Source organism: Myxine glutinosa, chromosome 8 (genome assembly GCF_964187855.1).
Source record: "Myxine glutinosa chromosome 8, kmMyxGlut1.1, whole genome shotgun sequence".
NCBI classification, from domain to species: domain Eukaryota; kingdom Metazoa; phylum Chordata; class Myxini; order Myxiniformes; family Myxinidae; genus Myxine; species Myxine glutinosa.
The window spans coordinates 107685848-107757936 of NC_136268.1; the positions used below are offsets into that span (position 1 = coordinate 107685848).

Consider the following 72089-nt stretch of genomic DNA (forward strand, 5'->3'; position numbering starts at 1 on the left):
TGGCAAACGTGACAAAGCCGAACCCTCTTGACTGTTGCGTTTCCCAGTCTCTTACCAACCGCACTTCCACCAGCGGCCCATATCTGTTGAAGACAGAGGTCAGAACTTCTTCCTCTGTTTTGAAGTTCAGTCCCCCTACAAATAACTTGGCACTTTTGTCGCCATCCCGAGCTGGTGTGGCGTTATTTTCCCTGCTGGGCTCTTTACCAACCCTCAGGCTACCATAAACTTGCCCCCCGGCCAAATCATTCCCGATAACCACAGATACACCCTCTACAGGAAGCGTGGCCTGTAAACCGACGGTGACCGGTCCTGACACCAAATCGGACTCCAAATGGATGACATGAAGGGGAGCACTAACACCGCCCCCGATCCCCTGTAAACGAACACTATCCCCCGTTGCCGTCTCCTCGGACCATGGCAAAATGCCTTCAAGCATTAAAGATTGATGTGCCCCTGTGTCCCTCAATATCCTAACCGGTTTCCGGTTAGTCGAGGCTCCATCCCGTGACACAAACCCCTCTGAAATAAATGGTTGGTAACCCTTTTGATGGCGATTTCTCACAATGGCCATTGCGTTTGGAGTCGTAGTAGTCGGACTCCGCTCTGGGTCTTCGCTTTTCATGCGGTAACAACTGGACATCAAGTGTCCAGGTTTCTTGCAAAAAGCGCAAGTAGGCCCGGAGGAAAAACTCGTGGTCTGCCTCGGGCCCCCCGAACTATAAGTTTGTCTTGGGCCCGCATCCCTCTGATTTCGAACAGGTGGGGTATCATAGTTGTCCCCATAATCATCTCGAGGCCGCCGCCATGTATGGTCGTTCTCCGCACCTGCTGTTCCCCACCTCCCCTGCGGAGATCTAGGCGAGGAGTTAGGTTCGTGGACCCCTATTCGGTGGGTTAAGGCATAATCATCTGCCATGGTGGCTGCGTCCCACAACTTTGGTACTTTCTTTTCCTGCAGGTACACTTTGATGTCCTCGTGGACACACTGCTGGAATTCCTCCACCAGGATCAAGTCCCGCAATGTCTCGAAGTCTTTCCCGACTCCTTTTGACTCACACCACCGATCAAACATGTTTTCTTTCACTCTGGCAAACTCCACATGGGTCTCACTCTCCCTCTTCCTGGCATTCCTGAATTTTTGTCTGTAAGCTTCCGGAACCAACTCATAGGCTTTGAGGATGTGCTTCTTCAGTACCTCATAATCTGCACATTGGTCCATTGGTAGCGCCGAATAAATCTCTTGAGCTTTCCCCACCAGCACACTTTGCACGAGTATGGTCCAGGCCTCCTCCGGCCAGTTTAATTGTCGAGCCACTTTCTCAAAGTGTGGAAAAAATTTCGCGACTTCCTTTTCACTGAACGGTGGAACCAGCCTCACATGTCTGCCCACATCCCAGGTTTTCTGGTTAGGTGTCGACCCCGTCAGCAAAGCTGGTGCCTCTCCCCGTTCTCTCATTAACTCCAGCTCCTTGAATTTGATTTCTTGCTGAAGCTCCATGTCACGTTCCTTTAATTCCCTTTCCGCTTTTCTCTCCTCTGCTTCGAGTTCCCTTGCAGCTCTCCTCTCCTCTGCTTCTACTTTCCTTTCCTCTGTTTTCATCCTTTCCTGGAGTTCTCGTTCCACTCTCCTTTCCTCTGCTCTTTCCTTTTCTGCTTTCCTTTCTTCTTCTGCTCTTTCCTTTTCTGCTTTCCTTTCTTCTTCTGCTAACCTTTCCTGGAGTTCTCGTTCCACTCTCCTTTCCTCTGCTTGTTTCTCTTCTCTCCTCTCTTCTGCTTTCCTTTCTTCTTCTGCTCTTTCCTTTTCTGCTTTCCTTTCTTCTTCTGCTCTTTCTTTTTCTGCTTTCCTTTCTTCTTCTTTAATCCGTTCCTGGCTCCGTAATTGCAACTCCAGTTTCCGGAGCTCAACATCTTCTGGTTCTTCGGGTAGCCACTCCCAGGCTAACTCGTCCCATGTTCCTAATCCCACCATAGATTGTATCACCGTGGCCTGCAACTCTGCCTTCCTCAAATTAGTTCGGACCTCCAAGTTAAAATGTTTGGCCAATTTCAAGAGGTCCGACTTTAGCAACGCTCGGAACTGTGCCTCACTCGGGGTTACCCCAAAGTTCTGTGCCACAAACGCCATGGTGCCTATCGTTAACACCTGTTAACCTTCACCCAAGACTTTACCCCAATTTCTCAATTTTTTTTTACCAATTAATAATTAATTAATAAATTTTAATTAATAAAAAAATAATTATTTTATTATTTTATACAATTTTAAATCCCGGACGTAGACCCAATTGCGAAACCGCAAATCGTAATTTGGACGAGCCCCCAATTCTGTTACGTGGTCCCCTCGGTGAATACCTGGTCTCGGTGACCCCCGGACCGTGAGAGGAACTCCGCCAGCAAGCTGTATTATATATGCGCTTTCGCCACGCAATCCATATGAATTTCACCCAGGAGACAACAGATGTTCAAGGATATATTTCCAATGGTAATGATACCATACAATTTCAATGACACAACCACGGAGATTTTCCCCGAGCAATCAACAATACACAACCATCAACAATTCCCAATTCACAAGCACTTCCCTATGAGTAAGATGGCCATCTTATATATGTGTGTCCCGGTGAGTACTCACAACCCCCTTTCGGTCTCTGCTCCTCACAATGTCTCTGGGCCCCTCCTGACCAAGATACTGGTCGGCGTCGCCGCACTCGGGCGGTTGAACGAACCCCGGGTGGACGTTTCTCCACCGGGCAGGTATCGTACCAGGCACCGTGGCTGCAGCCCCTCGTGGCCACGCGAAGCGGGTACGGTAGAGCAAGCCAAACCCCACGCCGCTTGCAAGGCGCGTTAGGCCCCAACGTGCGACCCGCACGCGTCTGTTTAGACGGTGCCGCGAACGATGCCAGACGCGGGGTCGATGCACGGCCCCACGTCAACTTGACGTCTCCACCGGGCAGGTACACGTCCCGGTAATTCCTCTCGCCAGACAGGCTTCGGAACGCCGCTTTTCCACGCAGCGCAAGGTCGATCCCACCTTTTGTCGGAGCGGGGCGAGGAAGAATACTACTCGTCCCTTTTCTTCCTCGTCTTTTTTTCTTCCGTTTCCGGTCACTTCCGTTTCCGGCCACCTTTTCAGAAGGGCTCCTGACCCTCCAACCACAACAACTACACAACAACTTAATATACTACACACAGATAAGCAAAGACCTGAATGGTAATTCACATACATTCACATAAATATGTAACACTTGCAACAATGCGATATAACACCTTCAGCAAGAAGGTTGTCTCTGCTTCGTCTTTTGTAACACCCGAACGTCTGCCCCCAACTGAATCTGCTACCAAACTTCACTGTCATAGAGTGTACTACCAGATCATGGTGTGGATGGGAAAAGAAGAGGGTATGGATGCCAAGAAATGGGGGTGGAGCCTGCAGGATAATCAGTTTGTCCCACTTATGTCAAGAATGAACGCTGCTCCAGACAGTCTCTTGAAGGTCATTCATTGTAACTGCTCCACTGCCTGCAAGACACTCCGCTGCTCTTGTAGACGATATGGACTACCATGTACTACTGCCTGTGGACCGTGCCAACTTGAAGAATGTGACAATCCACATAACAAGTTTCTTCCAGAGGAGTCGGAGGATGAGGATGAATAGCGACTAACTGTATAAGACAACAAATGCCTAATGGGCTGGTAAACCTGGCTTACTGGATTACCTGATTACTTTGTGCTTATTTAAGTAATTTTGATGATTTCCTGGGTGCCTTAAACCTAGGTATACACACTGAAAAAATCTCTCTAGGTTGACTACTATTCGACAGAGCCATTTTAGTGGATCAGGATGTCACCTTGGGATGCCATCTTGGACTTGTCAATAAATAATTAACTGATGGTAATTTTATTGATTTAATTGGATTCCTTGGGCCCTAAAACCTAGGGTTAGCCACCAAAACCACCTTTCTAGGTTGAATAATAATTGAGATATGGCCATTTTTAGCTCCCGGCGGCCATCTTGGACGCCATCTTGAAAATGACCCCTTTCCGGAAGTCAGATGTTACTAGATTTTTAGTATGTTATTTAGCATGCCCAATGGTACCAGAATCCATTGAAAAACCTTTTGTATCAAATTTTTGGGGGTTAGAGGAGTTTTTTTCGTATATTGACCCTACTATGAACCATTGACGTCATCACCAGAAGTAGTTTTCGCAGATATTAGTTTTCTATTCTTCATAAACATTTTACCGTTTTCTCTCTCCCTGCACAGATCGCCCAACTTCCCGGTTCGTACCAGAGATTCCCGTGGATGGTCAAAACGTTACCTTCTCTTGTGCCGTTCAGAGCCATTTTAACCTCCATCTCTCTGCACGATGTTCGGCAATTGGAACAAAAGAGGTTCAAAGAGATGGAGAACGAACAACTGCAAACCTTACATTCTCATCTTCTGCCTCAAACAACGGAGCATCATGTTACTGTGACATGGAATTTGGCGGGAAAATCTTCAAATCAGGAACAAGGACCCTGGATGGACAATGTGAGTAACACACACAAGTTTATTCCTTGTTCAGAGCCCTTACCTGATGTTTATTACCTTGTCATGGATACAAACATCGATGAGATGGAATGATTCATGGATGTTGTTTGTTTGAGATGAACCTCACCCTGTAAATCAAACACCTTCTGCACAAACTCAGCAGTTTCAGAAACTCTTCTTGTTAAACTATTCATGGCATTCTTACCTTTGGAAATGAAAAAGAAGAAGAAGAACCATTTTCAAACTTTAACTGTAAAAATTCCTGCTTCGGTTCGAATCTCGGCCCAACTACAAACTGCCATTCTGGTGTAATAAGGCAGGGTGATTAATCAATGTGTGTGCCGTCTCACGGATGGACGTTAAGCCGGATGTCCAGCTCTGTCTTGTTTGGTCGAACGTCAAGCTTGGCCAGTCAGTTTGTGAAAGGCTTCGGCCAAATTTCCTTCAGCCATCCTCAGGAGGTGGGAATAATTATAGCAGTGAAGGAATAACAACAGGGGGATAAAATCAATATTTCACACTCACCTTTACATGGTTATTAAAAACTGAAACATCGGGGCAATACCCCTGGCGCTCACCTGGTGGAATAAACAGTATACTGCACTGAATAAAGGTATTTAAAACCAATCTATATAATAATAGCGTAAGGATTCGACTTTGTTATCCCTTTTACGCCGCACCCAGTGACCCGATGCCCACGGCACTAATGGATTTACGATCTACGAACCGCGCTCTTTGTTTATCACGTACAGCCATACTCGAAAAATCTGAATTAGCCAACGTTGGGGCCCAAAAGCATCCGATTAATTGCCGATACGACGCCATCTTACGACGCCATCGTATTGGCGTCTGCTGGGCGAAGGCAAAGCAAGCCGTCCACTGATTGGACAGGCGAAGGCGAAAGCAAGCCGTCCACTGAGTGGACAATCCAGAGCATGCATTTGTGCCTGTGTCGGCGATCGTTGTTCATATATGCACTCTTCATTCTCATCTTTCTTCCTAACTCTTACTCGGACAAGCAAATCCCCTTTGCCATCCATAATGGTACACTCTATCCATACACCACATCCTCCCTTCCGTGGATGTTCCACGGGTTTCGGCTAGTTTTAATGGTTTCTAGAATACAGGGCAGCATGTGGAATCATACTATCATAATCATAAGACTTTAAACAAACAAACAAAAAAAATACCTATTTGGGGGGCAACCCCCCAATAGATACCTCACGGGCCGCTTCTTTTTTTTTAATGCTGTGAACAAACTTTGTTACCAACACGGGTGATTAAGGTTGTGGTCAAGTTTCATTAGAATTGCGTGTGTATATTCTGTGAAAAAAGCAAATACCTATTTTGGGGTACAAACCCCCCACCATACATCCCCTCAGGGCTCGATTATAGCATCTGACTCAACATTTCGTTTTGTGCACTCATTATCTTCCTCAAATATCAGCATAGGGATTTTCCCTCTGAGTGTGCTTCAGGCCTGGCACCATCTTTTTGAGCATTTTCTTCAGCCTTGTGCTATTCGGTATTCAGCATTGAAGACCTGCTCTGGCAGATACCACATCTTCTCAATCAGCTGTGTGAGTTGAGTGGAGAAAGTTGCATCTGCTTCATAAATCTGCTGAGTCACGCTAGCATGTGAGCTTCACATTGTTGAGGTTGTATGGCTTCTTAAAGCGGTCAAACCACCCCCTCTAGCTTGTGGGCTTCACATTGTGGAGGTTGTACTGCTTCTTGAAGCGGTCAAACCACCCCCTGCTGGCTTGGAAAGAAGTGGAGCCACTTGAACCCACATCACATATACCTGCATCACTCGTACCCGCATCACTCGTGTTCGCAACCAGGTGATTAAAATTGTGCTTTGCCTTTCCACGAATGATAGGCCCACATCAAGGCACGTTTTTCTGTGCATTGTCGTGCAGCCATACCTTCAATACCCTCTCCAATTTTTTCGATATGGATGTCCCTCACCTGCGTGACGACTTTTGGCACTGGGTGTAACGCTTTCACAACCGTGACACTTTCACAAATCACCTTCTCGTTTTTCTGTGTGTCGGACAGCAGAGTCTATTATCCCATAATGTCTGCCCCCAGAGGCCATACTCTCACTCATTTGTAGTCGGTCAAGCAGCTCCACTTTCACGCTTCAGCTCATCAATTTTTTCTGCTTCTTGGGAGCAGATGCATCTTTTGCACTATACAGAGGCTTAGACCCCATGATTGACATGAAGCAATGAGCACAAAAGTTCACCAGAGCAAGGAATCACAACTGGTCAAGGCCGTGAGACAAGAAGAAAATTTAGACCCAGGACACTGTGCAGACGAACCTGTGCAGGGGATTGTGGGTAGATGGAGGAGGGGTGTGTCGTGTGACCATTGTTTTTGTGGGATGGTGGTGGAGGGTCTTGCTTTCATGAAGCCAGGACCGCACAGTCTTCCATGATATGTTTTATTGTGTGTGGTGCGGACTGGCAGTGGCTGCAGGTGTCATCAGTACTGTCGTCAAGTGTATGTTTGTCGTGTAAAAGTTGTGGGTGGTGTCCACAGAAAAGGCATGGAAGGTCAACACGATCAGACCTGAGGAGTAATTTCTCTGTCATCGATGGACGGGAGTTTGGAGGATGGTGGCGGGGCATGGTGGCGGGCAGGCAATAGTGACGGGGAACGGTGGTGGGGGATGGTTTATGCCCGCCAAAAATGCAAATAGCCAGGGCGCAGGGGCTGCAAATGTAGAAGCAGGTCACATTTTGTAAACCGCAAATGGGCTGGTTCCGCGAGTCTGCAAATGTCGAGGTCTACGGGTTTTTTTAGTCCATCCAGTCTGTGGAGAGTTTGGTTCTTCTCGTTTTACAGTTTTCGAGTGTGGCCTTGTTTTGTCGTAGATGGTCAAATATTGTTCCTTGGCATCCTCTTTTACATGCCTCCTGTAAAAGGCCTCGAGGCATCGTTGTTGTGTTAGGTACCGTTACATCATTTCTGTGCTGATTCCTGTCAGAAGTCTGTATGTTGTTGGTAGACATGTTAATGGTCTATACTTGTGAGGTCGTTGGGTTTCTTCAGATTTTGTGCTGAGGAAGGTGTTACCCTCTGTGAGTCATTTATCTATTACCTCCTCCATTTGGATAAGTTTGTTAAATGGATAAGAGCATCTAGTTGCTTTAGCCAAAAATTCGGAATTCCATCCGGGCTCGGGCTTTTAAAGTTCGGCATTTTGCAAGAAAGTTTTTCTTCTTCTTCTTCTTCAATCATCACTGGGGGCATTTCTTCAGATGTCGCTGTTTTCGGACAGTGTTTTTGATGGCCACATCTTCCCCACTCTTTTCCAAGTTTCAGATCCAGTCCACCACCTTGTTATGTTCTATTGGTTCTTCATAGATTTCTTTCGAAAACTTTTCAAGTCTTTCCTTCTTGGGGGGACTTGTTACATCTTGCCTTTGCTTTCTTAGTTTGTGGTAGAATCTTCTGAGGTTGTTTTCAAGCAGCTTTTTTTAATCCCTTGTTAACTTTGTCAGCGTTTTTTAAATCTTCCTTGCTATCATTTCGTTGAAATGCAGAAACGTGTCGATGCAAAAAGCACAGCGCATGCACTAAAGGCTTGGTTTGGATACATACATCATTTCGAAAGTACTGCATTCCAAGGATTCATCGATCAATAATCTTTGTTATTGAATCAAAATGTAGTAGGGTCAATTTAAAAAAAAAAAACAAAAAAAAAAAACACCTTTAGAGGCCATTTTTCCCCGCAAGCAGGGGTTGGCCTTTTTCGGGAACTGTGGTTGTTGTTGTTTTTCGGTCCCCTTTTTGAAGCAATGTTTTACGGCCGGATGCCCTTCCTGACGCCAACCCTTTTTGCCGCCTTTAACGACAAGCAGGGAATCACCAGTGAACTGGTACTCAATTTGCCGACCTCGGAAGGATGAACAGGCTGAGTCAACCCCCCTGGCGTTAATTCAGCGATTGACCGGGATTCGAACCCAGGATCCTAGGATCCTAAGCCGGCACCCTAGCCGCTAGCCCAACACCAGGCGCTAGCCCAACATCAGAATCAAAATGTAGTAGGGTCAATATAGGAAAAAAAACTGACCTAACCCCCAAAAAATTGATACAAAAGGTTTTTCAATGGATTCTGGTACCATTGGGCATGCTAAATAACATACTAAAAATCTGGTAACATCTGACTTCCGGAAAGGGGTCATTTTCAAGATGGCGTCCAAGATGGCCACCGGGAGCTTAAAATGGCCATATCTCAATTATTATTCAACCTAGAAAGGTGGTTTTGGTGTTTAACCCAAGGTTTTAGGGCCCAATGAATCCAATTGAATCAATAAAATTACCATCAGTTAATTATTTATTGACAAGTCCAAGATGGCATCCCAAGGTGACATCCTGATCCACTAAAATGGCTCTGTCGAATAGTAGTCAACCTAGAGAGATTTTTTCAGTGTGTATACCTAGGTTTAAGGCACCCAGGAAATCATCAAAATTACTTAAATAAGCACAAAGTAATCAGGTAATCCAGCAAGCCAGGTTTACCAGCCCATTAGGCATTTGTTGTCTTATACAGTTAGTCGCTATTCATCCTCATCCTCCGACTCCTCTGGAAGAAACTTGTTATGTGGATTGTCACATTCTTCAAGTTGGCACGGTCCACAGGCAGTAGTACATGGTAGTCCATATCGTCTACAAGAGCAGCGGAGTGTCTTGCAGGCAGTGGAGCAGTTACAATGAATGACCTTCAAGAGACTGTCTGGAGCAGCGTTCATTCTTGACATAAGTGGGACAAACTGATTATCCTGCAGGCTCCACCCCCATTTCATGGCATCCATACCCTCTTCTTTTCCCATCCACACCATGATCTGGTAGTACGCTCTACGACAGTGAAGTTTGGTAGCAGATTCAGTTGGGGGCAGATGTTCGCGTGTTACAAAAGACGAAGCAGAGACAACCTTCTTGCTGAAGGTGTTATATCGCATTGTTGCAAGGGAATCTTTGCACTTGCCACCAAAGAGGATAGCCATTACTCGGCATCCAAGGTCATCGATCACCTCTGTGGTCTGGTTTGGGATGGTGAATGTGTTGCCACAAGACCGAAGGACAGGGTCTCCTTTTACAAGCTTCTGGAAAGCAGTCTTTTTGCCAACACCAAAAATCCGAGAAGTCGTGTCACAACCAGTCATGGCATGGATGAATATCAACTGAGAACACATGTCATGTCCGAGGATTTCTTTTAGACGGTTGATGTCATACACTTTAAAACTGCCATCAGCTTTGGACTTGTCTGATCTGAAATAAAGGCTCTTACTGTCTCCCTGCGCATAGTAAAGGAGTAAGACAAGGAGATCAGTATCTTCTCCAATCAGTGTAGTGGTGTGTAGCAGAGATGCCTCCACTGCAGCCTTTACTATATCTACCTCAGCATCTCCAGGTGCATTGACCACAGTGCAATACCTTTCTCTCAGTTCATCACTTATCATCCCGATCAGTCTCTGTTTATTGATATCTCTTGACAGGACCTCCTCCTTCTTGCCTGAGAACTTTGTCTCAGCAGTGAAGCTGACAATGGGATGAATATTGTGTCCTCTTCTGTGATGCGTGTTGTCTTTAATGGACGGCCCTTCCTCATAGCCATCAAAGACAATGATCGTAGCTGAACCATAATGCTGGATGGTGAAGTCAGCATACGACTGCGCTATTTCACCATAGCTTTCTCCACTCTTCCATGGTATTCTGTGAAGGAGTGAACCTCCATGAAGGACGTGGATCTCCGTTTCTGGTACAGAATCTAGGATGGCATCACTTGCATGATCACAGATCGCGTGAGCTAGATTTTTCAGTCCCCCCCCTCCCCAATATAAAATAGTCTGTCCCTTGCCATAACCTCTCAAGCTTTGTACAAACCTTTGTCTGTAATGATCACTGAATACTGTGGACTGGAGTCACAGGTGGCAGTGGTGTAGACACATTACACTCTTATCTCCAATCTGAAACACACACTTGGTTCATTAGCTGGTGAGTCGGAGGATGAGGATGAATAGCGACTAACTGTATAAGACAACAAATGCCTAATGGGCTGGTAAACCTGGCTTACTGGATTACCTGATTACTTTGTGCTTATTTAAGTAATTTTGATGATTTCCTGGGTGCCTTAAACCTAGGTATACACACTGAAAAAGTCTCTCTAGGTTGACTACTATTCGACAGAGCCATTTTAGTGGATCAGGATGTCACCTTGGGATGCCATCTTGGACTTGTCAATAAATAATTAACTGATGGTAATTTTATTGATTTAATTGGATTCATTGGGCCCTAAAACCTAGGGTTAGACACCAAAACCACCTTTTAGGTTGAATAATAATTGAGATATGGCCATTTTAAGCTCCCGGTGGCCATCTTGGACGCCATCTTGAAAATGACCCCTTTCCGGAAGTCAGATGTTACTAGATTTTTAGTATGTTATTTAGCATGCCCAATGGTACCAGAATCCATTGAAAAACCTGTTGTGTCAATTTTTTGGGGGTTCAACCATATATTGACCCCTATAATGGTCATTTGGACCATTGAACCTGTGGCACAAATTAATTCGGGGTCGTCAGTTGGACTTATGGGATGATGTCAAAATCAGGTTGCAACATCATTCTCACGTAGGCAAAGAAAGTTGTTGTTTTTTTGTAACACCCACAATATGTGAATTTTTTTCGACTTTTAATTTCAGATAAAAATGAGTATGATGTCCATTGGCTTGGAGGAGTTTTGGGAAGCTGCTTGCTGGTGCTGTGCTTACTTGCTGGATGGTTTATCTGGAAGAGGGTTAAAGGTAAGAGAAGCCCAGTTTTACAATCTGGTTTGGTTTGTTTTGAATTATCTCTCGCACCCCACACACTCAAACCCTCAACTGCACACACACATACACTCAAAATTCCTCACCCCACTCACCAAAGCCTCACCTTGACCCCCACAAAGACCCACTCCTCTTCTTGCACCCTCCCAACTCCCCCCCCCCCCCATCTCTAACCGTCTGGACCTCAAACATATGAGATCTCCACTCTCACCTGACAGATCTCTCAAGCCAGGCCACCGCCAATACACCAGACATCATCTGTTTAACACAATCCTTCATCCCACAGGATGTCGCCTACTCCTTCGTGTCTCTCCCTAATTATTGTCTCTTTCGATTTTATGGGCCTGAACTACGCCCCAGCAGCAGATTTGCCCTTTACATCAATAATTCAATTTCTCACTGCCCTTGTAATGATTCAAACCTCCAAAACCTCAGGAGTACCTCTGGCTGTGACGTGCCCTCCGCTCGCACCTCTTGTTCATCTGTGAATTATACCATCCTCCTAACTGTGATGAGTTCATCCACATCTCACTCTCTCTCAGATAACATGGACAAAGTTTTCACCACTCATCCCAGCTTCCTCATATGTGGTGATTTAAATTAAACTCCCCCACTCTCTTCAATCCCACTCCTCTAGACGGGTCAATATACTGCCTGACCCGAAAAAAATTGCAAATTTTTGTTTTATGCTTATTTCTAGTAGTTTATGAAGTGGAAGACAACATATTAAAAGTTGGACAATTTTGACGCATGGGAAAGTCCCTCAGTGACGTCAGAAAACAAGATGGCTGCCGGCAGATAAAACGTAAAAAAATTGACTGATAATCATCAGACCACTAACAATTTAAAGTTAATTTTGCACCAATATTTGTATTATGATCGTTGCTGGTAGTTTATGCAGTGCTAATCCTGAGACCATTCGCAATTTAAAGTAAATATTTGCACAAATATATGTTCTTTGATTGTTTCTGCAAGTCTATGACATGGAAAGCAACATATAAAAAATTGGACAATTTTGACACATGTGGAAGTACCATATGCCTTCTAGTCTTAGATTCCAGTTTCATCGTCCTCCTCCTCCTCCTCTATGTCTGGTTCAACACTCATATTGTCACAGTTGCTGTCCTGGCAATGTCCACATGCACTGGTGCACTCTAATCCATGCTTCCTACATGAACACCTTAGTGTTTTGCACCCCCCTGAACAGTTGCAGTGAATCATCTGAAGTAGAATGTCTGGAGCAGGGCTTTTGTCTGTCATCACTGGAACAAGTTTTCCTCCTTCTACCTTCCATCCCCACTCCGTTGGCTCCATTCCACAACAAAGGCCCATCCATTCCATTACCTGGTAATAGGTCCGCAGAGAATGAAACTTGCAGGCAGCGGATGTGGGTGGCAGTCTTTCAGGAGTGACAAATGCCTTAGCCCTTGCAACCTTTTTGCAGAAAATGTTGTATCTGATCGATGCCAATGAGTCGTTCTGATTTGCTTTAAACAATGCCACCATTGCTCTGCAGCCTGCAGTTTCAATAACATCCTGACTCTGCTGTGGTTTACAGAACACCTTTGAGCTGTCTATCAGTTCCTTTTCTTTCTTGATGATTCTTTGAAACCCTGACTTCTTTCCAATCCCAAAGACACGAGACGTTGCGTCACAGCCAGTTAATGCATGAAGGAACAATATATCTCTGCAGGCTGCATTTCCAAGTATCTGCTGAAGGACTTTGATATTGTAGACATTTGATTTTGCCTTGTCAGAACGGAAATAGAGTTCAATGCAGTTTGTCTCCACCATATAGAAGAGCAGGAGGAGAAGGAGATCTGTATCTTCTCCAATGAGGGTTGTAGATCTGGAAGCCGCATTTGCGACGGCCGCTTTTGCAATCTCAACATCAGCATCTCCCTCTGCTTGGATCACCTCACAGCCTTCCTTGTGCAACACCTCTATAATCAACAGTATCATTGCCTGCTTGTTTGACTCATTCGACAGAAAGTCCTCCTTTTTCCCAACAAATTTTGTTGACTCCGTAATGTTAACCTTGGTGGCATTCTTGTTTCTATTCCGACGTTGATGAGAACAGTCCTTTGTGCTTGGCCCAGCCTCATAACCATCAAACACAACAGTAGCTTTGCCATAGTGTCGTACTGTAAATGAGGCATGTTCATCTGCAATGGAAATGTAGGTGAATCCCTCTGTCCACTTTAAGCGGTGAATAAGTGATCCCCCGTCAAGAACATAGTGATCTGTTCCTGGAACTGTCTGGTTGACAGCATTGTCAGATTTGGTTGTAGCATAATTCCTTATTGCCTCCGCCAACTGTGGTTTATCTGGCTGGCGCAGGATGTTTTTTGCCTCAAAAAGAGACATTGGGTATGGGCAGAGTTCATATTTCATCACTTCACCTATCTGGAGTTCTCCCGTCTGTGACACCACTAAGAACCTCTGGAATAGTAACGCTGGATCTATTGTGCGGTCCTCAGCAACTTTGACTGCCCTGCTGAATGCAAGTGTCTTGGCTTTAGAACTCCTTTTGTGTGAATAGGAGTAAGCTGGGTGATCATCCATCTTCTTGACAATGTCACTACCTACTTTGAATAGGTCATGAACATTGACATCCTCATTTGCAGTAACCCCTGTGATGATATTGCGCAATGACTTGTCATCAGAAAATGGTGTGAAGCTGTCCAGTTTTTCGGCAACTTTGCCACGATCAGCTTCATCTCGACTCACCCTGGATGTTGTCAACTCCTTATGTTGTTCACTTGTTGAGTAGCTACTCGAGGTCAGTTCTTGCATAGCAAGGTTGTAGGAGGACGATATGGTTGAAGACAGAGTCCAAACTGCTCTCTGGTGCTCTGACATCCCACTTCCTCGAGTCAGCCCCCCTTGGCTTTTCAGTGAGCGCATTAATGTCTGTTCTATCACAAGATCAGAGCCTAGGCCAGCCCAGTATTGGTCACTGCGCCGGATTACATGATAACCAGATTGGAACTTCTGATGAACCTCAGGGTTGTCATCCTCTAACGCAAGCATCTTCTCGAGATAGAGTCGAGCTGACTTCAGGTAATTGGGATGGCCAGCAGCTGCAAATATCGGCAAGCAAGCTGATATGGCTTGGAGATGCATCTCCCAGGACCCCGTCCGATCAGCTGCCACAAGTGCCCTTGCAATTCCCAACATACGCTGGTAGTTGATCCAAAGTGCACTGGTTTTCGAGTCCTTTGCAAGTTTATTCCTTTCCTGATTCAATCTATTGTCAATGAAATGAATGCACTCTGATTGCAACACAGACTCTATAGTGTCACTTTCGACAGTCTCCAGGGAAATGTACAGTCGCTCCAGTTCTGCCACTTGTTCTTGAAACCCAGGGTCATTTGAAAATTTTACTTTCCCATGGTCCATTTCTGTCCAACTTTTGATATGTTCCTAAGTAAGTCTTAAAATATAAGGAAATGCAATAAAACTAAAATTTGCAATTTTTTTGGGGTACGGCTGTTCTGGTTGTATATTGACCCGTCTACTCCCTCCAGGTCTTTAAAACAGCTGTTCACCACCATCTCTTATCTTCCCCCACCCAAAACCTTGATCTTTTCTACCCCCGCGAATTCACCCCAGATCCACTTTTTTGAAATTCCAACTTCTTTCCTGGAAGTCCTTGCAGTGTGCATATGTTTTATACCTCTCCCACCTCCCCCCAAGCCCTCTCCCTCCCACAGTTCTCTCGATGTCCCTGCTCTCAAATGTTGTGTTTGTGTCCTTCCCCCTCTCTCCCCATCTTGTCTAACGCTCCCCTTATTTTGTGTTTTATGTGTCGGTTTGACTTTTTGTGTGGTTAATGTTCGCTCTTTCACGAGCCTCGATCTTGTATACAAAAAAAAAAAAAAACTTGTCACCATGCAACTTGTCTGGGTGTTGTTACCTCTCTCACCAGTCATAGCACCTCAGCAAAAGACTTCTGTGCCTCAATGGCACTGACTGAACTTTTCAACCCGGATTTCTCCCAATGGAAACCTTCCCTTCTGAACTTGGTGATGACACAAATTTCCCGCAAATGTCGCCTGCTCTTCCTCTGCTCCAATTGGTTCAACTGATCATGTGCTTGTGAAAGTCACCATCTCTCTTACTATTCTCAGAGAGCTGCCTCAGCGCTGGCGAGTCTGGCATTTCACTCAAGCAGATTGACAGGGACTGCAAGCAGCCATGTCTCCTCAGGATTGGTCTCTCACATTTACTGTCCCTGATATTAACTCAGCCTGGGAATTCTTCCACAGAAACCTGCTCCCTCTCATGTACAGATTCATAAAATCTTGTCTTCAATCCTCCTACCCTTCCTCCAGACCATGGTACACTGAATCATGTGGTGAGGCAGTTGCTCTGCAACAAATTGCCTTCTCTTCCTGGAACACTCATTCAGACCGAAGGCAATCTCAGTCTATTCCAAAAAGTCCGCAACAAGTGTGTGTCCACTCTCAGGAGAGCTAGAAAACATCATCTATCCAACCTCATGAAAGAACTTCCAAACTTGTCTCCCTCCTGTTTGTTCAGCTGGTCAATCAGTCGTTTCTTTATTCTCCATGAGTGGATGTTCAAACCGATGTGGACTGGAAGAGGATAATAATAATAATAATAATTCATTTATTTTGTATCGCGCTTTTCAAGAAGCCCAAAGGCGCTTTGACAGAGTGGAAAACATAATGCATAACAATACATGAAAACAACAATTGCAAAAAGACAAGAATCAATAGGGAAATATTTAAAGCAAAAGGAAGGAGAAGGAGAAGAGATAGTCAGGGGTTAAATGCTGTGGGTTGAATGTTGAATGCAGTGTTGAACAGGTGGGTCTTTAGTGATGTTTTGAATGTGGTGAGTGAGGAGGAGTCTCTGATGGTGTGAGGTAGTGAGTTCCAGAGGGTGGGAGCAGCGATGGAGAAGGCCCTGTCCCCCCAGGATCTGAATTTGGTCCAGATGGAGGGGGTCAGGAGGTTGGTACCAGCAGAGCGGAGGTTGCGGGTGGGAGTGTGTCTGGAGAGGAGGTCAGCCAGGTAGGATGGGGCCAGGTTATGGAGGGCTTTGTATGTCAAGAGGAGGATTTTGTACTGGATTCTCTGGGGGATGGGGAGCCAGTGAAGCTTGTAAAGGACGGGGGTGATGTGGTCACGGGTGCGAGAATGGGTGAGTAAACGGGCAGCGGAGTTCTGAATGTATTGGAGTTTATTGGTGATTTTTGAGGGTGAACCATACAGGAGGCTATTGCAGTAGTCCAGACAGGAGGTGATGAAGGCGTGGATGAGGGTTCTGCAGCCGTGGAGGAGAGGGATGGACGGAGACGGGCGATGTTTTTCAGGTGAAAGAAGGCTGACTTTGTGATCTGTTTAGTGTATTTGTCGAAGGAAAGGGTTTGGTCAAAGATGACGCCAAGATTCCGGATGTGAGGAGAGGTGGATACTGGGATACCGTCGATGTTGAGGGCAAAGTTATGGGTGGATTTTGTGAGCGTTTTTGGGCCAATGATGATTATTTCAGATTTATCACAGTTAAGCTTGAGGAAGTTTATTTGAAGCCAGGATTTTATTTCAGTGATGCAGTTTGTCAGGATAGAGTGGGTGTCTGTGGAGACGGACTTGGTGGAGATGAAAAGCTGGATGTCATCGGCGAAGCAGTGGAATTGGAGACCATGATGGCGGATTAAGTGACCGAGGGGGGACAGGTAAAGGATGAAGAGGAGGGGGCCAAGAACTGAACCTTGGGGGACACCTTGGGGGAGGGGAGCAGTGGGGGATTTGCAGTTATTGATGGAGATGAACTGGCGTCTGTCAGAGAGGTATGATTTAATCCAAGAGAGGGCAGTGCGGTAACGTTAAAGGTGGATTCAAGTCGGGTGAGGAGGATGGTGTGATCGATGGTGTCAAAGGCAGCGCTGAGGTCGAGGAGGACGAGAATGTTGAGGTTGCCAGCGTCAGAGGAGAGGAGAAGGTCGTTGGTGATTTTGAGGAGAGCAGTTTCAGTACTGTGGTTGGAGCGGAATCCGGATTGGAATGTTTCATTCAGGTTATTGGCAGAAAGGTGATGTTTGAGTTGAGTGGCTACAGCGCGTTCCAAAACTTTTGACAGAAAGGGTAGGTTGGAGATGGGTCTGAAGTTGTTTAGGGTGTCAGGGTTTAGACCAGGTTTTTTTAGAATGGGGGTAACAGCAGCAATTTTGAGGGAAGGTGGGACGATGCCTGTAGACAGGGAGGAGTTTATTGTTGCAATGATAAGTGGAGAGAGAGCAGGGAGGGAGGCCTTGACAAAGCTGGAGGGGATGGGGTCAAGAGTGCAGGTGGCAGTTTTCATTCCTATGAGGAGTTCAGAGAGGTCAGTAGGGGAGATTGGGGAGAACCGAGACAGGGGATGGCAGGACAAGGGGGGGCAGGTGGTTGGAGGGGGAGCGAGTGCGGTGGTGGTCAAGCTGTTGTAGATGTTGTCAATTTTGCGTTGGAAGAAAGAGAGGAAGGAGATGCAGTTGTCTACTGTGAATGACTGGGTGGTGGTGTTCAGGGGGCGGAGGAGTTTGTTTATTGTCGAGAAGAGTGCTTTTGGGTTTCTGGAGCCAGAGTGGATCATTTGAGAGTAGTAGGCGGAGCGGGCACGGGAGAGGGCATCTTTGTAGTGTTGTAGGTGGTCCTTGTAGGCTTGGGAGTGAACTGTGAGACCTGTTTTATTGCGGAGTCTTTCAAGTTGGCGAGCACGAGTTTTCATCAGGCGGAGTTCAGGGGTAAACCAGGGAGCAGAATGGGTGAAAGAAACTGTTTTGGTTTTTACAGGCGCAAGCTGGTCAAGGCAGGATGAGAGAGTGTGGTTGTAGTAGTCAGTGAGGTCGGAAGGGGTGTGGAGGTCAACGAAGGGAGAAGTGGACATTTTTTCAGAGAGGGTGAATGAGAATGAGGTAGGTGAAAGAGCGTTTAGCTTACAGAAGTTGATAGTGCGATAACGTCTTGGTGTTGGGGCGGGGATGTTGATGGTCAGAGTGATGGCTAAGTGGTCAGAGAGGGTGAGGTCGGAGCCAGAGAGATGGTGCAAATTTAATCCAGTGGAGCAGACAAGGTCCAAAATGTGACCACGGATATGGGTAGGAAAGCCGACATGTTGAGTGAGGTTAAAGCAGGTGCGTAAATCAGTGAAGTTAGTGGTTATTGTGGAGTCAGTGGAGTCCATGTGGATATTGAAATCACCAAGGAGGAGGATTGAGGGGGAGAGGGAACATAGCTGGGTCAGAAAGTAGGATGATCCCGCTTTTAAGAATGTTGATGCTTATTCTCCTTTGTAACCTCTTCTTATAGTTGATGAAGCCTGGTGTTGGCTTAGCGGTTTGGGTGCTGACTTGGGATCCTCGGATCCTGAGTGCGGATCTCTGTGCATCATTGAATTAACACCAGGTGTTAGGCAACACCACTCAGGCCCATTTTAAGTATTATCAACACGAGCATCTTGAGACTATTCGACAAAGATTTGTTTTGACAGTTTGTTGTGTCATACACTGAAAACATGAAAGCCTCAACTTCAAACAGTTATGTTCAGATTATTTTGCATTGTTGGCAGGTTCTGCAGGATTATCTGCAGGCCTTCAGGTTTGTAATCCTGAACCAAAAAACTATCATTTTACATTGTTTGCATCAACAGAAACGGATCATTTGTGCAATTTGACTGCTCTTGGATTCCACATTTCTGGAAATATTCAAGCAAGTCATTTTTGTTGGTGGAGATATCCAAAACAAGTCCCTTTAGGTTTAGGTGTTCTTCATAAGCTCTATGAACATCAGCAAAATTGAAAATATAGTTTCCCTCCTTAATAGAAGTTTCCATTTCTGTCCCACCTTTGGAAAAACTCTGAGCCTTGGCAATTTTCTCATCTCTCTCTATGACGACCAATAGGTGATTGTTTTCTCTTGGATATCTTTGATATCGGTTGCGGTACTTTGTCCAGCATTTCAATTGGTATTTGGCCTCTGTAGCCACACGATCACTAAAAATTTTCAGTTGGATTATCACAAATTTTGGCAAGTAATCCAACATGTCAGTGGCCATTTCCTTCAGAGACATCTGCATCGAAAGTAGTGGATTCATGAAGTCTTTCATCACTCTCTTCCTCACTTTAGATACACAGGTTCTTGGTCAATGAAGGCACTTGCCGCTTCGGGTGATACTGATCATCAGATTCTGCTGATTCCTTTTGTGTTTTTGCTTTAACAGGGACCAACATAGAATTGTTTAATTTCTGGTGACCTAATTTATGCCACAAGGCCTTATTGCCCAGGAGAACTTTTGCTGTTACTTTCACCGGTAAATATTCCATCATTGTGAATTCATCAACATTTTTGAAGAACTTGATGTAAACATCCAAATGATCTCTAACACGACTTGGAGGCCTTCAGATGCCTTCTTCTGACAATCAATATTGGCAGCCATGTTGACTTATACATGAAAGCAGAAGATGGTGCACATGAAAAATTATACATGAAATCAGCAAGCACATTGGTGTTTGGAAGAGTAGAAGATGTCGAGAAATGTGCTCTGTATGGCAGCCATTTTGAAATTCACGAGGAGGTTTGTGTCAGCAATTTGATTAGAAAAAATATTCTGTCATTCAAAATGTTATGCACGTTAAAAACATTAATATCGGCATTTACATGTGGGTCTGTAAATATAACAACATGGCATGCATATATGTACTCGTATATACTGTCGCGCAACTCCGATTAACACCAGAGTTGCGGAGGCCGATTACGAGGCTTTAACTCCCGAGGCGAAAACTCAATAGCGGATTCCAAAACCAAAGCGCGCATGATGGAGGGGAACAACGAGAGCCCCGCAGCCTTATCTATTAAAATCAAACAGGAAACTGCGTTCAGGTATATACAGAAAATAATACAACGATTTATTAATGAAAAGGAAGGACAGGGAAATACGCGCCGGTAATGAACTATTCTAAATCGGGATCCCGCACTCCAGACCTCAAATACAAAACGGGGGATTATGAATTCACAAAGAAACAGGTCTTTTGTGTCAAAATGTACGCGGATGCGGCTTATCTGTCTCGTCGTCTTCTTCCCGGCCTGGACGAATCCTCCGTCTGCCTCGCACTCCCCGCTAGGCCCGAGCCAACGCCCTCGCCGCTGCACCCGAGGTCCCGCTCCAAGCTCTGAAGCACCGCGATATCTGTGCACCATTCTCCAAAACACCACGAGGTCCCACAGCAGGACAGCAAGCTCCACCCAGGCTACACCTCAGCCCAACTCGGGTCGGGGTCTGAACTGCGCTGCCAGGAATCCAACTGCTTGCCAAGGCGTCCTGTGCTCACTCTCAACTCAACTCAACTTGGTTCAGCGCACTGCACTGCCGAAAATTGCGTCTGACCCTCGATGATATCTCCGGCCGATGACGTCACATTGACGCACTGCTCTGCCAATCAGAGCCTCCCACGACTCGCCGGCTCGTGCAGGGGCACGCCCACTGCACCACTGCCGCTCCCGTCCCAGACTCCGTGGTCACCGCACGTGCTATGCGAAGTGGGTAGGCCTTTCGGAGGTGTTAATGGTGGCGGCCAATTGTGGCGGAGTTCCAGCCCGATTTCTTCCTCAGTCATGTCAGGGGGGAGGGCGTCATTTAGTGTTGTACTAAAGGTCCTAACTAATGTTTATGTGGTTTGCAGTGCCATAATGGACAAAGGTTTGACTACTAGGTGAGACATACAAGGGCTATACTCATTATTCCCTGACTAACTATCACCCGAATCTCCTGGTAGATTCACAATCATACATCTTATCCCGACAAACGCCTAAACATGAAGAACTTATTACAGGTAGATTCCCTATCGCGACAGTCGAATACCTACCAATACAGATCTACCTGGCTCTAGATATTGCGTTACCCCCAGACATAACACAGCCCCCCACCTGGAACCGTAGCTCCTGCTAGGTTCACTGCAGGCACTACCATTCCAGCCTTAACACTTATTGTCTCACACTTCCTTAGCCTATGAAATAAATCAGGAGGGCTGTGGGAAGTGAGTCGGACTACCTACCTACACTTCCTTAACATGCTAAACCCCTTAACCATCATGCAATCAAATATTTACAATAGTCTTCAATGCTCCTGCGGAGGGAGGAAACAAACAACATGCAACCCTAACTTAACCACAAACTTAGCCACTTACTCCGAAAATTCCAAAACTCTACAAAACATTTTTACATACCCCGGTCTACAGACCGCGTCCCCCGGTGGATGCCACAAGACAGCCTTACCTGCGGGGCCATCTCCAATGCACCCCATAAATTTCCACGGGCCCTGTCCAGATGTTGCAGGTGAGTGACATGGCTCGGTGGATTTCACTCACATTCATTCAACACAAACCCCTTATCCACGCATTCTCAATCCATAAATCATCACTACATTTCAAAAATCAACAAAGCACTTACTTCAATACACCCCCCCTGCAGGACCATGGCATTGATGTCATAGCATGTGTGCATTCCTCAACAAGGCAGCGGAGATGTACCGCACAAAAAGATGGTGGGGGCGCTTCAGGCTGTGGTGCCCGCAGTCCCAAAAACAAGTCAACCGACTTACAAGTTCATTGCCCCCCCCCCCTTTACCTCTTGGCCCATGGCAGCCTAACAGCCCCTTTCCGCCGTTACCTCGCCGGTGAGGGTCTCCACACACACCAGGCTCCTCCGCGGCCTACTGCTTCAGCGCAGCAACACGGGTCACCGTGGGACTTCCTCACCCGCGGCGCCCAACCAGACCCTCCACCGACGAGCTCCAATTTCCAGTTACCACCGGCTGGCAGGGGTAATTGCCGCAGAGGGGGGCCGCAGGCATCGCTCCTCAGAGCTTGATCCGTACCTGCGGACACACACACCTTCCCCACCCACAAGACCCCAAAACACACTTCCTCCCTCGCTGCCATTCAATTAATTCTCCACACAACTCAGCACAACTCAGCACAATTCAGCACAATTCCATAGATGGTGTAAACGGTGTTACAAAGCTTGCCATGGCCTGCTACATGTGAGATCCCATTCACAGTTCAAATCATTGAATCATTACACATTTCCATAAGCACATTTCAATTTCCAAAACACATTTCAAAACTCAATAATCACCACTCGCTCATATTTCTCCAACCTCACGACCACATAGAAACACATCACCTCAACACATAAACACACGCCACCCACAAGACACTGTGTGGCCCCCATTCCATCCCCTCACCGGCCATGTCATCACTCTCACCCACCTCCCAACTCCAAATTACACGTCCCCAAAATTTCCAAGCATGTCCTGGAGCCTGGGACCGTACTCCTCAAAACACTCACCTCAAGTGCAGGTAGTTGCAGGTTGGTCGGTCCAAGAGTGTCATCCACCACATCTAATTTCCCCCTCAGCCTTCCAATCCACCCCGGAGCCTCCCGACCCACGTAGGAGCTCAATCTATCCCCGTGAACTATCTGTGGAAGGGTATGCGGGCCCATCTGAATTTTGAACACCACATCAGTCACCTGCCGAAGCACCACCCCGGGGCCCTTCCAAGGTGAGGTGCGTTTTGGGCCTTCCTTCTCCGGGGCTAGTAGAGCCAAACAAGGTCTCTGGGAAGGAACCAAGGTGTGTGTGCCTGAGCGTCATACCGCGTTTTCATATGCGAAGAAGCCAAGCCAATTTGCTTCCTCGCAAACTCATGAGCCTTTTCCATGCTCGCTTTCAAATTGGTTGCATAGCTTTCCACAGTTGGCTCACCCGGTTCCCCTGGTGACGGTCCCATCAACAAATCTGTGGGGACTCGCATCTCCCTACCGAACATCAACAAGGCGGGGTGCACCGAGTCGTCGCATGCTGGGCGGTCCGGTATGCCATCAATATAAAGGGGAGGTGCTTGTCCCAATCCTGTTGGTTTTCAGATGTAAAGAGGGCCAATTGTGTCAACAGTGTCCGGTTGAACCTCTCTACCATCCCATCCGATTGAGGCCTAAGGGGGGTCGTCCGGGTCTTGTGAATTTGGAGGAGCTCGCACACCGACCGCAGGAGGGCGGATTCAAAGTTCCGGCCCTGGTCGGTGTGTCGCTCCCTTGGAACACCAAATCGGGAGAAGAATCACTCAACCAGAACTTGAGCTACCAGCCGGGCTTCCTGGTTGGGCAATGGGTAGGCTTCTGGCCACTTGGTGAAGTAGTCCATTGCCACCATAATGTACCGATTCCCTCGGCGGGTGGCTGGCAGGGGCCCCGCCACATCCACTGCCACCCGCTCGAGTGGTGCTCCGACATTGTACACCTGGAGCGGGGCGTTGCGCGCATGTGGGGGTCGCTTCTTACCGTGGCAGAGGTTGCAGGATCTTACCCAATTTTGAATGTCTCTGCCCGAATTCACCCAGTAGAACCTCTGCCGCAATTTGGACAAAGTTTTGGCCACGCCCAAATGTCCCATTGTCCTAGTCCCATGCACGTGCCCCATAACCACTTCCTTCAATTTGTTTGGTACAATTATCAACCAGGAAGCTACATCGCCCATTGGTGTCACCCACTTTCTGAACACATAGCCATCTTTCAACCCCAACATCTGCCACTGTGCCCAAAAGGCCTTTACCTGGGCCCTGTGTGGAGCAATCTCCTCCCAAGAAGGTCTTTCGTCCTCCTCCAGCCAATGGAAAAGGGGCCCCAAAACAGGATCCTCCCTTTGACTCTCTCGCCAATTCACATCGCCCAATTCAGGTGGGGGTTGTGGCAAAGTTCGCCTGGTCACTCTCCCTGCATATAGGCATGCATCAATTTGGTCCTGCCCAATTGGATCCTTGGCTTCTTGTCTATCACAAAATATACACTGTGCCTCCAAACAGGGGCGCCGAGAGAGAGCGTCTGCATTGGCATGTGCTTTGCCAGGCCGATGTTGCACAGATAAATTATACTGCTGCAGCCTCTCAAGCCACCTTGCAATTTGTCCCTCCGGCTCATTGAACCGAAGAAGCCATTGCAAGGAGGCATGATCCACTCGGATCACAAACTCCCTCCTATAAAGGTAAGGGTGAAAGTGTCCAACTGCAGACAGGGCCAATAGTTCTTTGCGGGTAACACAATAATTTCGTTCGGGCCTTGAAAGTGCCCGACTGTAATACGCAATAACCCTCTCGACTCCCTGTTGCATTTGCGACAACACAGCTCCCAATCCTTCCTGGCTCGCATCTGTGTCCAGGATGTAATTTCCATCATCCGTCTGGTATGCCAAAACTGGGGCCTCCACCAGACGTTGTTTTAAGTGATTGAATGCCTCGATGCAGCTCTCCGACCATATAAATTTGGCTCCTTTTTCTGTCCATTTGTGCAAAGGTCTTGCAATTTTTGCGACATTTGCCACAGATCTCCTGTAGTAGGAGCAGAGGCCCAAAAATCCTCTGACCTCCCTTACATTTTTGGGGGCGGGCCACTCTTTTACTGATTTTACTTTCCCAGGGTCAGTGGCCACGCCACTCTCACTAATCACGTGACCGAGGTAAGTCACCTCTCTCCTGAAAATTTCGCACTTGCTCGGATTCAATTTCAACCCATTAATCTCCCAAATACCTCTGACAATTTTTTAGCAGCCTGTCCAAATGTGGGAGCGTGGACCAATACATCATCCAAATAGACAAGGCAAGTCTACCATGGTAAACCAATTAAAACACGTTCCTTCAGACGCTCAAACGTGGCAGGGGCATTGCACAGTCCAAAAGGCATGACTACAAACTGCCAGAGACCCTTTCCTGTGGTGAACGTTGTTTTCTCCCTCGCCTCTTTATCCAGTTCCACCTCCCAATAACCACTCTTTAAATCCAATGTAGAGATCCATTTTGAGCCTGAAACAGCATCGAGGGTGTCATCAATCCTTGGCAGGGGATACGAGTCTTTGAGTGTCACATGATTGAGTTGGCGGTAGTCCACACAGAACCGAGTGGTCCCATCCTTCTTTTTCACCAGCACAATGGGTGACACCAAAGGACTCACCGAGGGCTCGATAAATCCGGCTCTTTCCATTTTGCTCACCTGTTCCTCTGCCCTCCTCTTTCTTCGTGAAAGGGAGCCGCCTCGGCGGTTGGCGAACAGGCCGAGTCTCGCCAGTACTAATTTGGTGCCTGACGAGACTCGTGCGTCCAACATCCTGGGGGGGAGAGAAAAAACATCCAAGTTCTTACCAACCAAATTGTGCAATGTCTCTACCTGCTCCGATGTTAGGCCCTCTTCAGAGCGTGTCATCATGTCCCGCACTCCCTCTGGCCAATCACATTTCCCCAAATTTTGCCCTCTTTCTGGCTGTGCTGGCAAGCATGTGGATCCACCTCCTCCAGTGACCACTACTGCACTACTGCATTTGGCTACGATGGCTCCGCCCCTTACAGTGCGGGGGCTATCGGACAAGTTGAGCAGCCTGACTGCCAGCATAGGCCCACGGGTGTCTACGAGGGTGCGACCCACCATTAATCCCTCTGTCCCCTGCGAGGACCATGACTCCACTAGCCCCAGCTGGCCAATGGGTTGAGCACCTGCTGCTAACCCCGCCATCACCACTCTCTCGGACCTGGGAGGCACAGTCACAGTGCGTGGCACCTCCAGCCACATCCCCTGCACCTCCTCGTCACCCCCAGTCCCACTAACTGCAGCCTCTCAGTGCCCAACCACATGTGAACACGCCCAAGGTCTAGTTGGCAGTCATGTTCCACCAGGAAACTCAGTCCCTACAGACACTGATCACACACCCCTGCCACCCACGCAACCACGCTGACCTCGAGACCACCCAACTCCATCCTCACCACTCCGCGTCCCAATATTGGCGCCGTTGCCCCCGTAGCCAGTTGAAGGCTGTGTCCTTCTACCCTATCAATTTTGTCCCAGCCTCCAACACTCTGGTCTAGCACACTCGGATTGATAATGGTGTCACTGGTTCCAGTGTCCACCACAGCCTCACAAAATTCTCCCTCAATTTTGCATCTAACCCTTAGATTACCCGTGCCAATTTGTCCGCAATTCAATACTTTCACCAAAGGAGGGCGCTTCTCCACACACTTGCCAGCCGAGCATGGCCCCGTATGCTCGGCTCGTTCTAGTTTCCCGCACACTCTATTGCTATCAGCCCAGGCCGAGGTGGTGGTCCTCTGTCTGGCGCCTGTGGACCTACTGGGGGCCCCCTCCTTCCTGGGCTGCAAAGCCTGTCAGGAGGTGGGGGCCCATATGGTTGCCAACAATTCCCTGACTGTGCCCTCTTCTCCCACATCTGAAACAGGTCCCCAAGAACGGACCCCTCAGGTACCCAGGCGGAGCACCCCTTTCTCCCGGCCCAGCCCGATAAAAATCAGGCCGTCCTGATGGCAAACCTGGACCAAACTGCCGTGACTCGCTCCCTGCAAATTTGCCCCCGGTCAAATTTGTCAGCTGGTGGCTGAATCCCCTTCACATTCGTCCTATGTCATCCTCTGGCTTTTCCTGATCCCGCACCTCGGCCTGCCATACCGTCACAGGTGCCCTCTCTGATGAGCGGTTCGACCTCCTCAGAAAGGTCAGTCTCGCCGCGCATTCCGCCGCCCGGTGCACCGTGGGTGGGTCCTGTAATTCCACCAACGTCCGGACCTCAGGATCAGGAAGAGCAGCCATAAATTTTTCTATCGCCAGCTTGTCCCACGCCTGTGCTGGTAGGTCTCTGTATACTATCCTCACCGATTGGTATATATCCTGGGCCAGCTCCTGCAACGTCTCATTAGGCTTTTGCCTGCGATGCAGCAGCTGTGCCCTGACCAGGTCGCACCTTGCACCTGTCCCGTACCTGTGATTCAAGGCCTCACAGATGGCCTTGCTGGTCAATATTCCCTCTGGGACAACGTTTAACACGTCTGCGGCTGACCCCCGCAGTGTCGCCACCACATTCCCCATGTGCTCCCGCTCTCCCCAACCATTGAGCTGAGACACGCACTCAAATTGTGTCAGGAAAGCCTCGAGGCTCCCTGATCCATCAAAATGTATGAGGGGGATTGTTTTTCCAGAGACTCTATTCCCCGATTCCTCTCTGTCCAAATCCATTCCGGGGCCAAAACACCCCCCCCCCCCCCCCCCACCTGGGTATTCAGTTTCGGAGCCTCTGGTGTCCAAATGTGGCTCGTGGTGAGGGTCTCCTAGGTCACCTTAATCTGATCCTGAAGATGTTTAGCAGACTGACTCACCTCTTCCCTTCGGCTTTCTTGGACCCGAATAACCTCCGCCTTGATGGTATTGTCCCAGGTCTCCAGTCGCTCCTGCACCATATCACTCACCCTTTCATTATCCATTTGCGGCTCCCGCTCCTGCTCTGTTATGCGGGTTTCCAACCCTTTTACCTCCTTTGCCAATTCGCCCCCTTGTTGTTTGAGCAGTCCCCATTCCTTTCTTTGTTGCATTCTGGAATCCACCCGGCCCCGATAGCCTTCCAGGTCTCCATTTGCTTTATCAATTCGGGCATTTGTGGCACCAATCCGACCCTCCCATGCTTCCTCCATTCGGACAGCCTTGGTCACGCCCTCCTCTATTTTTGACACCAATTCTGTCCGTATCGATTCACTTATCACCCCTATGGCTTTTTCCATCTCCCCCATTCTAGTTCCTACTTTACCCTCCAATTTCCCCAGTCTGCCCGTAATTTGGTTTTGCACCCTCCCTTCTATGTCATCAATTCGTTCCCCCAGCTGCTGTGCCATTTCTCCAATTTTTCCTTCCAATTTTTCAAGCCTTTCCTTCATTTGTTCATTCATTTGTTCATTCATTCCTTTCATTTTTTTCTCCAATCCCTTAATTTTGCTGTCCATCTCTTCGATCTGTTCTTTCAATCCCTCCTTCAATCTATCCATTTGCCCCTCCATGTTTTTTGTTTGGGCATTAATTTTGTTCTCCAATTGCTCGTTCTGAGCATTCATTTCCCCTTTTAATTCATTAATTCGGTCACTCATTTCCTTCATACCTTCCCTACATTCATTCCCCTGGGACTCCATTTTGTTTTTCATTTCTCCCATCTCCTAACTCAATCCCCCAATTCGATTTCCCATCCCTTCAATTTTATTACTCTGAGCATCCATTTTATTTTCCAACCCACTTTTCATTTCTCCCATTTCATTACTCATTTTGTTTTCCAGCCCTCCAATTTGATTTCCCAATCGCTCCATAATTTGCATTAAGGCCTGGGTGTCTATGGGGGCCGTCCCACCTGTTCCCGGCTCCCCGGTAGGGGAGGGGGATAAGTTGGTGCTCGGGACGGGGGAGGTTCCAAGACTCACTTCTAATTCCCCTATTTTCGGCTCACTCCCTACGCTGACGGAAGCCTCGCTACGCACCTCCATTTCGTCGACCTCCGACATCCGCTTTTCAGAAGGTCGTTTCCCGCGCGCGTATTTATTCCAATTCCAAAAAAACACAATTTAAATTTGACAAAGACGCGATATCGCGCTCCGTATTATTGACTATTATTTCATACCTTCGTATAATAATTGACTATTAAATTTCTCCGCCTCGCCTATAAAAATTTTGCTTTCGAACGTCGGGCACAATGTACGCCCGACCGTGTCGATGTCTCGCCGCGGACAAAAAAAAAATTTGTCCGACGGGTTCGAATCCCACTTCTGACACCAAATGTCGCGCAACTCCGATTAACACCAGAGTTGCGGAGGCCGATTACGAGGCTTTAACTCCCGAGGCGAAAACTCAACAGCGGATTCCAAAACCAAAGTGCGCAGGATGGAGGGGAACGACGAGAGCCCCGCAGCCTTATCTATTAAAATCAAACAGGAAACTGCATTCAGGTATATACAGAAAATAATACAACGATTTATTAATGAAAAGCAAAGACAGGAAAATACACGTAGGTAATGAACTATTCTAAATCGGGATCCCGCACTCCAGACCTCAAATTCAAAACGGGGGATTATGAATTAACAAAGAAACACGTATTTTGTGTCAAAATGTACGCGGATGCGGCTTATCTGTCTCGTCATCTTCTTCCCGGCCTGGACGAATCCTCCGTCCGCCTCACACGCCCCGATAGGCCTGAGCCAATGCCCTCGCCGCTGCACCGGAGGTCCCGCTCCAAGCTCCGAAGCACCGCGAGATCCGTGCACCAATCTCCAAAACACCACGAGGTCCCACAGCAGGACAGCGAGCTCCACCCAGGCTACACCTCAGCCCAACTCGGGTCGGGGTCTCTGAACTGCGCTGCCAGGAATCCAACTGCTTGCCAAGGCGTTCGGTGCTCACTCTCAACTCAACTCAACTTGGTTCAGCGCACCTCCGAACTGCACTGCCGAAAATGGCGTCCGACCCTCGATAATACCTCCGGCCGATGACGTCACATTGGCACACTGCTCTGCCAATCAGAGCCTCCCACGACTCGCCCGCTCGTCCAGGGGCACGCCCACTGCACCACTGCCGCTCCCGTCCCAGACTCCGTGATCACCGCACGTGCTATGCGAGGTGGGTAGGCCTTTCGGAGGTGTAAATGGTGGCGGCCAATTGTGGCGGTGTTCGAGCCCGATTTCTTCCTCAGTCATGTCAGGGGGGAGGGCGTCATTTAGTGTTGTAATAAAGGTCCTAACTAATATTTATGTGGTTTGCAGTGCCATAATGGACAAAGGTTTGACTACTAGGTGAGACATACAAGGGCTGTACTCATTATTCCCTCACTATCACCCGAATCTCCTGGTAGATTCACAATCGTACATCTTATCCCGACAAACGCCTAAACATGAAGAACTTATTACAGGTAGATTCCCTATCGCGACAGTCGAATACCTACTTATACAGATCTACCTGGCTCTAGATATTGCGTTACCCCCAGTCATAACAATACTTAGAGAGGACTTGTTGTTTTTTATCTTAAGTGTGATGCCATCCTAATATCATCTTTGTCTTCTTGCTCATCGAATATTTTTTTTTCATAAAAAACACTGACAAGCAAAATCATAATTTTCACATTTTTAATCATACATGTTCACCTCAGAAAACTGCTCGTCATAATTTTAGATATTTTCAATGTAAATCTGGAGTGATGACGTTATTAATGTTATTCATGTTAGTAATGAAAAATGCTCGTCATAATTTCAGATATTTTCAATGTAAATCTGGAGTGATGACCTTATTCATGTTATTCATGTTAGCAATGAAAAATGCTCGTCATAATTTTAAATATTTTCAATGTAAATCTGGAGTAATGACATTTTAATGTTATTCATATTAGTGATCTTATTTTTCTTTTTCTTTCCTTTTTTTCAGTAATGACATCAAACTTTTTTCCCCAGCTGAGGATTTTTGGAAATATGATCCCACATGATGTTTTTGTGAAAAGATGGCACTTTTTTTTTCCAACAGGTCACGACTACTTCACTCTCAGCCACCTCACTAATTACTGCCTTTTCTTCCAGGTATGAGAGGGAATACAAATGGAATTCCAAATCGCAATCATGGGGCGAATCCCTCAAATCTGGTAATTATGTTATGATTCCTATAGTTTTCCATTCCAAATATGATTCTTAATATTCATCTATTCATCTAAAATAATAAAAGGCAATGTGTGTCTCCCCCCATAACTCCAAAACCATGAAACCTAGTGATCCCAAACGTTGCATGCATATGAAGGGAACTCCATTGGAATGCATGAATGAAATCTGCGTGTTTTCATAAATATAAAGACCAATTTTGAAGAGAAATAACAGCTTAACTTCATGAAAGGCTTTATCCCTGGTCAGGTCAACATCACTTCACAGGGGTCTTGGCAGCCATTTTATTTAAGCCTATTCAAATGTGCCTTGCCTTTCAACACGATCTACTTTCACAGACTAATGAAAGTATTGTTACGTTTGTGGGGCGTAGGCAATACCTTAGCCCAGGTAGAATTGTATAGGTAGTGTGCTCCGACTGTCGTGAAGAAGAAAAAACCCCATGTATTAAGTAGCAAATTTGTGTAGACCGTATGTCGTGGAAGAGCGTGTCTTCATTTCCATCACGAGGGGTGGGGTATGTTAATTAGCGAGGGATTATGGGTAATTAATCCCCTGTATGTAATGACCTCTGTTATTTTTCCCATGTTCCTTATGACACCAGAAGCACACACACATCGTAAGAAATCGCCCATTTATGACACAAAATAAAAACCAACCGAAAACAGGACATTGAGCACTACCGTGGATAACATCGACCTGGTTAGCACACAGGCACAAAAGGTCTGTGAGGCCACACCCCGAAGAGCAGTGATTGGTCCGGGATTGATTGGCGCAAGGACTGCAAAGATGGGACTATGGGATTGGTGGAGAAGGCACGGATGACGTAGAGCCTCGAGTATAAAAGAACACTCTGGCCGACATTTCTTCCTCTTGAGCAAGAGACATTCCTTGAGACACCACAATATTTTCCTCTCTCATCTTCTTTGTCTTCTCGAGTGCTGGCTTTGACGACTAACAGTCGTGTCCCGACATTTTTCTCTTGGCCTCTTCTTTTCTTTGTCTTCTCGTGGCTGGCTCTGATCTTCTGGCTTTGGCGGTGAATGGTCACGATTTGATATCTTGCTCTGCTTCGGGAGTTCACGGCAAGCGGTTGGAGTTCGTGGCTTTCTTGCACTGGAAAACGTGGGTGTTGGTGTTGGTGGGCGAGACCATGAGGGCAAGCGCGGTTGGAAGAGTGAGCTGCGCCAAGGTCGTTCCCGCGCACAGACTTCGCGCCAACGAGCGCATTTTCATGTGCAAGGACGCGGGGCCCGGGACGATTCCTGACGAGATTCAAGAGCCGATAGAGCTAAGTGCCACAAATCACACATTTATTTTCCATTTATTTTTCCTATCCTTTGTATTTGAATCTGTTTGGTTCAAAACATTTTGGTTCCAAATGCTGGGCACAATTTTCACCCAGCATTTTGAACCAAAATTTTAAAGGATTGTTTTTCTCTCATCGAAGGGGAGGCGATTGAGTACCAGGGTGTCCGAATTCTATAGTTACTGAGGTACGAACTGCAACATCGTGTTTTTCAAAAAAATTAAATAGATTTTTTTTCTGAGGTAAAAATACACACGCGGGAGAACTGCTTTCTCACCGCAGATGGAGGAAGCGAGCGAGATGGCCGAGCAGGTTGGGGATTCCAAAGAGTATGGAAGTGAGCCGGAAAAAGAGGGATGAGAGGCGAGGATTAGAGGCTAGCAAAATTTTCTAAAAGGAAATTTAAATGGGAAATTGGTTTGGCACAGCCTTGGACGGAATTGGTCACCGGGCTGCGGAATTCGGACCAGGAAAGGTCATTGGGGTCGGCCTCATGGGAAATTGCCCCACTTGGAAATTGGGATGTGCCAGCACAGCTGGGAGGCTGTGCTGCCAGGATTTGGCCTGGGGGTCCGACCATGTGTGTCGTGGTACGGCCTGGGCCCCACGGGGTGTGTGGTGGAGTGTGGCATCCCTTGTCCATTGGGGCGCTGCCCGAGCGAGTGTCTCGAGCCGGCAGGGTCACTAGACCCTGGTGGGCGTTAAGACCTCTGGGGGGTCCAAGGTGGTTTCTCACAGGTACCTGGGATGGTGTATTATGAGGACCACTATGGGGAGGTGTTGTGGGTCGCGCTTTGGTGGCGGCACCACGAACGGCCAATAAGGGCCTGATGTGGTGACCGCCCGGGCATGCGGCCTGACAGCCTCTCTCTGAGACTCTGGGACAGCCGGCATTTGGTGACCTGCCCTGCTGTGCTGGTCTACGGACACGGGTCGAACCGCATGGACAGGAATGATACAGCCCACCGGACAACCATTTGGGCATCTGTGGAACATGATGGTGTGAGCATGATTTTCCACAGATGTCATGTTGTGATTTGTGGACTCTCGGCTTGGGAAGAGAGCCATGGGATTGATTTAATCGGGACATTTGGAACGAGCCGAGCATACGGGGCCATGCTCGGCTGGAAAGGGTACGTATATAATCACACGACAGTATATAATCGAGATCTGTGTTCGGGTTTGAGGATCGGATCTCGAGGACTAAATAAGTGCTGATATCTGGAGTGATACCTGTAAATTTTAAGGAATCCAACAACTCGGACCAGGAGGACTTGACACAACACTGATGGACACATTTTCTGCCTATCTTGTGGGATTGTGAGTTGGACAGGCGACCGCGACGGTTGGGGAAGGCTGTTTGAAGGCTTGGAGTGGGAAGAGGCTTGGCACATTCGTGTTCAGAGGTTGTAGGTGGGGACTTGGTTCTTGTGGTTTGTGAGCGGTGTGGGGGGAGTTGAGAACTTGAAGTCACATTTTATACTCCGTGGAATTTCCACGGGTTCCTGCTACTTGGATTTATAATTGTGTATTTCAACGTTTCTCCCTCTATCGTGCTTGTACTAACGAGATAATTCACAACTCGATCACAGATCACCTTCCCAGCCATGCGTTGACTACTCCAAATATACATGATTAAGTTTGCTCTGTACAAATGATGAGAAAACCTTCCTGATATTGATTGTCTTTTGCTTCATAATTCACAGCCTTTGTGTGAAGATGGAACAGAACAAGACATGACGTACATGCGCCTGAAAAAGTCTCATTCGGAGGGTGATTATGAATGTCTCAAAGTGAACTCAACCAGCACCTAGATATCTCACCAATCAATGCAATAAAAGTTCTCTGCCACAGGTAATGATGTGGAGAGCACTGCGAAAAGCCAGGAAGACCCAAACTCACGGTCTGAATGTTTGTTTTAATATCCGTTTAAACATGTTTAAGTTACACTTTTTAAGATACAACCTTAAATTACAACAACAATTACAAGTAAGATAAAACCTTAAAAATTGAGATTGAGATACAACCTCAATCTGTTTAAGATACAACCTAAGCCTGGTGTTGGCTTAGCGGTTAGGGTGCCGGCTTGGGATCCTAGGATCCTGGGTTCGAATCCCGGTCGATTGCTGAATTAACGCCAGGGGGGTTGACTCAGCCTGTCATCCTTCCGAGGTCGGCAAATTGAGTGCCAGCTTGCTGGGATGAATGATCACGGTGTGTACACCAATTTAGAATAGGTACACCGTATCCCTGTGCATCCTAAGAGCGTGACCAAGGGTTGGCGTCAGGAAGGGCATCCGGCCATAAAAACATTGCCTCAAACAGGGAACCATGATTGTCATGGGGCCCGCAAGGCTAACCCCTGCTCTAGCGGGGAAAATGGCCTTAAAACGATCATTCATTCATTCATTCATTCATTCATGTTTAAGTGGAGATACAACCTCAAACCTTGTGACACACAGGACAGTATCCACCTGGAGATACAACCTCAAACCTTGTGACACACAGGACAGTATACACCTGGAGATACAACCTCAAACCTTGTTACACACAGGACAGTATACACCTGGAGATACAACCTCAAACCTTGTTACACACATGACAGTATACACCTGGAGATACAGCCTCAAACCTTGTTACACACAGGACAGTATACACCTGGAGATACAACCTCAAACCTAGTTACACACATGACAGTATACACCTGGAGATACAACATCAAATCTTGTTACACACAGGACAGTATACACCTGGAGATACAACCTCAAACCTTGTTACACACAGGACAGTATACACCTGAAGATACAACCTCAAACCTTGTTACACACAGGACAGCATACACCTGGAGATACAACCTCAAACCTTGTAACACACATGACAGTATACACCTGGAGATACAACCTCAAACCTTGTTACACACAGGACAGTATACACCTGGAGATACAACCTCAAACCTTGTTACACACAGGACAGTATACACCTGGAGATACAACCTCAAACCTTGTTACACACAGGACAGTATACACCTGGATATACAACCTCAAACCTTGTTACACACAGGACAGTATACACCTGGAGATACAACCTCAAACCTAGTTACACACATGACAGTATACACCTGGAGATACAACCTCAAACCTAGTTACACACATGACAGTATACACCTGGAGATACAACCTCAAACCTAGTTACACACATGAAAGTATACACCTGGAGATACAACATAAAAGCTTGTTCCACACAGGACAGTTTCCACCTGGAGATACAACCTCAAACCTAGTTACACACATGACAGTATACACGTGGAGATACAACATCAAATCTTGTTCCACACAGGACAGTATACACCTGGAGATACAACCTCAAACCTAGTTACACACATGACAGTATACACCTGGAGATACAACATCAAATCTTGTTACACACAGGACAGTATACACCTGGAGATACAACCTCAAACCTTGTTACACACAGGACAGTATACACCTGAAGATACAACCTCAAACCTTGTTACACACAGGACAGCATACACCTGGAGATACAACCTCAAACCTTGTTACACACAGGACAGTATACACCTGGAGATACAACCTCAAACCTAGTTACACACATGACAGTATACACCTGGAGATACAACATCAAATCTTGTTACACACAGGACAGTATACACCTGGAGATACAACCTCAAACCTTGTTACACACAGGACAGTATACACCTGGAGATACAACCTCAAACCTAGTTACACACATGACAGTATACACCTGGAGATACAACCTCAAACCTAGTTACACACATGATAGTATACACCTGGAGATACAACCTCAAACCTAGTTACACACATGAAAGTATACACCTGGAGATACAACCTCAAACCTAGTTACACACATGATAGTATACACCTGGAGATACAACCTCAAACCTAGTTACACACATGAAAGTATACACCTGGAGATACAACATAAAATCTTGTTCGACACAGGACAGTATACACCTGAAGATACAACCTCAAACCTTGTTACACACAGGACAGTATACACCTGGAGATACAACCTCAAACCTTGTTACACACAGGACAGTATACACCTGGAGATACAACCTCAAACCTTGTTACACACAGGACAATATACACCTGGAGATACAACCTCAAACCTAGTTAAACACATGACAGTATACACCTGGAGATACAACCTCAAACCTAGTTACACACATGACAGTATACACCTGGAGATACAACCTCAAACCTAGTTACACACATGAAAGTATACACCTGGAGATACAACCTCAAACCTAGTTACACACATGAAAGTATACACCTGGAGATACAACATAAAAGCTTGTTCCACACAGGACAGTTTCCACCTGGAGATACAACCTCAAACCTAGTTACACACATGACAGTATACACGTGGAGATACAACATCAAATCTTGTTCCACACAGGACAGTATACACCTGGAGATACAACCTCAAACCTAGTTACACACATGACAGTATACACCTGGAGATACAACATCAAATCTTGTTACACACAGGACAGTATACACCTGGAGATACAACCTCAAACCTTGTTACACACAGGACAGTATACACCTGAAGATACAACCTCAAACCTTGTTACACACAGGACAGCATACACCTGGAGATACAACCTCAAACCTTGTTACACACAGGACAGTATACACCTGGAGATACAACCTCAAACCTAGTTACACACATGACAGTATACACCTGGAGATACAACATCAAATCTTGTTACACACAGGACAGTATACACCTGGAGATACAACCTCAAACCTTGTTACACACAGCACAGTATACACCTGGAGATACAACCTCAAACCTAGTTACACACATGAAAGTATACACCTGGAGATACAACATAAAATCTTGTTCCACACAGGACAGTATACACCTGGAGATACAACCTCAAACCTAGTTACACACATGGCAGTAGAAACCTGGAGATACAACATCAAATCTTGTTACACACAGGACAGTATACACCTGGAGATACAACCTCAAACCTTGTTACACACAGGACAGTATACACCTGGAGATACAACCTCAAACCTTGTTACACACAGGACAGTATACACCTGGAGATACAACCTCAAACCTAGTTACACACATGACAGTATACACCTGGAGATACAACCTCAAACCTAGTTACACACATGACAGTATACACCTGGAGATACAACCTCAAACCTAGTTACACACATGATAGTATACACCTGGAGATACAACCTCAAACCTAGTTACACACATGAAAGTATACACCTGGAGATACAACATAAAATCTTGTTCGACACAGGACAGTATACACCTGGAGATACAACCTCAAACCTTGTTACACACAGGACAGTATACACCTGGAGATACAACCTCAAACCTAGTTACACACATGACAGTATACACCTGGAGATACAACATCAAATCATGTTACACACAGGACAGTATACACCTGGAGATACAACCTCAAGCCTTGTTACACACAGGACAGTATACACCTGGAGATACAACCTCAAACCTAGTTACACACATGAAAGTATACACCTGGAGATACAACATAAAATATTGTTCCACGCAGGACAGTATACACCTGGAGATACAACCTCAAACCTTGTTACACACAGGACAGTATACACCTGGAGATACAACATAAAATCTTGTTCCACACAGGACAGTATACACCTGGAGATACAACCTCAAACCTAGTTACACACATGACAGTATACACCTGTAGATACAACATCAAATCTTGTTACACACAGGACAGTATACACCTGGAGATACAACCTCAAACCTTGTTACACACAGGACAGCATACACCTGGAGATACAACCTCAAACCTTGTAACACACATGATAGTATACACCTGGAGATACAACCTCAAACCTTGTTACACACAGGACAGTATACACCTGGAGATACAACCTCAAACCTTGTTACACACAGGACAGTATACACCTGGAGATACAACCTCAAACCTTGTTACACACAGGACAGTATACACCTGGAGATACAACCTCAAACCTAGTTACACACATGACAGTATACACCTGGAGATACAACCTCAAACCTAGTTACACACATGACAGTATACACCTGGAGATACAACCTCAAACCTAGTTACACACATGAAAGTATACACCTGGAGATACAACATAAAAGCTTGTTCCACACAGGACAGTTTCCACCTGGAGATACAACCTCAAACCTAGTTACACACATGACAGTATACACGTGGAGATACAACATCAAATCTTGTTCCACACAGGACAGTATACACCTGGAGATACAACCTCAAACCTAGTTACACACATGACAGTATACACCTGGAGATACAACATCAAATCTTGTTACACACAGGACAGTATACACCTGGAGATACAACCTCAAACCTTGTTACACACAGGACAGTATACACCTGAAGATACAACCTCAAACCTTGTTACACACAGGACAGCATACACCTGGAGATACAACCTCAAACCTTGTTACACACAGGACAGTATACACCTGGAGATACAACCTCAAACCTAGTTACACACATGACAGTATACACCTGGAGATACAACATCAAATCTTGTTACACACAGGACAGTATACACCTGGAGATACAACCTCAAACCTTGTTACACACAGGACAGTATACACCTGGAGATACAACCTCAAACCTAGTTACACACATGAAAGTATACACCTGGAGATACAACATAAAATCTTGTTCCACACAGGACAGTATACACCTGGAGATACAACCTCAAACCTAGTTACACACATGATAGTATACACCTGGAGATACAACCTCAAACCTAGTTACACACATGAAAGTATACACCTGGAGATACAACATAAAATCTTGTTCGACACAGGACAGTATACACCTGGAGATACAACCTCAAACCTTGTTACACACAGGACAGTATACACCTGAAGATACAACCTCAAACCTTGTTACACACAGGACAGCATACACCTGTAGATACAACCTCAAACCTTGTAACACACATGACAGTATACACCTGGAGATACAACCTCAAACCTTGTTACACACAGGACAGTATGCACCTGGAGATACAGCCTCAAACCTTGTTACACACAGGACAGTATACACCCGGAGATATAACCTCAAACCTTGTTACACACAGGACAGTATACACCTGGAGATACAACCTCAAACCTTGTTACACACAGGACAGTATACACCTGGAGATACAACCTCAAACCTAGTTACACACATGACAGTATACACCTGGAGATACAACATCAAATCATGTTACACACAGGACAGTATACACCTGGAGATACAACCTCAAGCCTTGTTACACACAGGACAGTATACACCTGGAGATACAACCTCAAACCTAGTTACACACATGAAAGTATACACCTGGAGATACAACATAAAATCTTGTTCCACGCAGGACAGTATACACCTGGAGATACAACCTCAAACCTAGTTACACACATGACAGTAGACACCTGGAGATACAACATCAAATCTTGTTACACACAGGACAGTATACACCTGGAGATACAACCTCAAACCTTGTTACACACAGGACAGTATACACCTGGAGATACAACCTCAAACCTAGTTACACACATGACAGTATACACCTGGAGATACAACCTCAAACCTAGTTACACACATGACAGTATACACCTGGAGATACAACCTCAAACCTAGTTACACACATGAAAGTATACACCTGGAGATACAACATAAAATCTTGTTCGACACAGGACAGTATACACCTGGAGATACAACCTCAAACCTAGTTACACACATGACAGTACACATCTGGAGATACAACATCAAACCTTGTTACACACAGGACAGTATGCACCTGAAGATACAACCTCAAACCTTGTTACACACAGGACAGCATACACCTGGAGATACAACCTCAAACCTTGTAACACACATGACAGTATACACCTGGAGATACAACCTCAAACCTTGTTACACACAGGACAGTATACACCTGGAGATACAACCTCAAACCTTGTTACACACAGGACAGTATACACTTGGAGATACAACCTCAAACCTAGTTACACACATGACAGTATACACCTGGAGATACAACATAAAAGCTTGTTCCACACAGGACAGTATACACCTGGAGATACAACCTCAAACCTAGTTACACACATGACAGTATACACGTGGAGATACAACATCAAATCTTGTTCCACACAGGACAGTATACACCTGGAGATACAACCTCAAACCTAGTTACACACATGACAGTATACACCTGGAGATACAACATCAAATCTTGTTACACACAGGACAGTATACACCTGGAGATACAACCTCAAACCTTGTTACACACAGGACAGTATACACCTGAAGATACAACCTCAAACCTTGTTACACACAGGACAGCATACACCTGGAGATACAACCTCAAACCTTGTAACACACATGACAGTATACACCTGGAGATACAACCTCAAACCTTGTTATACACAGGACAGTATACACCTGGAGATACAACCTCAAACCTAGTTACACACAGGACAGTATACACCTGGAGATACAACCTCAAACCTTGTTACACACAGGACAGCATACACCTGGAGATACAACCTCAAACCTTGTAACACACATGACAGTATACACCTGGAGATACAACCTCAAACCTTGTTATACACAGGACAGTTTTCACCTGGAGATACAACCTCAAACCTTGTTATACACAGGACAGTATACACCTGGAGATACAACTTCAAACCTTGTTACACACAGGACAGTATACACCTGGAGATACAACCTCAAACCTTGTTACACACAGGACAGTATACACCTGGAGATACAACCTCAAACCTAGTTACACACAGGACAGTATACACCTGGAGATACAACCTCAAACCTTGTTACACACAGGACAGTATACACCTGGAGATACAACCTCAAACCTAGTTACACACAGGACAGTATACACCTGGAGATACAACGTCAAACCTTGTTTTGTCAGTGACCAGTTTTAACATGGCAGTATCTACCTGACCAACTTTTATGACTTGTACACGTTTGGTGTGCCAGAATGAAAGTCTCTTACAGTGTACACCTGTTTTATAGTGTAACCACAACTAACAATGTAATCACATTGATCAGGGTAACCACATTTATCAGGGTAATGCTGTGGTGGACGATCAACACATCTTGACTCCATCACTGTCTGGTATGGTAATGCTGTGGTGGACGATCAACACATATTGACTCTATCACTGTCTGGTATGGTAATGCTGTGATGGACGATCAACACATCTTGACTCCATCACTGTCTGGTATGTTAATGCTGTGATGGACGATCAACACATCTTGACTCCATCACTGTCTGGTATGGTAATGCTGTGATGGACGATCAACACATCTTGACTCCATCACTGTCTGGTATGGTAATGCTGTGATGGACGATCAACACATCTTGACTCCATCACTGTCTGGTATGGTAATGCTGTGGTTTATTTGATTTATTTGTACTTGCATTTATTTTTCTAGAAGTTATCAATGTTAAGAACCTTTATTTATTTATTTCTGGAACAAAGATTAAAACAAATTTCATTGTATATTTTAAACATATGACAATAAAATTGATTTGATTTGATTTGAACATGGAAAAATAAAACATACAACACTGCAGTAATTATTCAATCAATTTTCTGCCTCCGATTGATACCCATGTTAATACCTGTTAACACTCCGCATGTTAACACATTGTTAATACATGTTTACAACCCCCTATTAACACATTCTTAATACATTTTAACATTCCCGATGTTAACACATTGTTGATACATGTAAACACTCCCCATGCCAACACATTGTTAATACATGTTAACACTCCCCATGTCAACACATTGTTAATACATGTGAACACTACCAATGCTAACACATTGTTAATACATGTTAACACTCCCCATGTCAACACATTATTAATACATGTGAACACTACCAATGCCAACACATTGTTAATACATGTTAACACTCCCCATGCCAACACATTGTTAATACATGTTAACACTACCAATGCTAACGCATTTTTAATACATGTTAACATTCCCCATGCCAACAAATTGTTGATACATGTTAACACTCCCCAAGTCAACACATTGTTAATACATGTTAACACTACCAATGCTAACGCATTGTTAATACATGTTAACACTACCAATGCTAATGTATTGTTAATACATGTTAACACTCCCCATGCCAACACATTGTTAATACATGTGAACACTCCCCATGTCAACGCATTGTTAATAAATGTTAACACTGCCAATGCTAACGCATTGTTAATACGTGTTAACACTCCCCATGCTAACACATTGTTAATACATGTTGACACTCCCCATGTCAACAAATTGTTGATACATGTTAACACTCCCCGTGCCAACACATTGTTAATACATGTTAACACTCCCCATGTCAACACATTGTTAATACATGTTAACACTCCCTATGTCAACACATTGTTAATACGTGTTAACACTCCCCATGTCAACACATTGTTAATACATGTTAACACTACCAATGCTAATGTATTGTTAATACATGTTAACACTCCCCATGGCAACACACTGTTAATACATGTTTACACTCCCCATGTCAACACATCGTTACTACATTTTAACACTCCCCATGTCAACACATTGTTGATACATGTTAACATGACCAATGCTAACACACTGTTAATACATGTTAACACTCCCCATGCCAACACATTGTTGATACATGTTAACACTCCCCATGCCAACACATTGTTAATACATGTGAACACTCCCCATGTCAACACATTGTTAATACATGTTAACCCACCCCATGTCAACACATTGTTAATACATGTTAACACTCCCCATATCAACACATTGTTAATACATGTTAATACTCCCCATGCTAACACATTGTTAATACATGTTAATACTCCCCATGCTAACACATTGTTAATACATGTTAACACTCCCCATGTCAACACATTGTTAATACATGTTAACACTGCCAATGCTCATGGATTGTTAATACGTGTTAACACTCCCCATGTCAACACATTGTTAATACATGTTAACACTCCCCATGCCAACACATTGATAACACATGTTAACACTCCCCTTGCTAACACATTGTTAATACATGTTAACACTCCCCATGTCAACACATTGTTAATACATATTAACACTCCCCATGTCAACACACTGTTAATACATATTAACACTCCCCATGTCAACACATTGTTAGTACATGTTAACACTCCCCCTTGCTAACACATTGTTAAAGCATGTTAACACTCCCCCTTGCTAACACATTGTTAAAGCATGTTAACACTCCCCATGCCAACACATCGAAAATTAAAGTGCATTTTGTATTCACCGACTTCACGTTGACTTAACTGCAAATCCTGAAGTTTGCAGAGATTCTGTGCTTCGACAAGAGTCGTCTTTACAAGGCGATAACTCTGGACAACAACAACAAAAAAAAGCTTTGTCTGTTACTGAGGTAAATGTAGATGTCCTTTATCCAACACGTGTTTGTTTGAACACGAAGGTGCCTCTGAACACGACGAGTATGCTGATTCCAAATCTGAAGTCAGAATCGACTCGCCACGTGAGGATTTTTGTTGCAGAAAAATGTCATTTTTCAGGAATTGTCTATTTTTTTAATCAAGCACTTTGCACAATTTATAAACACATCGCATGATGTGCAGTACATGTTAACCATACACTGAAGAACATTGAACAACATAAACACATTGTATAAACTATAAAGTGTAGAATGACTGTTTAGAAATGCTTCTGCACTTGTGACGAGCAGTGGTTTGTCTCTGAAGAAACCAGCAGAAGTCAGTCCCTCATGTTGGGGTTGAAAGGTTCCTGATAGTGCGTCTCCATTGTGCTGACGTATTGGTGGAACCTCTCACCGTGCTCATCGCTCACAGCACCAAGGTCGGCTGGGAAGAAATCCAAGTGTGAATGAAGAAAAAACAACTTCAGCAACATGCAGCAACCCATTTATTCAAAGGCCTTAATCCTATCTTGAACCAACATGGCAAAGTGGGCTGCTCTGTGGTTCCCCAGGAAATTGTGGACCACCACAAGAATTCTCAAGCATTTGTGTGTTTGTTTGTACGTTATTCATTCACGGCCGAAATGTAGCACCAAAAGGCACCAACTTTTGGGTGTTAGTACTTCAGAATCTGGGCAAGGTTTAAAGCTTCCACATGTTGGCCTTGATGTCCGTTTTGAGGCCAACAAAGGCCGTTATAAAGTGAATATTGGGAGGTGGGTCAGGCAGTGCTTCCGCCAGCCCACAGGCAAAAGGTAACCACCATGAAGCCAATAACTCCACAGCTTTTCAATAACCACCATGAAGCCAATAACTCCACAGCTTTTCAATAACCACCATGAAGCCAATAACTCCATAATTTTTCAATAACCACCATGAGGCCAATAACTCCACAGCTTTTCAATAACCACCATGAAGCCAATAACTCCATAGTTTTTCAATAACCACCATGAAGCCAATAACTCCACAGCTTTTCAATAACCACCATGAAGCCAATAACTCCATAGTTTTTCAATCACCACCATGAAGCCAATAACTCCATAGCTTTTCAATAACCACCATGAAGCCAATAACTCCATAGCTTTTCAATAACCACCATGAAGCCAATAAGTCCACAGCTTTTCAATAACCACCATGAAGCTAATAACTCCATAGCTTTTCAATCACCACCATGAAGCCAATAACTCCACAGCTTTTCAACAACCTCCATGAGGCCAATAAATCCATCGATTTTCAATAACCACCATGAAACTAATCACTCAATATCTTTTCAATAACCACCATGAAGCCAATAACTCCATAGTTTTTCAATCACCAACATGAAGCCAATAACTCCATAGCTTTTCAATAACCACCATGAAGCCAATAAGTCCATAGCTTTTCAATAACCACCATGAAGCCAATAAGGCCATAGCTTTTCAATAACCACCATGAAGCTAATAACTCCATAGCTTTTCAACAACCTCCATGAGGCCAATAAATCCATAGTTTTTCAATCACCACCATGAAGCCAAATAACTCCATAGCTTTTCAATAACCAACATGAAGCCAACATCTTCATAGTTTTTCAATAACCACCATGAAGCCAATAACTACATATCTTTTCAATAACCACAATGAAGCCAAATAACTCCATAGCTTTTCAATAACCAACATGAAGCCAACATCTTCATAGCTTTTCAATCACCACCATGAAGCCAATAACTCCATAGTTTTTCAATAACGACCATGAAGCCATTAACTCCATAGCTTTTCAATAACCACCATGAAGCCAATAACTCCATAGCTTTTCAATAACCACCATGAATTAATTAACTCCATAGCTTTTCAATCAATATGCTGAGGCTCATTTAGAGGATGGCAGGTGTATTTGGGTCTTTGTACCTTTCAATGTAACATCTGAGCAGAGTTCATTTATCATCTCTACTTGTTGAAGTCGCCGCATTGTGTTATTCCCACTGTTACAGTCTGATTTCTGTGCTTGGGTGAGGATCAGAGCATGAGATGATCGAAAGCTATTTTGTGAGGGAATAGTTGCATCAAAATGATCTGACCCATTTTGAATTAGAGAGTTCATAGAACACCTTACCCAGCACAGACCTGAGAAAAAGAGACATGGACGGGGTCAGCGAACAGCAAATTTGATTCGACGTGATGATGTAAAATGCTGTAATATTTTGTCCAACTACTGCGAAACAGAATGGTTTTAAAAGTGTCAAAATGGGATTTGTGTTCTACGGTGTTGAAGTATATAAATCAATAGAAATCACATTAAGATTGTAAGAGTTTTGTAGAAAATAAATGTCGGAAGTTCGTCGCCGTTGATACACAGGTCCATGCATTGACCTGTGTATCAACAGCGTCTCTTAAACCACATTTTTAAAGGCGTTACGTCAGTTGTTGTTTGTGTCGTTTATAACATCGCTAAAAACTAAGTTTGCAGTTTTGGATGATTTTTAGGTCACGTCATCTCGATTCTGGAAGAGATGAACTCCAATGGGTCGTGATGTCCAGATGTCTGTCTGTCCGATCATCTGTCCATCAACTTTTTGCTATTTTTACTCCTCGTCCATTATTATCCAGCTGATTGTTCTGAAAACTGACAGATTAATACAAGATAGTGTCCCACACAATCGCCCGGGCTTCGATTTTTGGGGCTCCCGGAGGTGGTTACCCCCCAAACCTCGGATCCCGACTCGTTCCTTATTTTCCAACCAATAGCTGTGAAACCCACTACAGTCCTTCTACTCGATGGTACACAGGATCACTCGGTCTTAGATGTATCGACTTGAGATCAGCGAGCCCCCAAGGGGGTTACCCCAAATCAGTAGAGGTCTAATCAACAACCTCAAGAGATGACCGTCAGCCCACTCGGGGTCTATTTATTTTGTCTCACTACCAGACAAGAAGACAGAGTAAATAAAAATATCTCACTCCTCTCTGCGCATGTGCGATCGGGCGGAATTAATAGCCAAAGTACAGGTTTGTTTTCCGATTTGTGTTCAAAATACGACATTAAATTTAAATTGAGCTGTTCCTCGATCAAAAACTGATGTTTGTATACAGACAGACAGACAAAGTGAACCAATTGCTTAGCCCTGCTTTGACTTTATTTTTACTTACTTATCCTCTTCGTCCCAATGGAACATAAGGCTGCTTCAAGCTTTTGCCAATTATCTCTACTAGTAGCTCCACGCGCCTCACCACACGTCGTCTCAGAGGGGTAGGCATCTTTGACCATTTCAGTGTCTTTTGGGTTTCATGGTGTTTTGGGTCTTCAGGGCCATTTGGGTCTTTGGTGTCTTCAGAGGCTTTTGGGTCTTAAGGGTCTTCAGTGTCTTTTGGGTCTTCAGGGGCTTTTGGGTCTTTTGGTTATTCTTGGTCTTTAAGGGTCTTCGGGGTATTTTTGTTCTTCGGGGTATTTTGGGTCTTCGGGGTATTTTGGGTCTTCGGGGTGTTTTGGGTGTTCGGGGTGTTTTGGGTCTTCGGGGTGTTTTGGGTCTTTGGGTATTTAGGGTCTTTTTGAGCCTCAGGGCCTTGAAGGGTATTTGGGTTCTTTGGGGGTCTTCAGGGTATTTTGGGTCTTCAGGGGTCTTGGTGGTCTGAAGGGTCTTGGGGGAATGAAAGGGTCATCAAAGGTCTGAGGGATCTCAGCAGTCTTAACGCAATTAAGAGGGTTAATTAAGTGGGTGGTAATTCTATTTGAAGAAGAAGAAGACGTTTACGTCGCATATAAACATACATACATAGCGACATAACCATATACGTTTGCTCTATTATAATAAGATTCTTAGCTACATTCTGTGCTTCACACCATGATAGACCACCTCCTCCAGATCAACTACCATATTCCTACGCCAAGTTGTTTTTGGCCTACCTGGTTTCCTCCTTCCATCGGTGGCGGCCACACTTAATTTCAACGGTAATGCTGTGGCACCCAGTTTTTTTTCATGTAGGTCTTTGTTGGATATGGTATTGGGCCTGAAGTCGTGGCAGATTTTCCTCAATATGCATTGTGGAAAGACTCTACCTTACTCATATCTGATTTAATTACTCACCAGCACTCAGAGCCATATCGAAGAACAGACTTGACACTGCTGTTTTAAAGTCTTTTATTTGTCTTTAGGCTGCACTGCTTCGACGTCCAGATGGAATGGAGTTGAGCGGATGCATTCCAAGCTTTGCGGAGTCTTGCTTTATTTATTTATTGGCTCCATTGTCTTTGCTGATTTGACTGCCTCGGTATGCAAACTCCTCTACAGGTCTCCAAGGCTTCTCCATTAACAGTAATGGGTGCAGAAGGTGCGGTATTGATATTCATCACATTGGTCTTGATGGTATTAATATTGAGACGTGCCCTGGCGAAGATCGCTGACCTGTCAGTTTGTTCTTGCAAATGGGTGTTCCTTGATGACAAAACAGCTCAAGCCTTGGCAAAGTCCAGATCTTTAAGTTGGGTGGAAAGGATCCACTGGATTCCTCTGGGTTTATCTGATGTTCCTCGTCACCCAGTCAATAGTTATCAGAAAGAGGATCAGTGATATAATTCAACACGAGCGCAGGGGCGGTTTGCAACACGAGTGCAGGGGGGGGAAGTGGTTTTGCAACACCAACACAGGTGCGAAAAGTGGTTTTGCAACACGAGGACAAGTGCGTAAAGTGGTTTTCAACACCAGCACAAGTGTGGAAAGAGGTTTTGCAACACGAACACGAGGGCAAAAGTGGTTTTCAATGCAAGCACAAGTGCAGAAAGTGGTTGTGCAACACCAGCTCAAGTCCGGAAAGTGGTTTTCAATGTCAGCACAAGTGCGGAAAGTGGTTTGGCAACACTAGCACAAGTGCGAAAAGTGGTTTTGCAACACTAACACAAGTGCGAAAAGTGGTTTTCAACACTAGCACAAGTGCAAAAAGTAGTTTTCAATGCCAGCACAAGTGCGGAAAATGGTTCTGCAACACCAGCTCAAGTGCGGAAAGTGGTTTTCAACGCCAGCACAAGTGCGGAAAATGGTTTTGCATCACTAACACAAGTGCGAAAACTAGTTTTGCAACACTAACACAAGTGTGATAAGTGGTTTTGAACACCAGCATATGTGCGGAAAGTGGTTTGGTAGCACTAACACAAGTGCGATAAATGGTTTTGCAACACTAACTCAAATGCAAAAAGTGGCTTTCAACACCAGCACAAGTGCGGAAAGTGGTTTTGCAATACTAGCTCAAGGGCAGAAAGTGGTTTTCATCGCCAGCACAAGTGCAGAAAATGGTTTTGCAACATTAACACAAGTGCGAAAAGTGGTTTTGCCCCACTAACACAATCCGAACCCGTTTCCTCACGATATTCCCCGCTCCCCCTCCCCCTCTCCTTATCTTCCGGGTCACGATCCGATTTCCGGCCACCTTTTACCCAGGAGCGCTTTTAACCCTTTTAACCACAATAAGCATTATCAACATCCGCATCATTAATAAGCAAGAAGCATCAACCCTGATAACAAGAACCACCATTATTAGGGCCGGTATCCGTAACACTTCCCCCCCTCAAGAAAGAAAGTTTTAACATAGGGAAAACTTTCGTTCTGAGGCAAAATTCTTTACACAAACAAAAGTAAGCTCACCCCCAGATCATAAAGTCCTGTGAGCAACCACAATCCATAGTTTCCAAAAATAAAGCAACAATATTCTACACAACCCACAGAGATTTCCAAAGTTAATTCCCTCTGGACAAAGCATCAGCAATGACATTGTCCCTGCCCTTTACGTGCTCAATTTCCCAGTTGAACTCCTGCAAAGCCAAACTCCATCTCATCAACCTCGGATTTTTGTTTTTTCATTTTTTGAATGAAGGTTAAGGGGTTGATCAAACATCCCACGTTAAGCAACTCGATAGCACTTTTTCCGGGAGGCCAAGCCGAGTATTCACTACATGGACGCCTTTAGGAATGTGGAGTTCACGGTTAGTCTGGGGAGGAAAGTTCACTACATGGACGCCTTCAGGAACGTGGAGTTCACGGTTAGTCCGTGCAGGAAAGTTCACTACCTGGATGCCTTTAGGAACGTGGCGTTCACGGTTAGTCCATGCATGAAAGTTCACTACATGGACGCCTTTAGGAACGGCGTTCACGGTTAATTCGTGTTGGAATCTTGGCTCGGCAGCTCCGCCGCATTCAGTGCTTCAACTTCTCCGGACTCCTAATAATTATGGTGGGACCACTTGTCACAGTAGTCACCTGACTGGCGGTCTCCTTCTCGGACAGTGCTCTGATAATCATTCTTTCGGGAGATGCCGCAACTCTGGGAGCCTCCATAGCAATATCGGCTGTGGCCACCACCAACACTACCGCCAAGTTGTCCTCTTCTGTAGCCCCCTCGACGCCGACGAAATGCCTTCCCTACTGTTATGGTCCGACCCTCCAACTCCTGGTTATTCAGATCCTTTTCTGCATTTCTGGCGTCCTTTGAGTTTTCAAATGTGACAAAGCGAAACCCTCTTGACTTTTGGCTCTCCCTGTCTTTTATCAGCAGCACTTCCAAAAGCGGTCCATATTGGTTGAAGGTAGACTCCAGAACCTCTTCCTTTGTTTTGAAGTTCAGTCCACCTACAAAAAGCTTGCCAACTTTGCCTCCATCCCTGACTGGTGTGGTGTTATTTCCCATATCGGACTTTTTCACAACCATCAGGTTACTAGAAACTTGACCCCCGGCCAAATCATTCCCAACCACAACTGATACTCCCTCTACAGGAAGAGTGGCTTGCAACCCCACGGTGACCGGTCCTGACACCAAATCAGATTCTAGATTGATGACATGAAGGGGAGCGCTAACCCAGCCACCGATCCCTTGTAACCGAACACTATCACCAGTTGCTGTACTCTCCGACAATGGCAAAATGCCTTCAAGCATTAAGGATTGATGTGCTCCTGTGTCCCTCAATACCCTAACAGGTCTTGGGTTAGTCGAGTCTCCCTCCAGTGAGACAAACCCCTCATAAATAAATGGTTGGTAACTCTTCTGCGGGAGATTTCTCACGTTTGCCATCGCATTCGGAGTTGTACTAGTCGGACTCCGCTCCTGATTTTCCTTTCCCAAAGCATGACAGTGGGACATCAAGTGTCCTTGTTTATGGCAAAAAGCGCAAGTAGGCCCGGAGGAGAACCTCGTGGTCTGCCTCGAGGCCCGCGGAGGATACGTCTGCCTTGAAACCGTTGACGTCTGACCTCTAGAAGTCGTGACATCAGAGTTGTCTTCCTCTCGAGGCCGCCCCCATGAATTTTCGTTATCCGCCCCTGCCGTACCATAGCTCCCCTGGCTAAGTCTAGGCGAGAAGTTGGGGTTGCGGAACCCCATCCTGTGGGTTAATGCATAGTCATCTGCCATGGTCGCTGCCTCATACAACTTTGGTACTTTCCTTTCCTCCAGGTGTATTTTAATGTCCTCGTGGACACACTGTTGGAATTTCTCCACCAGGATCAATTGTCGCAATAGTTCGAAGTCTTTCCCAACTCCTTTCGAATCGCACCACCTATCAAACATGGTTTCTTTCAATCTGGCAAACTCCACGTGGGTCTCACTCTCCCTCCTCCTGGCATTCCGGAATTTCTGCCGGTAAGCTTCCGGGACCAATTCATAGGCTTTGAGAATGTGTTTCTTCAATACCTCATAATCTGCACACTGGTCAATCGGTAAAGCCGAATAAATCTCTTGAGCTTTACCCACCAGAACACTTTGCACTAGTATGGGCCAGTACTCCTCAGCCCAGTTTAACTGTCGAGCCACTTTCTCAAAGTGTGGAAAGAACTTGGCTACCTCCTTCTCATTGAAGGGTGGGACCAGCCTCACATGTCTGCCAACATCCCAGGTGTTCTGACTTGGTGTCGAACCAGTCAGCAGGGATGGTACCTCTCCCCGTTCTCTCATTAACTCCAGCTCCTTGACTTTAATTTCCTGCTGACGCGCCAATTCACGGTCCTTTAACTCCCTTTCGGCTCTTCTCTCCTCTGCTTCGAGGTCTCTTTCCACTCTCCTTTCCTCTCTTTCCACTCTCCTTTCCTCTGTTTTTTTTTGTCTTCTAACCTTTCCTGGAGTTCTCTTTCCAGTGCTTTTTCCCTTTCCTGGCTCCGTAATTGCATCTCCAGTTTCCGGAGCTCCACATTTTCTTGTTCTTCTGGTAACCAATCCCAGGCTACCTCTTCCCATGCTTTTAATCCCACCATAGATTGTATCACCACTATCTGCAACTCTGCCTTCTTCATATTAGTTCGGACCTCCAAGCTAAAATGTTTGGCCAATTTCCAGAGGTCCGATTTTACTAACGCTCTGAACTGTGCTTCACTCGGGGTCACCGTAAACTTCTCTGCGTCAAACGCCATAGTGACTACTGGTAACACCTGTTAACCTTCACACAAGAAATTTCTAACAAACAAAAACAAAAGTATGATTTTGTTGTTGTTGTTGTTGTTGTTTGTTTTTGGAAAAAATTCTGCCAACTTGGAAAAAAATTGGGAATGTTGGAAAAAGTTCCAAACTTGGGAATTCTTTCCCGGACTAAATTTAGGAATTTTTTTTAGATGCCGGACGCAGACCCAATTGCGAGTCCACAAATATCAATTGGACGAGCCCCCAATTTCTGTTACGGGGTCCTCCCCTATCGTCTGGTCTCCGTAAACCTCCGAACCCCGAGGGAGTCCCTGGCAGAAAGATGTGTTGTCCTTGGTTGAAAACAAGCCAATCAATAACGAGTCCACACAAAGCGTTACGAACAAACCACAATATATTATAAATCCCACACAGGAATCCCGACCCACTTAATACAGCACTTCACAATATAATTCCTATCTACAGGTGGCGCCACCTTACCGAGCCCGTTAACCCCAAAACTCACGGCCCTTGCCTCAATGTCTCTGTACGCCTCCAAGGTGACGTCGATTCGCTCCAGCGATCGTGGACTCAATTTCCGATTCCAATCTGGGGAAGCGGAGTCGATCGGACCAACCCGCAGGCCATGTGGTCCAATCTCCAGCACGATGGCGGTAGAATGGGAAACCTCCCCAAAGACGATTTCGGGTACATACCCGGTTGCGGTTCAATCCGCGAGTCTCCTCAATAACCCTCCCACAGCCACTGACTTGTACAGCCGTCCCCGGCAGCCCGCCGGGGAGTAACGCCTGGTCGACGCGCCGCAAAAACCTGGTCACTGCCGGTGATGCGCGTGGCGAAGATGGCGGTCGGCTTTCTCCTGCACCTGGGTTGGGAGGTGAGGATACTCGGCAACCTCCACCACGCGGATACCCGACTACGCAGGCGCCGCAGCAATTCGGCGATCTCCTATCGTGCGGACGTCTTTTCAAGGAGGCAAAGTTCCCTTGTCCTGCACGTTCGACTGCTCGGTCTGGAGCTGCAATCTGAACCCGTCTCCTCACGATCTTCCCCGCTCCCCCTCACCCTCTCCTTATCTTCCAGGTCACGATCCGATTTCCGGCCACCTTTTACCCGGAGTGCTTTTAACCCTTTTAACCACAGTAAGCATTATCAACATCCGCATCATCAATAAGCAAGAAGCATCAACCCTGATAACAAGAACCACCATTATTAGGGCCGGTTACCGTAACACTACACACGTGATCAAATTGCGCCAGATACGCCTTCAAATCGCTCTTGCCGTCATACGGCGCGAGCAAGACCTTATGGCCGCCCGATGGTCGGACCCCGTGCACCGCTCCTTGCGGGGTTAACGCGGGGCCGAACCGTTCGGGCCCCCATAGTACACTATTCCCTGGGGGCTCGCGTGCGTTACTCGTCCCATTAAAAACTACTCCGGTCGGTGTCGATGCCTGGGCCGCCTCTTCGCAACCTGCTGCCCATTCCATACTCGCACACCCCGGCTCACAAACAGCTTTCGCACACCCCATGGTCGGACACCCATGCGCACACTCTCCCTCCACGCCCTCTGTGGCGGTCGCACACCTTACATTCGGCCTTTCACGAACGCCCGGGTCTATTCCAAACCCCAAGCTCGTCGAACCTCCCCTCACACCATACACATTTCCGCCAATATCGCCACTCACCTCGGCGCTTCTTCTTCCTCGCTTCTCCTCCGCCACCTGCAAACTCTTTATTTGGTTAACAAGCATGTCATCACGATGTGAACACAGACCTTGCACGTATTCCATCAACTCCTCCTTTATTTCTCGTTTAGTTTCCTTCCGTCTTTTCTTAATTTCACTCACCCCTTCTTCTACTTCCTCCAACTTTTGTTTCACCCCTTCTATTTCCCGGTGTGCCCCCGCAATTTCTTCTTCTAAAACCACCCTGGTCGTCTCGATATGGGTCCTGACTTCTCGTTCCCTTGTCCCCAATGTCTCTACCACGTCATCTATCCTCTTCGTCAGCCCCTCGTGTACAATTTGGCATTCCTTCTTCGTCGCTATGAGTTCTTTTTTTATTTCCCTTTGTGCTGCTTTCAGCCCCCCTATTACGTCGGTATTCTTACCCACTTGCTCCCTTAATTCCTGCTGTCCCATTGTTAGCTTTTCTACCTCCCGCGTCAATTCCTCTATACCCCCATGCAATCTAGCCGTACTCTTCCTCAACTCCTTCTCCATGCGCTCCTCACACTGCTTTACCTCGTCGCATACCAATGCGACCTCCTCACTCAACCAGCGCCTTATGTCCTCTCCCATTTCTTTTATTTCTTTCTTTGACGCCACCCTCATCTTTTCCAATTCCCGGGTGGATTTGTCCCCCAATTCTTTCAATTGGCCACCCATTTTGTTTTCCAATTCATTTTTCACCTCTTTCAATTCCCGGGTGGTTTTGTCCCCCAATTCTTTCCTTTCCCAGGTGGATTTGTCCCCGTTACGCCTTGCTTCGTCCCTCTGCATTTCTATAGATGCTCGTAGTTGCTCTACGAGTAAATACAGGTCCCAACCCGCTGGCACCGCGGGCTCGGCTCTCGCCGCCATGTGCGAGGCGCCGCCATTTTCTACCCCTACTGCTGGCCCCTCATCAATGTCCTCCTCTTCTTCCAATTCTTCCCGTGGGTCCTGCGTCCTTAATTCTTCCTCATCTACCTCATTTTCTACCCCCACCGGCATTCGACCGCTTTGGCTATGCATGGCACGAATTTAGAATTTGGATTTTAAAACTAAATTTCGTCCACTCGCAATTTCAAGTGCGTGAAGCGCACTCCGGGTACAATCCCACTCCTGACACCAATTGTTACAGTTCTCTACGCCGGCCTTCTTCCCCTTACCAAGGGGGGATTAATCCCCTTGTCTTTACTGGGCTTGGCGGAACCGAGACTTATTACGTCCCTCCCGGACACACGCGGAGTAGGGTTTCGGGACTACTGCTCGCTCGTACCGAATTCCCCGTGCTGCCCTGGGAGCGAGGAAACAAGCCTCGCATGAACCACATGTGGTTTGAGAAAGCCGAGCGTATTGCGTACATGTGGTCCGCGCAGTCTCACTTTGTGGAACCCGATTGGAGCGATCATATTCATGCCACGCTTAGTCAAATGGAGAAACCACAGGAACGATTGAATCAGGAAGAAAGGAAGAACAAACAGTTTAATTATTGCCACACGTATGTACAGGTTCAAGGACGAAGAGACACAGAGCAATCCTTAAGCAGTCTCAACTTATCCCTTGGACAACGGGCCCGTCTCACACTCACACAGGGAATTGCAGATGGGCAGGTGTTCCCAAACGCGTCGAGAGATGGCCCCCGTCCGGCTCTCCACGGTCCCCTGCACGTCCCATGAAGCTGGTGGCAGGCGAAGGCAGGGACTCGTAGCGTGTCTCTCGAACAAACAGATGATGGGGCGGAACGGTAGAGGGCGGACTTTAGCTCGGCTGGCGGTTACTCAGCCTTGTTCACTCGCGCGTCTCAAATGCGCTATATTCGTTCTAAGCGGGCCTGGCTGCACCCGCGTATATGTAGTGGCCAACTCCTCTTCTTCTATACACACCAAGCTGGTTAGCGCGCGCGTTCTCGTGCAAGTTCATCATGTTTGTCACAACGCGAGTCCTCTCTTTGCTGCAGTCCTGTCGAGGGCTTTCTCGCAGCCGGTTTTATAGCTATGCCCCCGAACCTTCTGGAACTCACCCGACTATTCTCACCACGCCCTCTGACGCCATGCCGCCACCCCCACCTCTAAGCTCTGATTGGCGGCTCGTGCTTACCATCAGCGCTTCCGCCGCTCCGCCTCGACTCCGCCCTGATCCTCCTCTGCCTGCCTCGTGTTAACTCACCCAATGATCAACCAATGCTTAACAAGCTGGATCGAGGCTAGGGTGGCTGGAAAATCAGTGGCAAGTAGGGCCTATTTTCTGGCTCCTACTCAACGCAGAATTAACACTGGAAAGGAACTAAGCTCACAAATACTAATACATAACTATACTATTGCGAGGCTACATGTTGCTTGCGTGACTAACTATGGGGGACAGACTTTAACCTTTATTAAACTCACTTTACAGACTCAAAACCGCAACAATATGTATATATGTATATATGTATATATGTATGTATGTCCGCACTTCACCCATTGGTTGATGGCTGATGGGGGATTGTGATGGGATGGGGGAGGGGGAAAAGGTGGTCATGAGTATTGTTAGCTTGGGTGACAGCTGAAGGGGGATTGTGGGGGGGAAGTGGAGTGGGGAAAAGGAGTGTGGGCTTCACCCATTGGTTGGACAGCTGACCTGTCTCCACCCACAAATGTAACCTGAAATACTAAACCTAAAGTACCCAGCAGACCCCAAAGACCCCTCCCCCCATCCCCCACGAAGGCTCAAAATACCGAGAAGACCCCGAGAACCCAAAATACACCAAAGACCCTAAATCCCCCAAAAGACCCCGAAGACCCAATGTACCCCAAATACTGAAAAGACCAAAAACAAATGAATCCAGAAGGGGGAGGGGGGGGAGAGGGGGGAGGGGAGAGGGGAAGAAGGGGAGGAGAGGGGGGAGGGGGGTAGGGGGAGGGAGGAGGGAATGTGGGTGAGGGGAGAAGGAGGGAGGAGAGGGGGGAAGGGGGGAATGGGGAGGAAAGGGGGGAGGGGGGAGGCAGGAGAAGAAGGGGGTTCATATATATGCTGGTGGGTGAATGGGATGAATGTGGCGTTCATCACGTTTCTGAGTTAAGTGTGATGCCGATCAGGAAGAAGAAGAAGCCGTACTACCAAACTTCGTACACTTCGGGAATTGTTTGATTTATTTGTATTCAAATGTCTGGCGAATGTGTACTTGTATATAACTGTCATTGATTTTAAAAAGCTTAGGCACTATCGAGGGGTTTTCTTTAACTAACAAAAAACGATCTTTTTCTTTCAATTTTTTTTTTTTTTTTTTTTTTTGCCTAAAACACTCCCAGGCACTCACTGATGAACCTCTGAAAGTTTGACAAAGATCCGTTCAGTCATCTCTGAGAAAATGGCGACAAACAGACAGACACACACAGAGACAGACATCTCTCTTATATATATTAGATAATGAGGTTTAATACGCACTCTGTAACATGGAGATCGCCCATTGGCCCAAGGGATCGCCCATACTTCGATCAAATCTAGATATCTCAATGTGTATGTCCCAATCAGCGAGGCCAGGGTCACGTGTCAAGTGAGTTCTTTAACTTCCTTACCTTCCTTTGCTGCTCTGTCTCATCAGCTCTAATCTCTTGGCCAGTGTTTCCCAACTTTTTTCGCTATGTGGCCCAACTGGCTTTTGACCTGATATGTCATGGCCCAGTGGGGATCATAGCAATTTTTTGAAACCAAACAAATGTCAATAAGAACCACAACTTAATTCAATTTAGACTTTTAGAGTATTTAATGGAACAATTTCTTTGTGAAATGAATTTATGCGAGTGAAGTAAAGCAAATTTATTTGTGATAAAGGGTCTTGCGAGACATTTTTAGAATAGAACATCAAGAAAATCAATTGAAAAGGCAAATTAACACTTGAGATTTCAAGGCTTTTCCATAAAAAACAAATATTTATTTTAAATTAAGAAATGAAACTCTATTAACACAGTGCAATAATAACCAGGAAAATAAAAAAATATTTGAAAACTCATCTCCAGGGTGCTTTGCTTGTGGGCTGTAACACAAAACATTGCAGTATCTGCCAATTGAAAAAAAACTCAAACCAGTTTAACCTAAAGCTACTTTAATGAGATATGTTCTCCTGAATTTTCAGCACCAGTTTCCAAATTTATTCCAAATCCTAGGTTCTGTTGTAGAAAGCGCACATCTAAGATCTGCCTCACATTCAAGGCGGTTCCGAGCCTTTGTCTTCAGCTGCACCAACGTTGAGAAGCCTGATTCACAAAGATAAGTTGTTGCAAAGGGCAGGAGTTTCCGAAGGCATTTCTTTGCAATGTTGGGGTAGCTTCCCATCATTTTTGGCCAAAACTCAGAGATAGAGGAAGCTTCAAAGACATCTCTGCATCCAGAATCATTTTGAAATTCAATCAGTTCATCCTGCAGGTCATCCTGGATGTCACTGACTTTAACAAGAAAAGGATTCCTCATGAGCGCCAGTCCTTCTCTCCCAATTTCTGGAAAGTACTGCAGAAATTATTCTCGGAGACAGCTGAGATGTGTCACAACATCCTTTGCAACAACAGGATCCAACAGCTCATTAATAGTGACTTCTGAAAGAGATTCGAACATGGTAAAGTTCTCTTCCTCAGCCTTTCATTTCCAGTTTTGAAGCTTCTGTATATAAATGCACTGAGAGTGTCAATGAACTGAATGATAGTTGTTCCCTTTCCTTGCAGCTTTAGATTCAGTCTGTTCAGTTGATCAAATATATCCACAAGGTATGCGAGGAGAAAGACCCACAGCTTTTCATGGAAGGAAGCTTCAAGTTTGTGCTTTTCCTGCATCTGTAGGAAACTCTGCATCTCTTCTCGGAGTTCAAACACTCGTGCCACAACATTTCCTTTTGATAGCCAATGCACCTTGGTGTAATAAAGCAGGTTTTTATGCTCTGAATCCATTTCTGTGCACAATTGCTTGAACAGTCGTGAATTCAAAGCACTGCTTTTCATGTAGTTCACAATTTTGATGACTTGTTCAAGAACATCCTGAAGATGAGACGGAAGGGTTTTTGAAGCAAGAGCTTGCCGATGAATCGGACAATAAACAGAAATGATGCCTGGAGATAGATTTCTAACAAGCACTTGGAAGCCACTTTTTGCTCCTAGCATAGCTGGGGCGCCATCGGTGCACACTCCACAGAGATTGTGCCAGTTCAGTTCCTCATGGTCAAAGAACTCTGTCACTTTTTCCATCACATCCACAGCTCTGGTATTTCTTTCGAGAGAACGGCAGAATAAGAATTCTTCCTTGATGGAATCACCCTTCACATACCAAACGAAGGCAAGAAGCTGGGAACAGGATGAAACATCTGTGGATTCATACAACTGGATTGAGAACAATCCAAATACAGCATCTTTGATTTCAGCAATCACCTGTTCTTTTATGTCGCTTGACAAGTCAGCATCCTCCTTTGAACCGTATTATTTGACAGAGTGATTTTGTTGAACTTTTTTCAGCTTCTTCTCCAAGCAGAATCCTAGCCATCTTTAGAGCATATGGCTTGATCAGAGTCTCTCCGACTGTGTGAGGTTTTTTCTGTTGCGCAATGTGGAGGCTGACGGCATAAGAAACCTCTGTAAGATGCTTGTTTTGCTGAAATAATGTTCACTTTGATCCAAGCGCCGGCGCTTCACGTTCTCTTCGATTCGCTTGAAGAAGTCCACATCCTTATGTTGATGATGTGGCTGAATCTTCTCCAAATGGAGCTTAAACTTTGATGGCCGCAAAGATTGATTTCCGAGAACTTTCTGGCACAGAACGCATTGTCCCTTTAATTCTCCACGATCATGTAAGGGTGTGAATCCAAAATTTATGTATTGCTCATCATATCCTCGTTTTGTCATTTCAGAAGGGTTTCTGGGGGAAAAAAGGTAAAATATATTTTAAAAAACAAGACTAAAAAAATATGCAGGGAATAGTGGGTGGCTTCCACTGGCCAGCACCAACACACACAGAATTGAACTCATGTTTTAGGCCTTGTGCGTGAAAAGATTATATTATTTGGGCAAATATTGGGCAGTCTCTGTGGCCCACCTGAAAAACGTGCTGTGGCCCACCTGAAAAACGTGCTGTGGCCCACCAGTGGGCCATGGCCCACTGATTGGGAACCCATGCTCTAGGCCATAGAAATACCACACCACACTGCATGCATGTTTGATGTAGTTTTTGTTAATGGTCTTGTAGCACATCTGCCTGCTGTACTGCTTCAGCATTAGTTTACCTTTCACCAAGCCCAGGTCTGCTTGGACCAGGGTGGGGATTATACGTTCGTTTTATTATTGCCAAATGGTACGAATATTATTATTGTTGTTAATATTATTAGTGTTAATAAATGCTTTATTACAATGATATCATTGTTTTTGGTAGTTATTTTGTAATAGGAATACCATGTCATGGAAGGACATTTTAAACTGCTTGATAAACCTTAACATGGCGCATGTTTAGAAACAGAGAAATTTTTCCGGATTCTTTGAAGTTAATAAGCCTAATCATCTCAGGAGATCATATCTAAATCTATTCTCATTTTTAACAGCTACCAGAGCTCTGCTGCTGAGCCCGCTGGGGAAACTTATAGCTCTTTCATATGGCCCCATCAGTGGGAATTTCTGACCATGTCAATCCCTGCAAGGGGGCGCTATTTTTGACCTTCGCCCCGAGCGACACAAACCATCACTACGCCACATACATACATACAGACGGACAAACACTGTTCTAGACAGCTTTGCCCTATAGGCAGGTGCAGATTTCAATATATGTGCTTCAAAAAAAGTGTTCTAGGCATTTCGTGTTAAAAGTCGGCAAACACGTTTTTAGGGTAATTTGAGGGTGCTAAATTCAAAAAAATTGTTTGCCAGGCTGAATTTTGGGGTTTTGCCCCTCAAATTCCCCCCCCCCAAAATGGCCGCCATTTTCACCATTTTTGCACTATAGCTCGGTTTATATGTATCACAGGAGGTTAAAAATTGTGACAATTGTTACGTGCTCCTCCCCAAACCCCATTCACGGTGTACCTCCGAGCCCCGAAAGGAGTCACGGCAGAACGATGTGTTATTCTGTGTGTCAATGACCAATGGTGAAACCACACCAATTGTTACAAAAAAACAAGTATTGTATTAAGGTCACACAAGAATAACAGCACAAGAACAATATGAATCAATTGTACAACAAATATTATATCATTCCTATGATGGTACCATCAGTTTCTTACAATATAACTCACTGTGCTCCAGGGTGAGCGAAAAGAACATTCCCAAAGTCTCTGTCCCGGCACCAAGCCAAAGTCGATCCATGCTCCGGTGATCGCAAGGAAAATGTCGTATCTAGACCAGAACCCAGTTCGGCTGACAGTCACGCTGCCAAAGAGGCGCAAAGGTGCCCTCAAAAGGCGACTGGGAAATCACACCTTCGGGTATGAATGTTCAACGGCTCCCAAACGGAGGACCGCAAATTCCCAATCGAAATCCACATTACACACGCAAACCAGGTTAACGGCTGGGTGCGGTGAAATGGCTGGAGCGAGGTGAAAATGCTGGAGCGATGCATAATGGCGGGAGTGAGGCAAAGTGGCGGGCGGGCCTGTACTGGAGGCGTACCTGTTCTCCAACGATTCTCTTCGGAATCAACCGCATAACCCGATACGCAGGTTTATCTGTCACAGCGATAACCACTCTGTCACAGGAATCCCTTTCCCAGGAAACCCAAAGTTCGCTCCTGACCCCCGTTCGCCAGCGTCTCCTTGAGACCTCAAAGCAGATCGGCTTTTCTTCCCGACCTCACTTGCTCCGCTTTTTTGCTCCTCTTCTTCTTCCGGTTCCTCCCGATCCGATTTCCGGTTTCTTTTAAAAGACGAATTTTTACCTTTTGAAAACATTTATCTCCATTTCACTTAAACGATAACAATAATAGTACATGACACCAAAAATGCTTACAGTGGATGAAAACCACAACGACGGAAGTGACGAATCCATAACACTCTCCACCCTCAAGAAAGAAAGTTGGAACATAGTGAAAACTTTCTTGTCATGCAAAAACCCTTTTTAGCAAACAAAAGTAAAACTCTCACCCCAAATGATCAATTCACGTGAGCAACAATAATTAATATTCCCCAGAAGAAAGCAACAAAACTTCCAAACACCCTTCAGGAATTTGAAACGTTAGTTCACTCTGGATAAAGCATCAGCAACAACATTGTCCCTGCCCTTTACATGCTCAATTTCCAAGTTGAACTCCTGCAAAGCGAAACTCCATCTCATCAACCTCTGATTTTTATTTTTCATTTTTTGAATGAAGGTTAAGGGGTTGTGATCAGTGAAGACTTTTATAGGAAAGGTAGTCGTTCCCAGATATACCTCATAATGCTGAAGCGCTAGCAGGAGAGCAAGGGTCTCTTTTTCCACAGTGGCATAATTTGCCTGATGTTTGTTAAACCTTTTCGAATAGTAGCACACCGGGTGATCCACGCCATCACCATCTTCCTGTAATAGAACTGCCACAGCCACCACATCACTTGCATCAATGGCCAACTTGAATGGTTCTTGAAAATCCGGGGCTGCTAGGACAGGAGAGCTCATTAATATTGCTTTGACGTGGGCAAAGGCAGCCTGACATTTGTCATCCCAAACAAACTTGGTCTCTTTCCTCAGCAAATTCGTGGAAGGGGCTACCACATCAGAAAAATTCCTGCAGAACCGCTGGAACCAACCAGCCATACCCAAGAATCTCATAAGCTCCTTCTTCCCTTTTGGAACTTGGAAGCGATCAATGGCTTCTATCTTGGCTGTCACCGGTTGCACCTGACCCTGACCTACTACATGGCCTCGGAACACCACCTGTGCTTTTACAAACTCACTCTCAGATAAGTTGATGGTCAACCCTGCCTCGGTCAGTTTCTTGAAAAATGCATGAATTTGTTTAATATGATCTTCCATGGTCATGGTGTGGATGATGACATCATCCAGATAAGCCTCCACCCCCTCAAGGTCTCCAATAAGCTTATTAATCAGCCGTTGAAATGTAACCCCCCTATATCCCCCTCCCCATTAACTTCCGTAACAGGCCCGTTTTTCAATCCAAAGGGAAGAACCTTGTACTGATACAACCCATTTGGTGTGACTAAAGCCGAGATTTCCTTGGCTCTATCAGTAAGAGGAATCTGCCAATACCCTTTCAGCAAGTCAAATTTAGTTACAAATTTAGCGAGGCCTATTCTATCAATACAGTCATCAATCCTCGGGATGGGATATGAGTCGGTCTTGGTTACTGCATTAACCCGTTTTAAATCCGTACAACAGCGAAAACTGCCATCGGGTTTTGGAACCAACACACATGGTGAGCTCCATTCACTGCTGCTTGGTTCGATGATGTCATTCTCCAACATATACTGAACCTCCTTCCGAAGATACTCCATCTTCACAGGGTTCATCCGATAGGGGTGTTGCTTCACAGGAGTGGCTTCCCCAACCTCAATATCATGATATACCAAGTCAGTACGACCAGGTACATCTGTGAACAAATGTGCAAACTCAAAAATTAGGCTGGATAGTTGTCCTTGTTGTTCCCTCGTCAAATGACCTAATTTCTCATCTAAATGACTCAACACTTCCGTGTTCGTCAATCTGGGACCAGCCTGGTCATCAATGTTATCAAACTTCACACCAGCCTCAACCTCTGGATTATCTTGCACCCCGCACTACACGCACGACAGGTGAGACAGGAACCATTTTTTCCACAGGCTTCCTCTCATAATATTTCTTCAGTCGGTTGACATGACACAGCTGCCGCTTTTTCCGTCGGTCGGGAGTTGTCACCACGTCATCTGTTTCATTAACCCTCCTTTCGATTGCATAGGGACCAAAATACCTAGCCTGTAGTGGCTGACCTGGAACAGGAAGCAACACTAACACCCTGTCCTAGGGACTGAAATTTCTTATCTGAGATTTCTTGTCATGTCGCACTTTCATTTTATCCTGTGTCACTTTCAAGTTTCCTCTCGCACCTTCACAAGCCTTTGCCAATCTGTGCTTAACCATTGACACATACTCTACCACTGTTGACTGTGACTCCTCCTGTAGCCACTGTTCTTTCACCAATTTCAATGGTCCTCGAACTGCGTGTCCAAACACAAGTTCAAAAGGACTGAATCCCAATGACTCCTGAACAGATTCCCTCGTAGCAAACAACAATAAGGGTATTCCTTCATCCCAATCCTTGTCACATTCAAAACAGTACGTTCTGACCATATTCTTCAATATCTGGTGAAACCTTTCCAAGGCCCCTTGGCTCTCGGAATGGTAAGTACTTGATCTTACTTGCTCCACTCCCAACAGGTGTACCACTTGCTGAAAAAGCGTTGACATGAAATTGGAACCCTGATCAGACTGGATGACCTCAGGTAGGCCAACCAAAGTAAAAAATTTAATCAAGGCCTTCGCAATAACTGCTGCAGTAATTTCTCTAAGAGGCACTGCTTCTGGGAACCTCGTGGAAGCGCACATGATGGTCAGCAAATACTGATGTCCAGCCTTAGTTTTAGGTAAAGGGCCTACACAGTCAATAATGACACGGCTGAATGGCTCTTCAAAAGCTGGAATTGGTTTTAAAGGTGCGGATGGGACTTTCTGATTAGGTTTTCCCACCAGCTGGCAAGAATGGCAAGATTTACAGAACTCCGCCACATCACGTCGCAATCCTGGCCAGAAAAAATGCACCAATATTCTGTCACATGTCTTGTTCACTCCAAGGTGCCTGGCCAAAGGTGTCTCATGTGCCAAACTCAATATCTCCATCCGGTACAGCGGTGGCACCACAATTTGGTAATGAACTTTCTGCTCATCATTTGCTGGCACCTCCGGTGGTCTCCATTTTCTCATGAGTATTTCCCCTTTCATGAAGTAACCAACAGGTATCTTCATAGCCTCTTCCTCTGTAACGGCTTTATCAATCAAACTCCGGAGCTCCGAATCTCTGTGTTGTTCTTCAACAAGTCTCTTTTGGACAAGCACCGTTTGTTCAGCCTCGTTCCCAGATGTCTCTGACGGACACTCCATTTCCTCTTTTGATCCAGATGCCACCTTTTCCTTCGGTTCCTTGATGTCACTCCCTTTCCTATAACCTCTTCCAGAATTTTCCTCCAATACCTCGAAGGAACCCAAATCCACATCGCCTTCCTTCTCCTTCTCTTCAGAGCGCTTCCTACCCATAGCACGAGTCTCTGCACAGGATGGAAAGATACCCGGAATCTCCTGCTCTAACTGTGCTGTGTTATTTTCCGTACTGGGCTTTTCAATCAGCATCTGATTACCAGAAACTCGACCACCGGCCAAATCATTCCCGATAATAAATGAGATTCCCTCCACAGGAAGAGTGGCTTGTAACCCCACAGTGACCGGTCCTGACACCAACTCAGACTCTAAATGGATGACGTGAAGAGGAGCTTTTACATAGCCACCCACCCCCTGTAAAAGAACACTAACACCAGTTGCCGTCTTCTCTGACAATGGCAAAATGCCCTCAAGCATCAAAGATTGATGTGCTCCTGTGTCCCTCAATACCCTAACAGGTCTCTGGTTCGTTAAGTCCCCATCCAGTGACACAAACCCCTCGGAAATAAAAGGTTTGTAACCCTCTTGGAGAAGGTCGTTCTGTGATGCCGTAACTTTGGCATGGGAACCTTCACAAGGCACTGTGCTCCAAGGACGATTTCTCGCATTGGCCAACGCATTCGGAGTTGCACTAGTCTGACTCCGCTCCTGATTTTTCCTTTTCAGGGCATAACATTGAGACATCAAATGCCCAGGTTTCTTGCAAAAGGCGCAAGTAGGCCCGGAGGAAAAACTCGTGGTCTGCCTCGGACCCCCCAGAAGATAGTTATGTCTTGGAACTTCAGTCTTCTGATCCCTAAAAGTCGAGGTATCAGATTTGTCCCCATAGTCCTCTCGGCCGCCTCCATGAATATTTGTTCTCTGAACCCGATTTTCCGTAACTCCCCTGGCTAACTCTAGATGGGAAGTTAGGTTTGTGGAACCCCATCCTGTGTGTCAAGGCATAGTCATCTGCCACTGTTGCTGCCTCATACACCTCCGGTACTTTTTTTCATCCAGATGTACTTTAATGTCCACGTGGACTCACTGTTTGAATTCCTCCACCAAGATCAATTGTCGCAAAAGGCTGAAGTCTTTTCCAATCTCCTTCGAGTCACACCACCTATCAAACACAGTTTCCTTCATTCTGGCAAACTCCACATGGGTCTCACTCTCCCTCTTCCTGGCATTCCTGAATTTTTGTCGGTAAGCTTCAGGGACCAATTCATAGGCTTTGAGAATGGCTTTCTTCACTATCTCCTAATCTGCACATTGGTCAATCGGTAAAGCAGAATATATATCTTGAGCTTTACCCACCAGAACACTTTGCACTAACATAGTCCAGGACCCTACAGGCCATTTTAACATTTGAGCCACCTTCTCAAAGTGTAAAAAAAACTTGCTACCTCCTTTTCATTGAAGGGTGGGACCAACCTCACATGCCTACCAACATCCCAAGAGTTCTGAATGGTTGTCGAACGAGCCGGCATGGATACTACTTCTCTCCGTTCCCCCATTAATTCCAGCTCCTTGAGTTTAAGTTCCTTCTGATACTCCATGTCCCATTCCTTTAACTCCCTTTCGGCTCTCCTTTCCTCTGCTCTTCTTTCCTCGAGTTCTTGTTCCTGTTCTGCTCTTTCCTTTTCTGCTTTCCTTTCCTCTGCTCTTTCAGCTGCTCTTTCCTTTTCTGCTCTCCATTCCAACTCTTTTAACCTTTCCTGGCTCTGCAGTTGCATCTCCATTTTTCGGAGCTCCACATTTCCTTTTTCCTCGGGTAACCAATCCAAGGCTACCTCTTCCCATGTTCTTTGTCCCACTATTTATTCTACCTTCAATGTCTGAAACTCTGCTTTCTTCATACTAACTCGGACCTCCAAGTTATAATATTTAGCCAATATCATGAGTTCCGATCTTTTTAACGCCTGGAACTGTGCCTCATTAGGGGATGCCGCAAACTTTTCTGTGTCAAACACCATGGTGACTATTAGTTAGCACCTGTTAACCTTCACACAAAAAAATTTCGAATTTTTTGAAAAATTTGGGAATGTTAGAAAATTCCAAATTTGGGAATTTTGGGAATGTTAGGGAATTCTATCCTGGACGAGGCCCCCAATTTCTGTTACGTGCTCCTCCCCAAACCCCAGTCACGGTGTACCTCCTAGCCCCGAAAGGAGTCACGGCAGAAAGATGTGTTATTCTGTGTGTCAATGACCAATGGTGAAACCACACCAATTGTTACCAAAAAACAAGTATTGTATTAAGGTCACACAAGAATAACAGCACAAGAACAATATGAATCAATTGTACAACAAATATTATATCATTCCTATGATGGTACCATCAGTTTCTTACAATACAACTCACTGTGCTCCAAGTGAGCGAAAAGAACATTCCCAAAGTCTCTGTCCCGGCACCAAGCCAAAGTCGATCCATGCTCCGGTGATCGCAATAAAAATGTCGTATCGAGACCAGAATCCAGTTCGGCTGAAGAGGCGCAAAGGTGCCCTCAAAAGGCGACTGGGAAATCACACCTTCCGGTATGAACGTTCAACAGCTCCCAAACGGAGGACCGCAAAATCCCAATCAAAATCCACATTACACACGGAAACCAGGTTAACGGCTGGGTGCGGTGAAATGGCTGGAGCGAGGTGAAAAGGCTGGAGCGATGCAAAATGGCGGGAGCGAGGCAAAATGGCGGGCGGGCCCGTACTGGGGGCGTACCTGCTCTCCAACGATTCTCTTCGGAATCAACCGCAAAACCCGACACGCAGGTTTATCTGTCACAGCGATAACCACTCTGTCACAGGAATCCCTTTCCCAGGAAACCCAAAGTTCGCTCATGACCCCCGTTCGCCAGCGTCTCCTCGAGACCTCAAAGCAGCTCGGCTTTTCTTCCCGACCTCACTTGCTCCGCTTTTTTGCTCCTCTTCTTCTTCCGGTTCCTCCCGATCCGGTTTCCGGTTTCTTTTAAAACACTAATTTTTACCTTTTGAAAACAGTTATCTCCATTTCACTTAAACGATAACAATAATAGTACATGGAACCAAAAATGCTTTCAGTGGATGAAAACCACAATGACGGAAGTGACGAATCCGTAACACAATACCCATGTTTGTGATACTGAGGATTCCAGATATACTGTTACATCGGGAAGAAGAGTGGAGGCATTGTGGGGATTACCAGAACAATCACAGCATTAAGCATATGGGCTCTGTCATTTAACTTGAGAAGTTGCATGTCAACTCTAACTCACCGAATGCTGATGATTGAATTGGACAATGACTATGTACAGAATGAGCTCACACCATCCAGGAAACACCGTGACAATCTTGATGAAGACAAAGTACACTACTCACAATAAGTTAGGGATATTGTGGGAGTGAGTTTTTTTTTGGGGGTTAGGGTTATGGTATTGAAATCAAGAATGCTGTGTTTTTCACACTCATTAATAACCATAGAATTAGGCCCAACAACCTTTTTCAACATAATTAATACACAAAATCAACCACACCGAAGAACCTGCCAATATCCCTAACTTATTGTGAGTAGTGTAGTCTCAGCTTTCCTGCGATTCAATGTATTCAGCAAGGACGTGGCTTCTCCTGAACTGCAGAATATCGCTACCAAGGATCTGGCATCTGAGAGCATCAAGCATTCTTTGCTTGATGCAGAGAAACTTGGGGAAAATCAGCTGGATGAGTTTGTTGAGCAATGTCTCATTGAGCCTCCTGATAATGCACAGCATACTGATTTCAATGCTCCATTGCATAAGAACAAGGCAGAGACCTTCTTGTCGCCATATGCTGTCGACTCCAAACAAACCACAGCAAAGCAGACAACCATTACAGCTGATAGAAACATTCTACAGCGAATTGTGACAGCTTATAAGGCAGGACGCCCCGTAAACCTAGACCAGATACTACAGCATGAACCAGAACCAGATACTATAATGCCTGTGCCAATTTCACTTGCTGCAATGAATGGAAGTCTTCACACAGGCAAGAAATCTCTTCTAGCAGATGTGTTAACACAAGATGTCTCAACCCCTGCAAAGGTAACGCTGAGTGGAACTACTTGCTTAGTGATCAATGGCCAAGCACCAGTGATGGCCCTTGGAAAGCCCCACGGAGTAACTACTTTTGGTGAATATGCAGATGTGTTCGTGAAGTCAATTTTTGACATGGGTGCAGCGTTTGACAAGATTGATGTAACTTTTGACAGATACCAGCAGGATTCTATCAAGACTGGCACCAGAATGAAACGAACACTTGGCATTCGACCCATACGCAGGGTAATAGAAAATGAATCTGTTCCTCTACCGGACAAATGGTCCAACTTTCTGTCACTTGGAGAGAATAAAGCAAATTTGGCAGAGTTTCTTTCTGAGCAGCTCATGGCACATGCTTCTTCTTTTGTATCCAAAACACTTGTAGTGGCTGGAGGATTCAAGGAGATAACAGATTTGAAATCTTCAGATCCAGGGATGGACATATCGCTCCTACAGGCTACACATGAGGAGGCGGATACACGCCTTATTCTGCATTGCATTCACACCAATGCCGAAACAGTTGTGATTTCAGAACGTGACACTGATGTGCTTGTCTTGCTAATTGCACATTTTAATAAGATGCAATGCACTCAGCTGTGGAGGAAGGCAGGGACTTCTAAGAAGCCTAAATACATTCCCATCCACAATATCCACCAGGGACTACCCTCTAGTCAGGTGGAAGCCTTGCTCTCATTTCACGTCATTACGGGCTGTGACAGTGTGTCACAGCTTGCGGGCCATAGTAAGAAGTCAGCCTGGAAAGTATTCCAGAAAGACAGTCAACTTTTGATAGACCTAGGTACAGGAGATGCCACGGAGGATGAAATCAAAGCTGCGGAGAAGTTTGTATGCCGCTTGTACAAGCTGCCTGATAATGTTGACACCTGTGACAAGGCATGTTTCATGCTTTTCTGTGAGGGTCGTTCGCAGGAAGCACTTCCACCAACATCTGATGCAGTGAAACTACACATTAGACGTGCACATTATCAGGACTTAATTGGAAGCAAGCAAACATCTCTACACCAGCACTTCCCCAAGTAACTGACACAGGTTGGACACATGCCGCTGGGCACTTGGTGTCAAAGTTAATGACACTTCCTCCTTTTCCTAAGATGTGCCGTGATATTGTCACATGCAGCTGCACCACAGGCTGTCAAAGCAACAACTGCGGCTGCAGGAAAGGGAAGCTACCTTGCACTGGAGGATGCGTATGTGCATATGGACAAGAAAAATGCAGAAACAGAAGAGACTAGGACTTACTCAGAGTAAGAATGAATACCAAAGCAATGAGTGGATGGACAGAAAGGAGGAACAATTAATAATGATTTTGTGTGCTTATTTCAAGAAATAGTAATACAAAACACCCTACTGTATTACAGAACAAAGCAAGGTGTTGGTTTTCCGGAACAACTGTTTCCAATATTGATCTTTTGTATCTAAAACTCTATGTCGGTAAATGAGGGGTATTGCACAGGTAAAGCACTGCTAAAGTAAATTTCAGCTACTTTGCAGCTAGATCCCGGGTACCGGGTGCAAGATACCATTCTGGTGTAGGTCAAGTATTGATTTGATGGACAATGGGTAGATTTTCATTATCATTGACACATAGCAATCAACCGATGATCTCTCTGAAGCATTGCTAAAGTTCAAACCAAATCATACCGCGATACCCTAAATTTCACCAAATGGACACGTCCAAATTCACCTTCATCTGCCAGGATCGCTGGAATCTAATTTAACAGGCTGCAAGTGCTTAATTAATGTATGTACTTTGAAGAATGATTTCACGTCATTCTAATTTATCATAAAACTTTGAATTCAAGATGGAAGGCAAACCAAACTGGTTACAACCTATGTGGAAGCTTTTTGGGGGGGGGGGGAAACTTTGGTATTACAGACATGGGCATTGTCATCATTTTAAACATAAGTGTTATTCATACATATGGGCTGATTAATGCACTTGGTGAATAATGGCGGCCATCTTGGAATTCAAGATGGCAGATAAACCAAACTAGATACAACTTAGGTGACAACATATTTGGAATCCTTGGTATCACAAACATCGGTATTGCCACCATTTTAAAACTTCAATAATGCTTAGAAGCCGAGTTATAAGGCAAAAAAGATGACAAATGGCGGCCATTTTGTTTTTTCCAAATTTGAGGGCCAGAATCTAAAAATTCAGCCTGGCAAACAATTTTTTGAATTCAACACCCTCAAATTATTCTAAAAAACTTGTTTACCCACTTTTAACATGAAATGCCTACAACATTCAATTTTTCCTCAAATCTGGACCTGTCTACTATGGGCTATGCCATAAAAATGGCAGCGATTTCTGGCCCACTGGCATCACCTGGCTAATGGACGGTGCTTGTGATGCAGGCAAACGAGGAGGCAGGGCGTGGCCTGTAGAATGGGTGGCACTTATGACCCACCACAGACACTAACTCAGAATTATAATTTTAATACAGTACTCGCAGGAGTACCCAGCGTTGCCAGGTGAGGGGCGGGAGGGGAGACTGGAGAGGGAGGGTTGCGGAAGGGAGTGGGGTGAGTGGAAGGGAGTGGGGTGAGTGGAAGGGAGTGGGGTGAGTGGAAGAGGGTGGGGTGGTGAAGGGAGTGGGAGGGGAAAGATATACTACATATTGTTATGTCTGGGGGTAGAGCAAAATCTAGAGCTAGGTAGATCTGTATAGGTAGGTATTCGACTGTCGCGATAGGGAATCTACCTGTAATAAGTTCTTCATGTTTAGGCGTTTGTCGGGGTAAGATTTATAATTGTGGTTCTACCAGGAGATTCGTGTGATAGTTAGATAGGGATTAAAAGATAACGCCCCTGTGAGTCTCACCTGGTCATCAAACCCTTGTCCATTATGCCACTGCAAACCACATAAACACTTCGTTAGGTCCCTAGCGCAACATTAAATAATTCCTCCCCTTTGACATGACTTTGGAAGAGAATAGACGGGAAATCGGGCTGGAACACCGCCACAATTGGCCGCCACCATTTACACCTCTGCAAGGCCTACCAATCTCGGATAGCATGTGCTATGAAGAAGAGGCAGGAGTAGAGAGAGCGGCAGTGATGCAGTGGGCGTGCCC

General features: G+C 45.6%; 1 protein-coding gene across 1 annotated transcript; it reads left to right on the plus strand.

Annotated features, from left to right (window-relative positions):
- The first annotated feature begins 4279 nt into the window (after positions 1 to 4279).
- Positions 4280 to 34068, plus strand: LOC144893315 (uncharacterized). Its single transcript, XM_078783657.1, has 4 exons — positions 4280 to 4535; positions 11248 to 11349; positions 30806 to 30867; positions 33896 to 34068. The coding sequence occupies exons 1-4, from the start codon at positions 4481 to 4483 to the stop codon at positions 34001 to 34003; spliced, it is 327 nt and encodes a 108-aa protein (XP_078639783.1). The 5' UTR covers positions 4280 to 4480; the 3' UTR covers positions 34004 to 34068.
- Positions 34069 to 72089: the final 38021 nt, after the last annotated feature.

Excerpts from the sequence above, each read along its gene's own strand:
- LOC144893315 (XM_078783657.1), top strand. The coding sequence starts at position 4,481 with ATGGAATTTGGCGGGAAAATCTTCAAATCAGGAACAAGGACCCTGGAT. Across the intron at positions 4,536-11,247 it reads AAGGACCCTGGATGGACAAT|ATAAAAATGAGTATGATGTC; the intron begins GTGAGTAACACA and ends TTTTAATTTCAG. Across the intron at positions 30,868-33,895 it reads GGGCGAATCCCTCAAATCTG|CCTTTGTGTGAAGATGGAAC; the intron begins GTAATTATGTTA and ends CATAATTCACAG.